The 72,089-nt window shown below is 32.3% G+C and overlaps 2 protein-coding genes across 8 annotated transcripts; one reads left to right on the top strand and one right to left on the bottom strand.

Annotated features, from left to right (window-relative positions):
* Positions 1-30,635: 30,635 nt before the first annotated feature.
* LOC110659298 (pentatricopeptide repeat-containing protein At1g71490) lies at positions 30,636-38,360 on the top strand. 6 transcript variants are annotated; one of them, XR_009142100.1, is made up of 7 exons: positions 30,636-30,766; positions 31,214-33,758; positions 35,374-35,521; positions 36,151-36,423; positions 36,836-36,990; positions 37,074-37,148; positions 38,049-38,360. XR_009142100.1 is itself a non-coding variant. In XM_058131483.1 (2 exons), the coding sequence occupies exon 2, from the start codon at positions 31,400-31,402 to the stop codon at positions 33,584-33,586; it is 2,187 nt and encodes a 728-aa protein (XP_057987466.1). In that variant the 5' UTR covers positions 30,636-30,766; positions 31,214-31,399; the 3' UTR covers positions 33,587-33,761. The 6 variants fall into 6 exon arrangements, 1 of the variants encoding a protein (XP_057987466.1); XR_009142101.1 differs by lacking the exon at positions 36,151-36,423; XR_009142098.1 differs by lacking the exon at positions 37,074-37,148.
* On the bottom strand, positions 37,721-41,266 carry LOC110659297 (uncharacterized). Of its 2 annotated transcripts, none has more exons than XM_021817181.2 (5): positions 40,785-41,266; positions 39,765-39,879; positions 39,536-39,617; positions 38,535-38,586; positions 37,721-38,172 (listed from the first exon to the last, which is right to left on the bottom strand). In XM_021817181.2, the coding sequence occupies exons 1-5, from the start codon at positions 41,163-41,165 to the stop codon at positions 37,894-37,896; spliced, it is 909 nt and encodes a 302-aa protein (XP_021672873.2). In that variant the 5' UTR covers positions 41,166-41,266; the 3' UTR covers positions 37,721-37,893. The 2 variants fall into 2 exon arrangements, with proteins under 2 accessions (XP_021672873.2, XP_057987467.1); XM_058131484.1 differs by having other exon boundaries at positions 37,906-38,162; positions 40,785-41,256.
* Between the last annotated feature and the right edge of the window lie 30,823 nt (positions 41,267-72,089).

Genomic DNA, 72,089 nt, shown 5'->3' with positions numbered 1-72,089 from the left:
TCACAGGTTTACTAAAAGAAAATGCACCAAGACATACATCAGCAATTAATAAGATTGTTATACAGCACGAAACAATGCCAGAAATCAAAATGATCTATGCAACGTAGGGGTGAGTATTCAGTTAAAACCAAACTAAACCATCAAAACTAAATTAATTGAATTTTCTAATTTTGCAAACCGAACCAAACCTAATAATTGAGAAAACTAACCTGAATCGAATCGAACTAATTTGGTTCAATTCAATCAGTTTAGCTTAAAAAAGACTATGAAAGGAACAAGGAATAAGTCTCAATTGATTCAACTAGTTTGGATGTCACACCATCAACAATCCACACACAGATGTTAATATATGATGAAAGTCTAGAATAGAATATCTCCAATAGAGTAACAATGAGAGTGAAGGCAAGAGGCATCTACTGAAATAACATTTTTATAATGTTGGGGATTTTCAGATTTGGGAAAGGTTTTCTACTATTTTGTTATGCATGCATTCAATTCATACTTTTGCAAAGAAAAATTGACAAATTAATGTCTCACCAATTACCCACACATATTTGTCTATCTATTTTTGAAAGTCTCCTCTTTCATCATTTTTCTAACATGAGTAAAAGATCAGTATATCATCACCATCAACATTTGGATGATTCTTGGCCATATCATTAGTCAATCCATCATCAAGGTAATTGAGAGAAGTCCTTTGTCCTTTTGTGAATTTGGAACTTTTGTTGGACAAGAATGGGAAAGAACTGGGTGTGAAGAAGAACCAAGATGGTGAAAACACAGCGTTAAAGAAGGAAGGTTTAGACAGGTAACGATAAAGATAAAGGGTGGGCAGCACTATTTTTAAAGAAAGCAGTAACCCATTAACCCTAATCATATCGTTAAAACACACAGCTTCAATAAATTTTAGTTTGGTTAGGTTCAACCAAAATTTTTTACTCAAAACTAAACCAAACCAGATAAACTAAAAATTATAAAAATCAAAACCAAACAAAATTTTCAAATTGATTAGGTTTGATCAGTTATTTCAGTCTTACCGAATAATGGTCACCCCTAGAGCAACCCCACTTAATTGTATCTAATCCTCAGCTAGACAAGTAGAAACTTATGTAAGGACAAAAAGTTAAACAAAGTATCTTCAAAAGTTTAAAACTTATAACACCATCACCATATTGCTACATTTATTTTCCATTTTCCCCCACGTCTTGATGGATGAGTCAGTGCCATTTTGGTATTGGAATGTTGGACTAATGTTGTTTGGCATCAAAAGAGCAAACCCATTCATATACTCTTATTTCTATTGAAAACTTGATGGATAAAAAATTATAGAGTTCCATACGCTCAACCAAGCTTTTGCATGCTTTGTTGTAGCACATGTAAGAGTCCAAAAACATATCAGAGAAAGTGTTAAGTTTACTAAACAGTACCTACCACGTTGGAAATTCTTGAGCCAATCTTTAAGCAAATGTCCCTACAATAATTCAAATCTATTTAATCATATTGTAAACCAATTGTTTTTACCACGCATACACAAAATCATACAATAACCATTAATGTAATATATTAATGCATAAAATGCATGCAGCGGAGGGTAAATGAACCATTAGTTTAGTCATCTCCTAAGCATGTTACTTGTTAGTGATAAAGAGGGACTCAAATTATACGAAGCTTAGATTTCTTGAGGATAAGTTAAATAAGTGAGATGAAGAGGTCCTTGAGGATATGAAAGGGCATAGGAATGCCATTTTACTGAAGAGTGATAAGTTGGATAGATTAGAGGTAGAAGGCCAATTGTTTAACACATATATATAGATAAGCTCCAGTAAAGTGAACTTTGAGGGACTTATTTTGAATAGGTATCAGTTAAAGGTAAAGTAGAGAATACAGAAGGAGAGAGCATTCACAGATAAATGACATCATGCAAAAATAAATCTAGGTGTTATCATTATCAAGTTGATACTAAGACAAAACATTAATAATGAATATTTTATTTTAAACAAACAAACATGGACATAGAAAATATAAATAGCTTGAAATACTTTATAATACCTACCCCAGTTTTTCGACTATAAAAAATGCCATGCAGAAACATAGCAGTTGGTGGATCTGGCATTGACTTGTCCCCTGCATAATCATTTTCCATCAAGTTTTCTAGTGTATCTAAAAAAAAAATTAGGTTGTATCATCAATCAGATAATACATCCATAGCTAAAATTCATCATCCACAATCTTACACATGATTAGAATGAAAAATAAACACTTTTTCTTATTACAGGTGATTTACAGTACATGAATCTAATTTCTCAGCATTTTAGCTTCCTTAAAATTTCCTTTTTATCTTTCATGGGTATATAAAATGCAACTGTAGTAGGATATCTCACATCTCTAATCTCTTTCCTTCAATATGATTCGATTCATCATTAATTAGCTAGCATTCTACAAATTTTAATCAAGTAGCATGACAAATGCCTTTTTTTATTATAAAATATGATATTCATAGCTTGTAGACAAGCAGGACTTAGCATTGTAAGACACTTAGAATTTACAAAATCAAAATTTTCATAAATTTTGCCAATCATAGGGTGGCCTAGTTGGTCTTCCTCCACCTTTGAAGTGTAGAAAGAGGGAGAGATCTTATGTTAGAGTCCCTTCATCTACCTATTTTAAGGTTTATCAATTTATAGTAAGAAAGGGAGAGTGCTACCTTCAGCTAGGTAGCCCATAGTTGTTTTCCCAACCCAGAGGACTTCCATTGAATCCAAAAAAAAAAAAAATTCAAAACTCATTACCAAAGAAAAATAGAAAACCAATTATACTAATATATTAGAATGTGGAAAAGAGAGCATGCAAAACTAAGGTGTTACATAATGAAAAAATTGAGAAGTACATGAAACTTGCAAGTTCTCCTTAAACAAGATCATAGGCTTGCAAATAAAAATCACAAAAGGTGGAAAAAGAGTTAGACCCAATTCTATGCTCTATTTTCATTTTATTATGAATTATGAATTTTTTTTCTTCTATAAGCACAACTTTTTTTACAAGCATAAATTGTTCAATTCATTTCGCTTTGATCTATGAAATGGTCTAGTTTTTTTTTTTTGTTTTTCTTCTTTATTACTCATTTTGTCATTGAATTTAGTGAATTCCAAATAAAAAATTTCCATTCCATAATTATACTGTATATACAATATACTCATTAGTATTATGAAGAAACTTCAGTCTAGCAATCCTAAAAGGAAGAAAAAAAAAAAGAAAGGAGTTATCATTGGATGCATTCCCTATCAATATACAAGAAGAGTGAAAACACCATCAAAACAAAATTTCAGACAGAGAATGAATCTTAGAACACTAAAGAGTAAATAAAAACATTTTAACAGTCACATTTCTCATAAACTACAAGCACTAATCATGGTTCTTATTTGAAATACTAAACTGATCTCTGCAAACAAAAGTCAATAAGAAGCTATTTCATTACCAAAACACTAGAGTGCTCAGCAACAGCTTTGCTAGGGGCTAACCTCTCATCTACCAACGCCATTCGCGTACTTCCAACTTTAGTAGTTGTCTAGCTTGAGTGACAATAGCTAACGAAAATGCACTACTCTAAAATTAGCAAAAAAGAAAAGAAAATCAATTGTATATCATAAATGCCAATTTAATTAAAATTAGTACAAGCACTTTATCTACATTATTAGCAATATCATCCATTAGATACCTAAATTAATTATAAAAAAACCTAATTCAATAATTAAAAATAACCCAAGAACCAAAAAAGTAATTAAACAAATAAAATAAGTACTTTGTAAGGCATGGAAATCCTATTGGTGGCTCTCCAATTTAAGCCAAGAATAAACCCAAATTTGAGCTTGCCATTGGCATAAATAACCATGCAATCACCACGACTATAGGCCATGAAATTTGAAATCACTAACATTTCTATTTACAGAGGAATTGAAAGCAATGGAGATTCCCAAAGAGGAATCAAAAGAAATGGAAGGTGAGGAGCTAAAATCCAAGTGAGAAACAAAAAGAAGAAATTGAATCTTTAGAGGAAAGAATTTATGGGGAAGATATGGGAGGCAGAGACACCAAAGCTATAAGTAATTCAGTGTTTATAGCTTCTTCACCTATGGTCTATGGGTGCGGACTCTAAGGACAGCTGAAGACAAAGGCGCCTTTTCTTGGTGTCAACCTCTCGTTGATTATGTGGGTGAGACTCTCCATGGCCATCTGAAATGAACAAACTGTCCTCCTTGTGAAACAAACTGTTAATGGGTAAACCACTGGTTAGAGTGTTTAACTTGGCAAAATTTTATACAATGATTTTGAGAGTGTTTGGTTTGACTATTTACTTTTAATTTTTGACTTAAAATTATTTTTTTAATTTATAAGTGGGTTTAAAAATAAGTAATTAATTATTTAGTAAAATTATTTAAAAGTTAATTTTAAGTAATTTAAGTTTTTAGTTAAAATATACTTAAAGTAATTTAATTTATCAAAATGACTAAAAAGAATATATAATTGAATGTTATAATTGTTAAAATGAGGATAACATTGATATTTTTAAAAGTTATTAGGATAATATAGTATTTACTTGATCAAAAAATAGTTTTAAATTAAGTAAATAAGTCATAAGTATGAATATTTAATTATAACTTTTGACTTATTTTAAATAGTTTTTTTAATTTATAAGTTAAACCAAGTGCAAATCTAATTATGACTTTCTACTTATAAGTAAATTTAACTAACTTATAATCGAAATCAAATACCTACTTTATCATGATGTGCAAACATATATATATATATATATATATATATATATATATATATATATATATATATATATATACTCCTTCCCTCCCATAAAAATATATTTATTTTATATTTATTTTCCTTTTTAGAAGAGAATAATTTAATTAGTTTCCTATTGTACCCCTATATAATGACATCTCCATCAATAAATATGTTATATTTAAATAAACTACTTCTATCACCATTCATCAAATATATTCTATTTAGATAAACTACTCCTACCGCCATTCATCAAATACATTGAAATAAACACTTTTTTTTTTACTCATGTAGAACACTTCATTATTGTTGTAAAATGTAAGCCAACACCATTACTAATTTATTACCTTGATTCTTACATTAAAAAATTAAATTTTGATTAGTTTCAAGGATTCTTAGTATAAGGGTATAATAGGAAAAAATTATAGTTAAACCATATTAATTGTTTTTCTTAATCCACGTGAAAATCAAACTAAGCCTATAATTATGGGATGGAGGGGGCATATATCTTTAAATAGTCTAATAGATGTGAGATATATTAAGTAAGCATGTTCAATGGTGTTCCTTGTGGCAATGATGAGAGTATGATTATAAAGAGATAAGGTTCAATTTCGATGGTAGTTAGAAAATGAGGATAAGAGTACAAATGTCATGTGCTAATTTTTAGTATCATAACATATGAGGATGACGTAGATGTTATTGTTTACCACACTAATCAGTTAGGTGAAAGATGTGGCTATACTTTTGGCTCCACTTAAGTGTGGAATGTGATGTAGGCATAGTAATTAATTTTGATCAATAATAGTAAATGCACTTTGGTCTGCCTTAACTGTTTGTAGGTAAAAATAACTCTTAAAATAGTGAAATGCCTCAAATCAACCTTAGGTGGCTACAAGCAAAACTTATCTTTAATGGAGGAATGCCCCATGTTGGCTTACAATAGCTAGACATAATGCATCTTGCAAAACCTTATTACAACCTCTATGAAGGTTTTCATTAATCTGTGGAAGCCAATGAATCCTAAAGAATTTCGAGGAGAACCTTTATGAGGGTCTTTTCCTTACCTTAGAAAGTTAGATAATGCTTATATGACTTCTCTAGGAATCCCTACAAATGTTCTTTATTGACCTAGAAAGACAAAGAATGCTTGCAGTACCTATGGACAAGGGTTTTCATCAATATTTATAAGTTAACGAATCTTACAACATTCCAGTAAAGGCACTATGAGGGTCTCCGCCAACCTATGAAAGCTAGAGGATGCTTGCAAGTTGCTACACAAGTGTGCAATAAAGTTCTTTACCTAACCTTTGAAAGCTAGGTAATGGGTGATCACTGAGATTTAAAATAAATAAATTGAAAGTGCAACACATAAAATGATAAATTTGCAAGTAAAACAAGAGAATAAGATGAAATTAAGCTATAAATGCAGTATTGAAAAAGCAAAAAGTAAAATAATAATAATAATGGAGAAATTAAAGCTTAAAATAGGTATGAAAGTAGTGTGTTAATGCATGATCTTTCTTCCTCTTTTTATTCTCATATTTATAGATGAAGTATATTACTCCTCAAGTTAAGAGATAGACATGTGTCACTTTTTTATTAATTTTCTAGGAAGAATACTTTAAGAGAAGTTATTTCTCCAATAAATAAGATTTGAATGTGTTTGGTTGGTATGTTAAATTTTCGAGAAATAAAAAGTGTATTAATGGAAAGAAATAGTGGAAATGACATAAATATCCTTATATAATTATATTTCATTGATAAAAATTTGATAAACTTATAAGCAATTCAATAGTACATATTTTATATTACCCAAAGTACTCAACCCACACAATAATCAACATATAATAAATCCTTAACCTGGGATGGAATTTTTTTTTTCTTTGTAAAATAATTATTCCACAAAATTACATATTAGACTAACATAAAAAATAACACTTCTAAAAAATAAAGTATATATAATTATAATACCTTTTTATAAATTAATATAATAAAACATTATTATAAGTTAAGAGTAATAAGTAGAATTATTTACATTCAACAATAAAAATATAGATAATATTATTCATTATCAAGGTTTACAAATAATGTTAAACTAATAAATCCCTAAACTTAAGATGGACGCAGAATGTGATGGAGCTAAGAGTGCCAAAATGCAAACAAGATATAGTTAAAGGGATTTTGCTTGAAAGTTTACAAGGGTAAAGTGAGAAGCAGGAGAATTTTAGCTTAAAAACTTGAAGTTAGCTAGACAAAGCTAAGAAATTTACTTCATGTATGGAAATGAAGTGAGTTCCTTAACTTCCTGTAAGGATAAAAAAAATTATGGCAACCAAGCAAAGTACCTTTTCATACTTTCTAAGAACTTAAAGTTTCTTAGCCAAATTACTTTAATCAAACGAGGCCTAAAATTTTTTCCTATTTCAATAAGTATGAGAAATGCATCATTATTTTTTAGTAGTTTTATTTCTATCTATCAATCAATACTTCGTTATTAGTAATATATTCTTATTAAAATTTTGGGATAAATTTTAGCAATTGTTACTGAACTTATCTAGTTGTAACATTACAGTTCCTCAACTTAAAAATGTAACATAAAATCCCATCAACTTTTAAATTTTGCATAGTAAAATTCCTCTAACCTCAAATTACTAGTTTTTCAGTTAGACACTGACCTGGACAGTACTAGCATGGAGCTTAATCAGTATTTCTCTTTTCTCTCTCAAGCCATATGTAAATTGAATCCTTTTCTCTCTATAGATAGAATAATTTTAGATAAATTTTGATAACTATCTTTGAACTTATCTAGTTGTAATATTACAGTCCCTCAATTTAAAAATGTAACATAAAATCCCATCAACTTTCAAATTTTACACAGTAAAATCCCTCTAACCTCTAATTATCGATTTTTCAGTTAGACGCTGACCTGGACAATTCTAGCATGGAGTTTAGTTAGTATTTCTCTTTTTTCTCCCAAGCCATGTGTAAATTGAATCATTTTTCTCTCTATAGACAGAATAATTTTTCATTTATAAAGAGAATAATTTTACACTTTGCATAAGAGCGGAGAGAGAAATTTTAACTAAGTGTCATGTGAGAGCTATTCACGTTAGTTTCTAACTGAAAAATCAGTAATTAAAAGTTAGAGGGATTTAACTGTACAATATTTGAAAGTTTATGGGGTTTTATGTTAAATTTTAAAGTTGAAGGACAGTAGTGTTATAACTATATAAGTTCAGGGACAGTTGTTGAAATTTATCTGAATAATTTTTTATGCATAAAAAGAATAATTTTACACTTTGCACAAAGAGACAAGGGAGAAATGTTAACTAAGTGCTATGCGGGAACAATTCACATCAATTTCCAACTGAAAAATTAGTAATTGAAAGTCAGAGAGATTTTACTGTGCAAAATTTGAAAGTTTAAGGGGTTTTATAGCACATTTTAAAGTTAAAGGACTGTAGTATTATAACTATATAAGTTCAGGGATAGTTGTTGAAATTTATCCTAAAATTTTGTATTCGATAGAATCAAACAATCTATCTCATTTTTGTGAAATTTAATTTAATGTAGTAATTTATAGAGTAATTTATAAGTTAGTCATTGAAGTAAATCACAATTTAGTCCTTATATTTTTTTTAAGAGAAATAAATTAATCCTTGAAATATTTTTATGTCAATAAAATAGTCATTTTGTTAAAATTTACTTATAGTAAGTCGAAAACTATAACTATTTAATTTATCACATTTCACTTTTTTTTATAACAAGTTAGTTTAATCTGTGTAGTTTTAATGTTCATAATAATTTAGTCTCTTAAATTTGAATTGACTGCTTCAATTATAATTGACTAACAATAAATTTTAGTAAAATGACTATTTTATTAATAGAAATATTTTTTCAAAAACTAAAATTTATTTTGTATGAAAAAATGAAAAACTAAATTATAATTTTTATCAAACCTAAAAGTTTAAATTACAAAATACCCTAATTTCTAAATAACAGAAATTTTGGCTATTCTTAGATGAGTTTGGCTTTTGTGGGGAAAAAAATCCAAAACATCAATCAAACGAAAAAATGTGTTAAGTATAGTGTAACATTGTTTTAAATTTGAATACTTTAAACCCCGCAAAAATCTCACCTCCATGACTCTATTTGCCAAGCAATCTTTTAAGATACATGCGACTAGGGATAGCATGCAGGTAGGTTTTCACAAGTACTCGACCTATGCAAATCCTATTGGAACAAGTTTGGTTAATTTTTATATGGGTTTGGGTAGGTTAGGATTCAAAAAATACTACTTGTCATCGGTAGGGTAAGATTTTATGCCTTAATACCTATTACAGCTAATATGGTAGCAGATTTAAGGTACCTACAAATACCTGATTTTACTACTGGTGAAAAAAGGAAAATAATGAGTGCCTTTAGTGGGACATGAACCTACCTCTAAAAGGGTAAGGCTCACAATTTACCACTAGACTATATATCATATTTGTTATTTTTATGTAACATATATATACATATATACACCATTTATTATAAATTGTATATTTTTTAAACATGAGAATTTTTCTAGTATTTTTATATATTAGTATCATTTTGGATAAAATTTAAACTTTAATAAAATAAATAAATAAAACTTTCAAAAATTTTCTACAGATTTTAAAATAATATTTTTATGAAATCTCTCACTATCTCTTTCTCATATTACTATCTATATCTTTATGATCATGTACTTTTTTTTTTCTTTCTCCCTCTATCTTTCCCCATTTCCTTTTACAATATATGATATAAATCTTCAATTTTATGTATCATTATGAAAAATGCAGGGATCATAACAAATATTGAAATATAATTTATTAGAAAATAATTTTGCTAAATAAAGCAGTTGAAATCATAAATTTTATATAAAAAATATTTCTCTCTCCTCTTGCTATAGCTATCTCTTTTATTCTGGATAAATTATAATAATCATTCTTGAACTTATATAGTTATAATACTATAGTCCCTTAACTTAAAAATATAACATAAAACTCTCACAATTTTTAAATTTTGCATAGTAAAATTTCTTTAACCTCTAATCACTAGATTTTTAGTTAGATGTTGACCTAGACAGTTCCAACATAGCATTTAGTCAGCATCTCTTTTTCCATTCTCAAACCATGTGTAAATTGAATATATTGTGAAAATTACACACACAAAAAATAAAAAATACATAATTTAATGTGGTTCAGCGTAAGCCTACTCTACCAACAAATCCACTATCAAGAAAAAATAATTACAACCACTAATTATTTTTCTTACCCTCAAAATCGCTCAAACAAAACTCACAAAATTTAATACACCTCTCCACTTTGTGAGCTCTTTACAATATATTCCATAAAATGGCCAACCAACTATTTATATATATAGGCCACTAAAATCTAGTCTTTTTAGGACTCTAATTATTAAATTTAATAATTTAAATTCTACTAAACATCCTAAAGTAATTATACTTCCTAATTTCAATTGGACTTGGACTTTAATAATCTCTACCTCTAAGTCAAATGGAATTAGTCTTCATAATTTCTGTAAAAGTCAATTTTCTCTTAGGTTCTTCTTTGCACTCTTGATTGTTGATGTTGCCTCTTACTTTCACTTTCACCTTCCAATTAATGTGCTTCCTTTAAATTTTCAGAGGTTCTTTGTACTAATCTTCTCACCCTTCATGATCACAAGAGCATTTCGGCTAACTCTCATAACTCCACCACGAATCGAACACCCATAGCCTAAAGAATCTAACTTACCTAAGGAAATTAAGTTCCTTTCAAATTTAGGAATGTATCTCACTTCATCAAACACTTTTACATGATCACCATGCAATTTGATCTTCACTCTTCTAGCACCTTTAACTTCCATCTTGTTCTCATTAGTTAGCTTCACTTTTTCTCCTTCATTCTCTTCAATCACATCAAACCACTCCTTTTTGGAGCAAATATGGAATGGGCAAGTAAAATCTATTAACCACTCATCTTGTAATGGATCTTTTACTTTTTCCTTATCATCATCCACATTCAAATATTCACCATCAATACTATCATCCATTGCAATTACAGCAGTTCATTCTGTTTCTTTTCCATGACTCTTCTTAAATTATTTAAATACTACAAGATCTTCCTTCATCTTCACACAATAGTATTGAAGGTAACCCTTCTTATGATAATAGTAGCATTCTCTATCTTCATGGATAGTAGTAGCATCCTCTATCTTCATGGTTTACTTATGGTCTCGAGCTCGATCTACTATTCCTCCTCCAATTGTTTCTATGTGGATTGCTTCTACCATGATTAGAACCAGCAATAAAAGCTCCCCCTTCATTGCAACTACCTATCTTCTTAAACTTCTCATCATCCAATATAATTGCGGTAACCTCCTCTACCTTCAAAGTCTCCTTCCCAGCTGTTAGGGTTGTCACCAAACTTTTACAAAATTGTGGGAGAGAGGTTAAAAGTAAGAGGGCTTTATCTTCATCATCTACCTTCACACCAACACTAGCCAATTGGATAATTAATTTATTAAAAATATTAAAGTGATCCTTCACATTAGTACCTTCATCTATTCTAAGTTGGTACAACTCCTTCTTCAAGTACAAGCAATTTGTGAGTGACTTTGACATGTATAAGCTCTCCAATTTCTTCTACAAAATAACTGGCAAAGTCTCCTCCAATATATTATACTTCACATCTAAGGCTAATGTCATTCTAATCGTACTCATAGCCATTTGTTGAAACTCTTTCCAATCATCATTTTTCATGATCACCGGTTGCTTCTCATTTAATGCTTTGATTAATCCTTGTTGCACAAGGACATACGTCATAGTGCTTTGCCACAGACTAAAATTAATTTTTCCATTGAACGGATATACCTCAAATTTTGTGTTCACCATTTTAAACTAGGCTCTTATACCACTTATTGTGAAAATTACACCCAAAGAACATAAAATTTAACATGGTTCAGTGTAAGTCTACACCACTAACAAATCTACTATCAAGAAAAAAATAATTACAGCCACTAATTATTTTTCTCACCTTCAAAATTACTAAACAAAACTCACAGAATTCAATATACCTCTCCACTTTGTGAGCTCTCGACAATACATTTCATATAATAGCCAATTAACTATTCATATATATAGGCCACTAAAATCTAGTCCTTTTAGGGCTCTAATTATTAAACTTCATAATTTAAATTCTACTAAATTTCTTAAACTATTTATACTTCCTAATTTCAATTGAACTTGGACTCTAATAGAATACTTCTCTTTGTGGAAAGAATAATTTTTTACATATAAAGAGAATAATTTTACACTTTGCATAAGAGATGAGAAAGAAATACTGACTTAGTGCCACACTAAAGCTATTAGCATCTAATTAGAAAATCAGTACTCAGAAGTTAGAGGGATTTTACTGTATAAAATTTAAAAGTTGAGGGGGTTTTATGTTATATTTTAAAATTGAAGAACCATAATATTGTAACTATATAAGTTTAGGGACAATTGTTGAAACTTATCCTTTTATTGTATGTGTTATTACTCTTTTTATATGCCATCCTCATGCTCTCTCTCTCTCTCTCTCTCTCTCTCTCTCTCTCTCTCTCTCTCTCTCTCTCTCTCTCTCTCTCTCTCCTATTACTATCCATCTCTTTTACTCAATGTATCGTACTTTCTATATGTATCATCTCTTTCTCTTCCCCTCTTATCATTATTTATTTATTTCATTCTATGTATTATCATTCTCTTTATGTGTGTCCTTTAAAATTCTCTCTCAAGACTATCTTAACCTTTTCTCTCTTATGACTAGCTTACAAATAGATGAACGATATGTAAGTGAATAGAATGAGATTATTAAAAAAAAAAAAATGAATAGAATGAATGAATGACAAATAAGAATATTTCAAAATTATATTATAAATTATATATACAATTATTTATAATACTAATCTTAACATTTATAATATTTATTTACTTTAAATTATAATTATTAAATTTATTTGTTATTAATTATATATTATAAAATTCACCTTTATTAATATATCTATTCTATATTTATATAGAAATAAATATTTTTCTATGATATATATATATATATATATATATATATATATATATATATATATATATATATATTAATAAAATAAACCACATTAATTTAAAAAAAAATGATTTATAAACTTTTTATATTATAAACCTAAACCCTCATATATCTCATCCCTTTGTTGTTACCACCTCTTCCTCGATTTTCTCACTATGAGATTTCAATCATTTCCTCTCCCTTAGCCTCTATCATAGTTTGCTTCTGCTTTTCGATCTATCTCTCAATCTAAAGGTGGAACCTTTCAAGGGCATGGCCCCAAAATTTTCATAATTTTTTTAATATATAATATATTATAATATTATATAATTTTTTTAATGTATTCTTATTGATTGGTCCTCCAAAATTGTGACATTTACCATTTTTCGATGCTGGAATTTCTGCCGATGATGAGAATTTCTAGTGAAACTTAGAGTTTTGCATATGGTGGAAGTAGAGGTAAGAGTTTAAGTGTTTTACAAGTGTTTTACAAGTGTTTGTTAGAAAGCTTAGTGGGTTGAGACTTGAGGTTTTAGAGTTAAAAAATGTAAAAGAAGAAAGAAAGACTTTCGGCTACCAAAAGTGGTTCAGTTGCCAAGAGTATTTATAGTCCTAGACAGATAAAAATTGGGCAATGTTCTCCATTTTTCTCTGTCTGGGTTGTTAGTAGTATGCCCTAGAGCATATCATTTAGTATGTATCTTGTACATGTTTTTATTAATAAAAGGCATTTTCACTTTTCCTTTTACATAATATATTTATGTGTAATAGAAAAGGTCCATTGATATTTTGTTAGAAATTCTATTCTTAAGTTGTTAAGAATATGAGTGATAGTATTTCTAGTACAAAGTATCATAAATAGGTTCACAATCGAGGACACTTCACAATAAGGACATGACTTATCCAGAAAGATTATAATCATGTTTGTTTCCAAGTTATTTATATGAGATGTAAATAAGATGGAATGGTGAGTCTCATGCCATATAACAAACATGATAGGCACTTATACATAATAAGTAGGCCGAACCAGTGACATTTATGACAAGCACATAGAGTTTACTCTTGTCAATATATTGTCATAAATTATATCAGTGCATATAATCTTTAAACCTAAGATAGCACAGTTATCTTATATATAGGTGGTTTGAGTTTGATACTGTGTATGGGTATATGGGTATGTGTTGGCTCTTTCTAGTTATATATGGAGGTAGGTATTGATCAAGATGGAATCTGTTACCCTAAGTAAATAGGGATAAAATCCTATGTTCACTTAATTGTTCTTGATGTTTCAAGTTCCTGGTCATGACAGATAGATTTAATCAGAAAAGAGTTTCTAATGAGAAAATCTTTTTAATCAAGAATTGGTATTAAAAGATAACATAATATTCATAGCAAATGGGGTTTGACATAAACCATGACTCCAGTTCGAATTGGGATTTTATAACAAAGAGATTCTAGTGCATGGTAACATATGATTATAGGTTTATTTAAGGTAAACCTTATTACTGATTGGGTGGCTATGGCATACTATGCTAGGTGTTAACCATAGTCTATGAGCAGCATAAAATAATTTAGAGAAATTATTTATGGTAAGAAAGAGTTCTGATGATATTAAGAGTTGATATCATGTCTCATTACCAATCAGTGATGAGCCTAGTAAGTCACACATATACACAAGTAATCACCAAATTAAGTATGATTTAATTAATTAATTAAAGAGTTTAATTGATTAATTAAATAGGTTTGATTTGCAATTAGATTGTAAAGTCTCTAGCATAGCTTGAAACTAAATCTAGGTTATTGGATGTATAGTATAAGTTAAATTTATATTTAAAGTGTTTAAATATGAATTTAATTAATGAAAAATTAATTAATAGAGATTAATTAATTAATTTATATTTTATATAAATTGATTAGAAGAAGAGAAATAATTATTTTGAATTGAGAACTCAAAATTAAGACACAGGGGTATTTTGGTCATTTCACAGGGTGACATGTAGCACTGTGAGATGGTGAAACATGGCACTACACATAAGCTTGCCAATTGTCTTTTAATCATGTAAGATGATCAAAGTCAAGATTAAATCTAAGTTTGACACTTGGCACAATGTGATTGGGTCAATTAAACCTAGAGCTAATAAGAAGGTAACATGTGGCAAGGGTTTTAAGTGGTGACCTAGCTATATAAGTGTAAGGATGAAAGAACAAAAATACAAGCTGTTGTATTCTCTTGGTGCCGCCACCATTGAAGTGTTCTTCTTCTCTTCTTCTTCATTTCTCATCAATTAAAAGAGATTTGCCAACAATCTCTTAAATTAAAAATACTAAAAATTATTTCTAGTGTCCTGTCTACATCTGTAATCTCTTAAAAGGAAAAACCTGATTTTCTAATTGATTGGAAAAGCTTTAGAAGCTGTTTAAGGGGCTGCCAATGGTGATCTTAGTGTGGACAAGCTAGAGGGACAACATCTATTGTCCTAGGCGCATCCCAAAGGTGCCAAACACACTGCAGTACATCAAAAAGGTTAGTGCACTTGTTCTTGATCTAATCTAGGATTCTAATGAATTAATCTGTTAATTCTAAAATCTTAAATGGAAAATGTAGATCCAAAAATATATTGAAAGAGTTTTAATATGTTGTTTATCATTGAAATCAAATAGATAAAAATGAATCTTGCATGATGCATGTGACCCTAGATGAAAAATTTTTAAATTCAATGATCTAAACTTATGTTTTTCATGCTTCCGCTCCTTGAATTAGTATCAGAGCCACTATATTTTTCATTTAGATTGTTGATTATGTGATTTAATTGTGTGATTTGATCATGAGATGATTGTTTCATTGCTGGTTGGACCAACAAAGGTGGCAACTTGAGGAAGAACACCATGGTGCGCATGGTTTGATCTTTTCAACCATCCGCATGGTTGTTTGGGCTTGTTTGTGGGCTTGGTTTTAAGGCCCATAATTAGGCCCATGACTAATTAAAGTGTTTAATTAGGAGTTTTAATCACATAATTAAATTTTAATTCATTTGTTTGAATGAGATTTAAATCTGAATTTTTAAAATTGTTTGAATGAGATTCAAATCTGAATTTTTAAATTTGCTTGAATAAGATTCAAATCTGAATTTTTAAATTTGCTTGAATGAGATTCAAATCTGAATTTTTTAAATTTGGTTGAATGAGATTCAAATCTGAATTTTTAAATTTGATTGAATGAGATTCAAATCTGAAATTTTAAGTTTGTTTGAATGTGATTCAAATCTGAATTTTTAAATTTATTTGAATTTGATTCAAATCTAAATTTTTAAATATGTTTGAATCATATTCAAATCTGGATTTTTAAGTTGAATATGAGATATTCAATTTAATTTAAGTATGTATGTTTTATTTAATTATTAAATAGTGATATGCATGATTGATGATCATGGACAATAAAAGACCAATGTGATTGGATTTATTTTTTTTATGTTTCTTTGGGTTGTAAATTAATTAATTTATTTTAATTTATTTTGGGCATGTATTATAAAAGTTGTAATATTTTTGGGTTGTAATTTCATTTATTTAGACCTTGTAAATTTGCCTTGGTATGCAAGGATTACTATGTAATTGGAATGCAAGAAGATCAAGGAGGTCAAGAGCATTGGTGGGACCAGTGGGAGGAATTCAAGATCAAATGTTGATTATGTACTCCTTCAACAACTCTTGTAACATGAATGAATGAAATGCACCTAGCCCTGATTCAATTCTTGGTGGCTCAGAATTGAATCCCTTGGAAAGTCCATGATCATACCATTTTTATTGATTATCCATGAATGCATGAGATGTATGAGAATGTATGCAAGTATATGATATATGTATGCTAATTGGATACTGTACAAAGTGAGACCTTAATAGTAATTAGGACAACTACAAAATCTTCCAAACAAATGATTAAGTTGGAAATTGTATAATTAAAGTAATTATAGCATGGGCCCTCCATTGGAGCAATTATTTTAAGAAATTTTAAATAATTGCATATGATGTAATTAATTTAAGAGATTTTCTTAAGAATAATTGTTAAGCATGAGATGTTGTAAATATATAAATGGTTTGGTGACCAATAATGGATGTGCCTGAGGACATTGAAATTATTTGCATGTTTACTGGCTCAATGGAATCAATTTAACTAATGCAAGATAAGTCAATAATGGATGTGCCTAGCTAGGTAAAGGATTGAACCTCACATGAGATGTGATGAGCAAGAAGTTGCTCACTTATAGTTTATTGTAATTCTAATAATGGATGTGCCTGAGGATGATTAATAGGATTATAAGATGATCAATAGGATTATAAGAATTTAATCACCCACTAGAAATCCATCCAACTAGGATTTTCGTTTTCTACTTTGAAAGTGTAGGATTCGCTAAGTTAGTGGGAGGACCAATTTGATTAAAAGACCATAATCATTTTGGTTAATTACAATATACATTTACTAATTAATCTGGTTATTTTCTATAGTTAATTTTTTGATAATAATGATCACAGAACTACCACCACTATCCAATATTCTTGTAAGTATACTTGATTGCAATAAGTTAACAGGACCTAATCTATCTGATTGGCTAAGAAATTTGAAACTTATCCTAAACCTTGAACATATAAGATATGTTCTAGACTCACAGGTTCCTGGTTCCTTACCTCCAGAGGCCACACAAGAGGAACATGAAACTTTGGACAAGTGGAAGGAGCATGATATGAGAGCCAAGTGTTACATGCTTGCTTCAATGAGTAATGAGTTATAGAAGCATCATGAGAACATGCAGAGTGCGAGTGAGATCCTCCTTCACCTACAAGAGTTGTATGGTGAGCACAGCAAAAATGCTAGGTATGAGATATCTGGACAACTGTTCCTCATGAGGATGTCTCAGGGACAGAATGTTGGGGATCATGTCCACAAGATGATTCGGCTAATTGAGCAGTTGGAACATCTTGACTTCAACATGGATTTCCAACTACAGACGGATTTGATCCTTCAGTCCCTTCCTGAGTCTTTTGGGAATTTTGTGATAAATTTCCATATGACTAAGCAGGAATGCACCTTGGCTGGTTTACTCAACATGTTGGTTATTGCCTAAAAGAATATGCCGGGCAATAAAGGAAAAGAGGTAGCTTTGATTGCATCTTCTTCTGCTGGAAATTCCAACAAGAAGAAGGGCAATAAGAAAAAGAAACCTCAGATTTCTGGTCCTTCTAAGAAAATAGCTAAACAGAAAGGGAAGACTAAAGCTAATGGAGGCAAAGGAAAGTGTTTCCACTGTCAGCAGGATGGGCACTGGAAAAGGAACTACCCAGTGTATCTTGCTTCTCTGAAGGACAAGAAGGATACACCTTCGGAAGGTATGTCTATATCTTGTTATTTAGATTCTGATGATACTCATAGTTCATCTACAGCTTGGGTTTTAGATACTGGTGCCAGTTCTCACATTTCTTATGATATGCAGGAACTAGCAAATAGCAGCAGCTTGCATTCTCGAGATGTTAGACTCCGGATTAGCGATGGCTCAACTGTTGAAGCTTTAGCCATAGGATTTAAATCTTTTTACATGTCTAGACATGTTTTGTGTTTGGATAATATTTTATATGTACCTGATGCTTTTAAGAACATCATTTCTATATCTAGTTTGACTAGAAATGGCTATGAATTTCAGTTCACAGATGATGTTTGCAGTATTTATTTTGGAAATAAATATGTTGGTTCGGGTTATATGAATGATGGTCTTTATTATTTGGATAATAATGACAAACACAAAATGAATGCAAGTGATCTAAATGAATGAAATGCCATGGTGAAAATTAACTCAAGTTCAAAATATATTTGGCACTTAAGGTTAGGTCATGTTGCAAAAGATAGGACTGCAAAACTAGAGAAAATGGGGATTCTATCCTTATTGGGTTATGTACCTACTCTAACCTATGAATCCTGCCTTCAAGGCAAAATAACTAGATCACCCTTTGTTAGATAAGGGCTAAGAGCTGAAAATATTTTGGAGCTAATACACAGTGATATATGTGGTCCATTTAAAGAAATGGCTAGAGGTGGTTTTCATTACTTTATTACTGTTACTGATGATAAATCAAGGTTTGGGTATTTGTATTTAATGAAATTCAAACATGAATCCTTTGAAAATTTTAAAGAATTTAAATCTGAAGTAGAAAATCAAATGAAAAAAAGTATTAAAGCTCTTCAATCAGATCGTGGAGGTGAACACTCGAGTACTGAATTTGATGAATACTTGAGAAAGCATGGCATTGTTTCCCAGCTGACTCCTCCAGGAACAACACAGCTGAATGGTGTATCTGAAAGGAAAAATCGTACCCTATTGGATATGGTATGTATTATGATGAGCTATACTGATATGCCAATCTCCTTTTGGGGATTTGCATTAGAATCAACTTTGCATATTCTGAATAGGATTCCATCAAAATCAGTATCTTCCACACCTTATGAGATATGGCATAGAAGAAAACCAAGTCTTAAGCATGTTAAGATTTGGGGTTGTCCAGTTTATATCAAAAAGCTGAACACTGATAAATTGGAAACCAGATCAGTAAAGGGTCAATTTGTTGGATATCCAAAAGATAGTTTTGGATATTATTTTTATTTGCCTACATCACAAAAGGTTGTGGTAAGTAGAGATGCCACATTTCTTGAAGAACAGTTTGTTCAATAAGGAGGCAAAGGAAGGCAAATAGAGTTAGAATTGGAGAATTCTGACCAACTAACAAATCAGATAGATGTAGATCCATCTATTCAACCTACACCTATTGATGAAATATCTACAGCTGTTCCTTGTAGAACAACTAGGGTATCTCACCCACCAATGAGATATGGTTTTCTTCATGAAGAATAATAAGAGTTTTCTACTCATGAAGAAGTAGATCATGGAGATGATCCACTTACTTATGAAGAAGCTATATCAGATATAGAATGTTCAAAATGAATTGATGCTATAAAATTTGATATTGATTCCATGTATAAGAATTAATTTTGGGATCTTGTTGACCCACAAGAAGGTATTATACCTATAGGGAACAAATGGGTTTTCAAGAAGAAAATTGGTTTTGATAGAAAGGTAGAGACCTATAAAGCAAGGCTAGTAGCAAAACGATTTCGCCAAAGGCAAGGAATCGACTATGAGAAGATTTTCTCGCCTGTCGCCATGCTTAAATCAATTAGGATTCTATTAGTAATAGCTGCATACAATGATTATGAGATTTGACAAATGGATGTTAAAACAGCTTTTCTCAATGGATACATTGAAGAAAATATTTTTATGGAACAACCTAGGTGTTTTTGAATCCCAAGATGGTTCCAAAGTGCACAAGCTAAAGCAATCCATTTTGGGTTAAAACAAGCTTCGAGGAGTTAGAACATCCATTTTGATGAAGCCATTAAGTCATTTGGTTTTATCAAAAATAAGGATGAGCCATGTGTATATAAGAAGGTTAGTGATAATGTTATCACTTTCCTTATCTTATATGTGGATGATATTTTATTGATGGGTAATGACACAGGTATGTTGACAAATGTAAAGGTATGGTTGTCAAATAGATTCTCCATGAAAGACTTAGGGGAGGCAACTTATATTCTTGGAATTCGCATCTATAGAGATAGAGCGAAAAGAATAATTGGTTTATCCCAAAGTTTATACTTAGAAAGGTGTTAAAGAGGTTTAATATGCTTGATTCCAAGAGAGGATTGTTACCAGTGAGACATGGTATCCACCTTTCTAAAGATATGTCTCCAAAGACACCTGAACAAAGAGATAAAATGGCCAGGATTCCATATGCTTCGGCTATTGGAAGTTTGATGTATGCAATATTGTGTACTAGGCCGGATATCGCATATGCTATTAGTTTGACTAGCAGGTATCAATCCAATCCAGGTTTGGAACACTGGATAGCTATCAAGAATATCCTTAAGTACTTGAGAAGAACTAAGGATTTATTCTTGATATATGGAGGTGGTGACGTGCAATTGGATGGTTATATTGATTCTGATTTTCAATCAGATATCGATGATAGAAAGTCTACCACTGGGTTTATGTTCATTTGTAATGGAAGTGCAGTCAGTTGGAAGAGTTCCAAATAGAGTATGACTGCAGATTCCACTACAGAGGCTGAGTATATTGCTGCATCAGATACTGCAAAAAGAGGCTGTTTGGATATAAGGAACCCCGGTCTCACTAGAAATCCAAACACATAAAAAGGCGCTACCACATTATCAGAGAAATAGTTGGGCAAGGAGATATAACCATGCAGAAAATAGCATCAGCTGAAAATCCAACTGATCTATTCACTAAACCTATGTAACAGACTCAGTTAAACCGACATCTTGAGAAGATGAATCTAAGATATTGTAATGAATGGCTCTGGTGCTAGTGGGAGATTGTTAGTAGTATGCCCTAGAGTATATCATTTAGTATGTATCTTGTACATATTTTTATTAATAAAAGGCATTTTCACTTTTCTGCTTACATAATATATTTATGTGTAATAGAAAATGTCCATTGATATTTTGTTAGAAATTCTATTCTTAAGTTGATAAGAATATGAGTGACAGTATTTCTATCACAAAAAATCATAAATAGTTCACAATCGAAGATACTTCACAATAAGGACATGACTTATTCAGAAAGATTATAATCATGTTTGTTCTCAAGTTATTTATATGAGATGTAAATAAGATAGAATGGTGAGTCTCATGCCATATAACAAACATGATAGGCACTTATACATGATAAGTAGGCCGAACCAGTAACATTTATGACAAGCACATGGAGTTTACTCTTGTTAATGTTTTGTCATAAATCATATCAGTGCATATAATCTTTAGACCTCAGATAGCACAGTTATCTTGTATATAGGTGGTTTGAGTTTGATACTACTTTCATACTTGTACTGTGTATGGGTATATGGGCATGTGTTGGCTTCTACTAGTTATATATGAAGGTAGGTGTTGATCAAGATGGAATCTGTTACCCTAAGTAAATAGGGATAAAATCCTATATTCATTTAATTGTTCTTGATGTTTCAAGTTCCTGGCCATGACAGATAGATTTAATCAGAAAAGATTTTCTGATGAGAAAATCTTGTTAATCAAGAACTAGTATTAAAAGAAAACATAATATTCATAGCAAATGACGTTTGACATAAACCATGACTTCAACTCGAATTGGGATTTTGTAACGGAGAGATTCTAGTGCATGGTAACATATGATTATAAGTTCATTTAAGGTAAACCTTATTACTGATTGGGTGGCTATGGCATGCAATGCTAGGTGTTAACCATAGTCTATGAGCTGCAAAAAATGATTTAGAGAAATTATTTTTAGTAAGAAAGAGTTCTGATGATATTAAGAGTTGATATCATGTCTCATTGACAATTAGTGATGAGCCTAGTAAGTCACACACATGCACAAGTAATCACCAAATTAAATATGATTTAATTAATTAATTAAAGAGTTTAATTGATTAATTAAATAGGTTTGGTTTGCAATTAGATTGCAAAGTCCCTAGCATGGCTTGAAACCAATTCTAGGCTATTGGATGTATAGTATAAGTTAAATTTATATTTAAAGTGTTTAAATATGAATTTAATTAATGAGAAATTAATTAATAGAGATTAATTAATTAATTTATATTTGATATAAATTGATTAGAAGAAGAAAAATAATTATTTTAGTTTGAGAACTCAAAATTAAGACACAGGGATATTTTGGTCATTTCACAGGGTAACATGTGGTACCATGAGATGGTGACACATGACACTACACATAAGCTTGTCAATTGTCTTTTAATCATGTAAGATGATCAAAGTTAAGATTAAATCTAAGTTTGACACTTGGCACAATGTGATTGGGTCAATTAAATCTAGAGCCAATCAGAAGGTGACATGTGGCAAGAGTTTTAAGTGGTGACCTAGCTATATAAGTGTAAGGATGAAAGAACAAAAATACAAGCTGCTGTATTCTCTTGGTGCTGCCACCCTTGGAGTGTTTGTCTTCTCATCTTCTTAATTTCTCATCAATTCAAATAGATTTGCCAACAATCTCTTGAATTAAAAATACTAGAAATTGTTTCTAGTGTCCTGTTTACATCTGTAATCTCTCAAGAGGCAAAACCTGATTTTCTAATTGATTGGAAAAGCTTTAGAAGCTGTTCAAGGGGCTGCCAATGGTAATCTTGATGTGGACATCTAGTGTCCTAGGCGCATCCCAAAGGTGCCAAACACACCACAGTGCATCAAAAAGGTTAGTGCACTTGTTCTTAATGTAATCTAGGGTTCTAACGAATTAATCTGTTAATTCTAAAATCTTAAATAGCAAATGTAGATTCAAAAACATATTGAAAGAGTTTTAATATGCTGTTTATCATTGAAATCAAATAGATAAAAATGAATCTTGCATGATGCATGTGACCCTAGATGAAAAATTTTTGAATTCAAAGATCTAAAGTTATGTTTTTCATGCTTCCGCTCCTTCATGGGTATGGTGACTCTCCAAACTTCAACTCTCTTATATGATTTTCTCTTCTTGAGTAAATTTTAACAAGTTAAAATGATTTATTCTATGCTAGAGTTAAGTGAGAGTTAAAGTTTTTCCAAAGAAAATTGCATAAATCAAGGTATAGGCATTAAAACTCAAAGTGGTAAACAATTTATGTTTCATGTGTAGTTGAAATAAATCTTCCCTTGATAGCTTGATTTGTTATGCGTGGGCAAAGAAAAGTACAAGGTTTTAACTTTTCATAGAGAATGGGTGTTTGTTAAGTGGTTTTTGCTTGTAACAAATTCAAGTTGTTCTTGGTTAATGCATGTTATGTTTCAAGTTTCTTAAAGTTAGTTATAGTGCCAGAGTTAGAAAATATGCATTGAATAGAAGTTTTATGAACTTGAAATTCCATTTCAATTGTTTAAAACTTTGATGATGGATTCAGAAATCGCTATGGATTTTAGGAATTCTGTGAATGCATGTTGAAATATTTAGTTTAAAAGAGTTAGTTGAGTAGTATATGGCATGAATATATGTTTTGAGTTGAGCTTTGAGAGCTTTAGAGATGAGTCGATGGTGTTTTGGCAATATGGAATTTCTGCAGAATCGAATTTGGGAATTCTAAAAATTTTCAGTTTCAGCTGCCAAAAGCCATTATTTTGATAGGCAAAGTGGCTATTGCCTACTAAGGGCACTTGAAGTTCAAAACTTTGATAGCTCAAGCTCCCCCTTTCGGTAGCCAAAGTTGCGTTTGCCTGCCCATTTTCTCTTTTCTCTTCAAGGCTCCAAAACCCAATTTTACGCATAGAAATGACATAAAATTGTGCTATGATAGGTTTATAGAGTACTAAAAGTTCGGATAACTCATTAGGGTTTATCTTTATAGGATCGGATGTGAGAAACTCGAGAAGTTACAATTAAGAAAAAAAAAGTTATAGTAAGTGTTGGTGTTTGATAAGTTTTAAGAGTTGAGTAACGGTAATCTTAATAAATGATAATCAATTTATTTAATACATTACTTGAGGACTTTGTAGTGTACTTGTACTTGTAAACTGCTAGTTACTATACTTAATTTCATTTTATCATAAGAATGTGATATGCAAGAACAAAATAGCTTGTATATTTGCCTTAAATCCTAAGCATCCTGTAACATCCCTATTTGCATAGTCTGGTATATTTCACTATTCCGGTGACCCGAGTCGGTCTGGACAATTAAGAGAATTAGAACCACACTTAAGACAACTAGATAAACTATAAACACAAATAATTAGTGATTGTCAATTAGTTAAGTATAAATAAGAAAAACAGAACATAAGAAGTTAAACGAGCTAAGAGTCACAGCGATAGGTGACCTTCTCGGGAACGACTGCGAAGTCGATTTAAACTCAAATTTCTAATCGTAAATGTGACGCCGCGGTCCTCAGAACTATTGCGAACACAGTGGAAAAGAGAAAATCATAGAAAAAGGTTGCTAAACCAGTCAAATAATTAGGTCAGGGAGCCAGAAGAAATATTAAATTATTTGCAAACCGGGTTAAACCGGCGAGGGGCAATTTGATCAATTGACCCCGAGAGTTGACTCCTGACCTAACTGTCAAATAAAATCGAAGAAAAGAAAATTTCGGAGTCGGGATTTAATTAGAGGACTAATAGAAAAATAAATGAAAAAAAAAAGAAAATAAAAAAGTGAAGGGAGATGACATCATGCATGATGCCATAAATATTAAAATTAATAAAATTAATTAATTTGATTTTTGGGTCTTCCATAAGGATAAAAGTCATAAAAGAAAAGAAAAAAAAAATAGCAAAAGTCTTCTTCTTCTTCCCATTGTGCCGCCTCACTCTCCCTCACCCTCTCCCTCACTTCATCCTCCATTAAAGCTCATTTTGAGCTTGATCAAACTCACAATTTCACCATAGAAAGTTAAACCTCCAACATTAAACCTTGATTTCAAGCCTTGATAGAGGACTTGACAAAAAAAGAAAGAAGGAAAGAAGAAGGAAATTGGAGAATTCAAATCCAAGTGGAGGTGAGAACTCTAATTTGAAAATTTTATATTATTAATTGTGTTTGTAGCTTAAAGTAACTTAGAAGTTAAAGAAATGAAATGAAATCAATTGTTGAAGGACCAAACTGAAAATTCAGCCAACTAGGGTTACTATGCATATGCTTGTGTTTTGATTGAATTTAATATGTTCGGCAAGCTTGTATGAATGTGGTAGTGAGATTGAGATGCTTAAATTTGGTTAAATGCAACAATTTAGTGAGTTAGGGTTTTGGACACCTAGGGTTTGGGAGACAAAATGTGAAGAAATGGTGAAATGATGTGGTTGACCTAGTTTGAGGTGAGAAATGGTTATTTTTGACCAAATGAAGTGTGTTGGAAGTGTTGGAGTTGAGGTTAAATTCAGATTCCATGTGGTCATGTTGCAGGCAGCATGACCAAGGTCCCTTTGAGGGACCAAAACTGAAAATTTACAAGTCCAATTGGTATGAGACCAATTGGGAATGAAAATAGACACTAAATGACACAATTTTCATTTAGGAAGCATGCCCAAAAAGTGACCAAAACTTAGTGAACAAATTGACCAAATCCGGAAAATCTCAGTTTAACCTGTACAAAATGACCAAATGTTCATTTGGCCATAACTTGAGCTAGGCAGGTCTAAATGACCTAAAATTTTACCAGTGGGCAGATGAGATATAGACCTAAAACTTTCATGAAGAACACAAATCCAAATTATGCCATTAACCAAGTCATTTGGCCACCCAAATTTGGTGACCTAAAACTGTAAGAACCAAAATTTGCCCAGAAATCTGGGTTAAGTCCAATCCGGCAGCTATGGTTCAAATGGCTATAACTTGAGCTACAAAACTCCAATTGGAGTGATTAAAAAAGGAGAATACACTTAAGACAATAGGGAACATTTTCTATGAAGAAAGTTTTACCAAATTCTAACAGTAAAATGACCAATGGAACAGTGCAACTTAAGACACCAAAACTGAAAATTTGTAAATTTGCCTAAAAGACTTAGAATTTGAGTAAATAATTAAAACCAACAAATTTAGTGACCAAAATGTGGTATGTGGGTGAAGTTGAAGTTCCTATACCTATTAAGCCTTAGAAAGTCAATAAATTAACTTGAATAGTATCATGAATAGTAACTCCAAAATGAAAATTTTCAAGAATGTTAGTTTAAGCATATTTGGGCTAGAATTAAGTATTTATGAATTAATTATTGGATTTATTGTGAAATAAGATACTGAAACACTATAAATTTTGTGTTTCAGCTGAAAAAGACCCGGAAGGTATAGGGGACTAAGTCAAGGCCTAGAGGCGACTCATGTCAGGTTTGTGCACAATAAACCTTAATTTATCGTTTTCTCAAAGAAAATTTGTTTAGTTATGCATTGTGAAATTATTGTGTTAATTAAGGGTTTTGAGAACTACTGTGTTGCCACTTTGGGAATGAAAATTTGACTTCAGAAATTGATTGTGTTTTGCATAAAATATTTGGATATCTTGATTTAAATTATTTTTAATTCACACTTGGCATGACAATATTAATATGTTCCTCCTCCACTTGTGGGGTGAGTTTGGTATTTGACTATATTCCTCCCTCCTTGGCTTCCCAGGCTGAGGGGTGAGTTTGGATGAGTACTCATTAGCTAGCTAGCCACCTCCCTCATTGATTTCGATTAGTGGGGTGAGTTTGCCTTGTCGTGATGTACACACGGCATGTTCAGAAATTTTGTGTCATGGCCTAAGTTGTGTTATTGTTTGGCAACACTATATTTATTAGATTGTTTGATCAAGTTGTGCTATATTAAGCTTTGAAAATTATGATTTGTTATAAATGTGATTTGAGAAAAAAATTGTGAAATGCGAAAATGAGATTTTTGAATGATGATTTGTTCATAAATGTTTTATATTATGCATTTTATGCTTTATTGTGCACCACTGAGTATTTATATACTCAGCGATAGCTTTAACTTGCTGTCGCAGATAGAGAAAAGGACATAGCAGCAGAGTGAGCTGTTACAGTTAGAGAGGAGCACAATTGAAGAATTTTTGTACGGGTATTTGTCTATACCCTGGTAGTTTAGTTTGATGTAAATATGATAGAATGCATATGTATCTCTGTAATTTGGCGGTTATGCAGATAAAATTGTAATAATATTATTTTTGAGATTTTGCATCTGTAAATTAACTTATGATTGTAAATTAATGATTTAAAATGCAATGTACATGAGTTATGAAATGTTTTGAGATATTAATTCTTGATTTGAAATTTAGATTTTGAATTGAAGTGTTGCTATTGCTGTTGATTTGAAGTTTGGTGGTTGCAAATGGAGTTGTGATTGAGAAATATATTGAGAATGTTTCTATTTTCAGGTTTTGAAGAACTATTTTCTCAAAATACAGACGGCACTCTGTTGAAATTTTTGTAAAAATTATGGAGATTTTAAATATCTAATAATTTAATTTATGTTAGACTTTAAATAAAGGTTTTTAAAATTTGAAAAAAATTTTACCCACCAATTCCAAAATGAACGAAAATTATTTTAAAATCCCTTATCATATATTTAATGGATTACCGGTAGATGAAGTACAGTAATTCATTAGGTGTACTACGGAAATATATTACATCTTATGAGGAGTAGAGTATGACACACCCTTTTATGTTTATGTATCAATGAATGAACTATATTTTAGCATTTTTAAATTTTTTTTTTGGGCTCAAAATTCGAAAACCTTTCTTAAAAGAAATGATTTATGTTATGATGAAAATCTTTGCTTATAAGTTGTTTTGGGTTTTGGTTTAAATGAAATAAAGAAATTTTTTTTTTTTCAAATTTTAGGTTTGTTATATGTTTCAACAATCTTAAATTGAGCTGTTTTATAACAGCTCCTATATATATATATATATATATATATATATCGTTACAAGAATAAATATGAAAAAAATATTATTATTGTAAATTAATAATATTTATTTTTATTTAATTTTTACTCTAAATTAGGAAAATATAAGTATTTTTACTATAATATGTGCACATAATGTAGAAAATTCAATTTTAATTACTTACCAAGTTCTGGGCCATTCTTTTGCTCTTTCATCATCATCTTCTTCTTATTCTTTTATTGCTCGACCCTTCCTTGCAGTAACACAATGATCTGTGATATAGCCAATCATGATGCTAGGAACTTTCCTATAGCTCAGACTTATGAAGCAAAAACGTTGCGTTTGCTTTTACAATTTTGGATTTTATTTTTTTATTTTATCTTTTTTTAATAAAAAATATAGCAGATTTTTAGCCTTTAAAAATATTATAAAAGTTTTTCATTAAAGAGAAAAACATAAAATTTCTTATAAGATGAACATTTATATTTTTATAAAATTTAACAACGAAAACGTGTATTAGATAATTCAAAAGATAAAAAAATTATAAATAAATTTGACTTTATAATAATGAAATAAAATTCCAAAAATTATATATTTAAATTATATTTACAATATAATTAATAATAAATAAATTTTAATTTATAAAATCATTTAAAATTTTTTATATATAAAATAATTTTTTATTTAAAATTAAAATATTAAATAATCATTAATAAGTTATATAATAAAAATAATTTTTGATGGATAATTTTTTATTTTTTTAAATATTTAAAATTATATGATGACTAACGAAGTTATATTTTCAAATTTTAATATATTAATATTTTTAAGCAAATTTTCTTAATAAATAAAATATTAGAAAAAGGATGACACCAATATTGTTAAACTCATTAAACATCACAGTGTCATATATATATATATATATATATATATATATATATATATATATATTCATTTTAATTACTTTTAAATTATTTAATTATTATTTTCATAAGAATAATTTTATTTATAATAAAATATAATTCATTGTTTTGACAACACTAATATTCCTTATTTTCGTTATTTATATTTTTAAAAAAATTATATTTTATTATTAAAAATAGAGACTTTCATTTTAATTTTTACATGAGATTTTTACATGAGATATCTTGAAATCTATCAACATTTGACATGTTACCATTTTTTTTTCAATTAATTAAATCTTTTTAACCAGAGAAATGTTTGAGTCTCCTTCAAAATTTTATTTAGGTATTTTTTTGTTAAATTTTCAAAATTTTATTTATTTATTTTAATTTTTAAACATATGTGACTTCAAATTATTTGTTAAATATTTTATTTTTCTGTTATTGTCAATTTTAATTATTAAATTAAATTTAATTATTATTATCCTCATTAAATAAATTTTAAGCTGATTTTATTTTATAATAAAATAAAATTTATTTATAAATTAATATTATATTAATAAAACATTAAACTTTCATATCAATTAAAAAATAAAAATAAATTGTTGATCTGCTAGCAATATTTCTAGCTCATTTTTAAATTTTTCTATAAACACTACTTTAAAATAAAAAGATTTTGAATAATTATCATTTGAAAATAATAAAAAATAATATCTATAATTTTTTTTATAATACCTATTTAGATTTTTTTTTAATGAATATAGTATCTCTTTGTAAATTTGGTTTATGAGTGACAAATAGTTAAATTTTCTTTACTCTTAAATTATCATATAATTATAATTATTTATTTTTATTTCTAATATTTAAATATTTTAAAACAATATGCATACTAAACCTAATGTTAATTTTTTATCAGTTAATTAATTTGTTTATTTATTTATTATTATTATTATTATTTTAATATATTTTTTATTATCAAATTATATTTTATTCAATTTATTTATAAAAATAAATTAATAGTAATCCTTCTAAAATTAAACTACACATTTAACTAATATGTAATATAATAAATGATTAAAATTTTATTTTAATTAAATTATTTAATCATTAATGAGATATAATAATTTTATTTATTAGATGTAAATTTAATATTTTATATTATTATAAAATAAAATTAGATATTTTCATAATATAAATATATTTTATTTATTGATTATATTAATATAATAAATATAAGGAAAATAATACCAGCAGTCTGGGATTTTATATAAACATTTAATTGTGAATTTTAATTTTTTTAAGAGATTAATAATATTTTAATTTGTTTTTACTGATTATTCATTAATTAATTTAATTTTATTCATAATTTTCCATATGATTTGTTACGGCTTCCATTCCCCTCTTCTTCCTCTGCCCCCCGCCTCGCTTACGGAACCCACAAGCTCTCGCAGTCGCAGCTTCTCCTCCTCATCGGTGCCTGCCCCTCAACCTCGCCGCTGCTCCTTCATGCGTCCCATTCCCACAAGTGAGTTATTTTTCCAGGCTTTCCCTTCTCTTAATCGTGTTTCCTTCTGCTCCCCACAGAAAGCCAAACTGATGCGAGTATAAGTTTTAATGATCTGTTTTTCCAGATTGTGTTTCTGGAAAAAGGTTGTTGCTATAAGCGAGTATAAGTTACTTTTGCTATGTAATGTATTGTTGTTTCCTTGATTGCTTCACATGATACCAGATGGAAATAAAACAGGGCTTTTAACTGTGTCTTCTATCATTGATTTTCCCTTTTGAATTTAATTCTTCTCCATACTTGTGACATGCAGATGGGCATTTGAATTGGTTTTTTAAGTCAAATTTCGTTTTCCCTTCACAGAATTTACACTAATGCTTGCTTGTTTAAGAAAAGTAGTTCTTTTGGGATTTCCACTCTCAATTCATCACTTAACTTGTATTTTACTTTTTTGTTTTTTGTTAGCAGAGGCAGTATGAAATATTGGGGAAGGCAGGTGACTTGACTATGTTGTTTAATCGGATAGAATTGTCTTGTTATCCTTGATCTTGAGAAGCAAAATTTGAGTAATCTATTAGCCATTTTCTTTCTCTGCAAGCTGCATGATGCAAATGTGGGAATGCAGTCAGCTTTCAACAAATGTGTTTATAGTGCATGCCATCTTCATCCCATTTTGTACTGAAAGACCTTTCTCTAAGTCAATTCCAAAAGTTCATTCCTAAAAAATGGAAACAAACTTCCAAAGAAGTAATTCTTCAAAACAATCACCTGGTTCTGGGTAAGTGTACAACTGGCAATGAATCTATGATAGATAACCTTTTTAATTCTCTCAGAGAGTTTGCCTGTCAGGGCCATTTATTAAAAGCATTCAAAACCTTTTCTCTGATCCAGTACCATGTCTCTTGTACTACTTCAAATGATATTGTTCAGCATTCCATATCTTCTCTTCTTTTATCTTGTGTCAACCTTAAATCGCTTCCACAGGGTAAACAGCTCCATGCCCTCATTATCTCTTTGGGATTTGAGCAACACCCCATTTTGGTTCCCAAGCTTGTCAATTTTTACTCAAACGCTGATCTTTTAGTTGATGCTCACACCATTACTGAAAATTCCAATATTTTGCACCCTTTACCTTGGAATCTGCTTATCTCTTCTTATGTTCGAAATGGACTATATGGAGAGGCACTTTCTGCCTATAAGAAGATGATAAGTAAAGGCATTAGACCTGATCATTTCACTTACCCATCTGTTCTCAAGGCTTGTGGTGAAAAATTGGATCTAGCCTTTGGGAGAGAGGTTCATGAATCCATTAATGCTAGCTGTCATGTATGGAGCTTATTTGTGCATAATTCCTTGGTTTCAATGTATGCAAAAATTGGTGAATTGGAGATTGCCCGTTGCTTGTTTGACAAAATGCCAGAAAGAGATGCTGTTTCTTGGAATGCTATGATTTCTGGTTATGCCTCCAAGGGAATGTGGAAGGAAGCATTTGAGCTGTTTGAAAAAATGCAGTTAGCCGGTGTTGAATTGAATATTATAATTTGGAACACAATAGCTGGAGGGTGCTTGCAGTTGGGCAATTTTAAGGGGGCACTTGAATTGCTTTCTCATATGAGAAGTTGTGGCATTTGTTTGGATTCAGTTGCAATGATTATTGGTTTGGGTGCATGTTCCCATATTGGTGCCATCAGATTAGGTACAGAGATTCATGGTTCTGCAATTCGCAGCTTTTGTGATGGAGCTGATAATGTTAGAAATGCCCTGATCACTATGTATTCTAGGTGCAAAGATCTTAGACATGCCTACATTTTGTTTCAATTAGTAAAAACTAAGAGCATAATTACCTGGAACTCCATGCTTTCTGGTTATGCCCACATGGATAGATCTGAAGAAGCATCATTCCTATTCAGAGAAATGTTGCGCTGTGGCATTGAGCCAAATTATGTGACTATAGCGAGCATTCTTCCCCTTTGTGCTCGAGTGGCAAATCTACAACATGGCAAGGAGTTCCATTGTTACATTTTGAGGCGTGCAGGATTTAAGAATTATTTGTTGCTGTGGAACACTCTTGTTGACATGTATGCAAGATGTGGAAAAGTTTTAGAAGCTAAAAGGCTGTTTGATTCAATGAACAGGAGGGATGAAGTGACATATACTTCCTTGATTGCTGGGTTTGGAATACAGGGAGAGGGACGAGCGGCATTAAAACTTTTTTATGAAATGAACAGGAATAATATTAAACCAGACCATGTAACAATGGTGGCAGTTCTATCAGCTTGTAGCCATTCAGGCCTAGTAACTGAAGGAAAAATGTTGTTTCAAAAGATGTGTAGTGCTTATGGCATAGTTCCACGTTTGCAGCACTTTGCCTGCATGGTTGACCTCTATGGGAGGGCTGGATTATTACATAAAGCTAAGGAGATGATCACAAAGATGCCTTACAGGCCAACCTCTGCCATGTGGGCCACTCTTTTAGGAGCTTGCCGTATCCATGGAAATACTGAGATAGGTGAATGGGCTGCCGAGAAATTGTTGGAAATGAGGCCTGAAAATTCAGGTTACTATGTGTTGATTGCTAATATGTATGCTGCTGCCGGTCGTTGGAACAAGCTAGCAAAGGTGAGGACTTACATGAGGGACTTGGGTGTGAGGAAGGCTCCTGGCTGTACCTGGGTTGATGTGGGCTCTGAATTTTTACCATTTCTGGTCGGAGATACATCAAAAGCTAATGCAGATGAGTTTTACCCATTATTGGAGGGGTTGACTAATCTAACTAAAGATGCTGATTATGATGCCAGAGAAAGTTTGGGTTCTGTTAAAGTGCTGGAGGAAGTAGGATGATTCCCAATAATGCATTCTGGATGTATTTCACGTGAATTAAATTTGTCATTCTTGTCCCATGGCAGCAATTTATTATGTGATCTATAACAGAAGTCAAGAAACAAAAGAAATATACCTTAAGGCCCTTCTGAATTGGGTCAGACTTGTAGTATTCATGGGATCTTTCTGGTCGGTATGTAAATTTTCTTTTATTTTATCATCTATTAACTTGACTAGTGTGTGTGTGTGTGTGTGTGTGTGTGTGTGTGTGTGTGTGTGAATTTAGATGACTTGAACTGGACTATGCAGTGGTATTCATGGGATCTTTCTGGTCGGTATGTAAATTTTCGCAGTTGAACTGGACTATGCAGTGGTATTCATGGGATCTTTCTGGTCGGTATGTAAATTTTCTTTTATTTTATCATCTATTAACTTGACTAGTCTCTGTGTGTGTGTGTGTGTGTGTTTATCATCTATTAACTTGACTAGTCTGTGTGTGTGTGTGTGTGTGTGTGTGAATTTAGATGACTTGAACTGGACTATGCAGTTGAACTGGACTATGCAGTGCAGCTTTGTGTGTGTGTGTGTGTGACTATGCAGTTGAACTGGACTATGCAGTGCAGCTTTGTTGTTGCAGATTGTGTGTGTGTGTGTGTGTGTGTGTGTGTGTGTGTGAATTTAGATGACTTGAACTGGACTATGCAGTTGAACTGGACTATGCAGTGCAGCTTTGTTGTTGCAGATTGTGTGTGTGTGTGTGTGTGTGTGTGTGTGTGTGTGTGTGTGTGAATTTAGATGACTTGAACTGGACTATGCAGTGCAGCTTTGTTGTTGCAGATTTTTATATTATTTGTATTAGTGAATTCTTGATATTTCTGGCTAATTTTGAATGGGTCTATTATGCATTAGCCTTAGAATTTGTAGATTTTTAGTGATTATTTTATTTGAAATTGCTATTTATTTCTGATTTTAATCTTGAAATTATCTTGAAACTTTAATTTCAAACCTTTGAAAGGAAAGACTTATGTTTGAAATTTTCACCATTGTTTTGCATGTTGGAGATAATTTAGTCAGATGAGAAATCTGCATTTTATATATCATTCTTATAAGCAAGGATAAGGAATTGACCCTTATTGATTTTGGAGCATTGATAAATCTGTCACCAAAAAACCCTGATTTGAAATGGCAATCTTTCTGTCGGCTGCTGAATTAGTCTGGCCTTGGCACAAACTTAAACTGTTAATTTTTCACTATTTTCTTCCACATACTCCACTTTTTTGGGGTTGGACTGGAACCCTTTCGTAGCTTGATTAAAAGGGCCTCATCAACTAAAATACCTTAAATTAGGGGTCTGTCAATTTCACTTTATTGTGCTGATATCTCACTTTTGGTCCTTGATGTCAATGGTAGAGAACAAATTTTAACTTGTTTATGCCCAAGAGTGTTTATGCCAAATTAGATGCTACTTGTCTTTTGTTCTGGCCAGTGTTTTAACTTTGAAGCATTAAACCAAGTGTTTGTAATATACTTCTGTTTTCAATTGTTGATGCCTATTTCTATTTGAAAATAGACTGTTTGTTTTAAGATGGTTTGTGGTACATCATTATTATTGCCTTTTAAATTCTTTATTTTATTCATGTTTTAGGTTTATAGATCTCACTTTTTGTGAACTCTGTTTTCTGCATGCACTTCTCTTTGTTACCATAGTTGATCCTTTGTTGATAATAATTCTTTATTTTATTTCATTTGTGTTTCTCTTTGCTAACTCATAAAAGAAAATTCAGAATAAAAATAATTTTGACTTGCAGGTAAAAAAAAGTATGATTCATAAACAGCCTTTTGTTGATGATGATTCTTATGAGGTTGCTTTCAAGCATCCTAGACACCTGGAACACATTGATCAACTTGCTCCAATTGCCTCTCTTAATGAATCTCATCCGAAAACTACAACTTCAGGTAACAAAGAGTTGACGGTTTTATTTATATGTTGCTGAATTTCTTTGGATAAAGAAACAAGTCATATTGTTGTTATCCTTCAAATTTGACCAATGTTTAGCCTATGCTCCTTTTTTTTCTTCAAATGATTTAGCATAGCCTACTTGATCACTTGATATAGAAATAGGCCTTTGGACATGCATTCCCTTAACCATAAATATCATGTTGCCTTTCTAAGAGATTATTCAATTAAATGAGAACAAAAGACTTAAGGAAGCTTTTTGCAATCTATTGTCTCTTAGAAGAAAGATTTTGGGTTTTGGGCTTCAAATTGCATTCATCTATGACTACACTGAATTAATTTAATCTTTTTTTCTTGATAATCACAGTTAATATGGCTGTGTGGTTCTTATATTAAGGGCAGTTAATTTGTACTGAACCCATGTATATTTTGTCATGCCATAGCAATTTTGTGAATTTATCAATGACATTCTGCTCTTACAGATCTTGCATGTGTTAACTACTGAAATTATGTTTCCTCTTCACTTGCATATGTTCTGCTAATTGCATTGGATATAATCCATATGACGTTTTAATTGAATAATATTCAATATTTTTGTTCATATAGTTGACTTATTTTTATTGTGAAGATGGTGATAAATGTCTTTGTAATTGTCAACATATTGGGAGGTCTCCAAATGGTTCAGTCGTAGTGGTTTCAAATGACACCAACAACTTTGAAAGTGGTGCTTCTGGCTGTTTTCCCCAATTTTTATGCATCAACAACAGAATTCTTGAAGCAGATAATCTCTCATTTTTCCTTGAATATTTTGATCATGGACACCAGCTCGGGGCTTTACTTCAGCGTGATGATGTGTTCTCATCTTTTGACTATCCCTTTTGGAATCCAGTTTAAATTGGAGGTTTCATAGCTCAGTTTAAGGGCCATTATATTACTGATTATGACCTTGATTAATGTCTTGCTTTTTTAGTTCCTATGCATAGTCTAGGTTCTTGATATTATAGATTATGGTATTTTTGTATTGTACCTGTTCTTAACTATTTGATTTGGTGAATCCCATTATTTGAATTTATTGATTGATTTTTTCATTTTTTAAGTAATTATTGTGGGCATATTAAAAGGCCTATAGTGGTATAATATTGCAGCCTAATTAACAGTTGTTTTATTCCATCCCAATAGTTGGGAAGTATTTAACTATCACATGGTGTCTAAAATTAAAATGTTTTATTGTGTTGTGTTATTTACAAGGTTCTGGTGCAACAGTATTTATTGGAATGTAGTTACGAAGTATTTGTTGTAATGTATATTTACAGGATATTGCAAATGCTGAACTAGCTCCAATCAATCCCATCCGGCTAGGACTAGCACTGAACTTCTGTGTTTTATTATGAGATCTTGAACTCCTCATTGTGCTTGCAGTCTTTGCAATCTGGGTAACACCACCCTCCTTCACATGTTGAGAAATCAGGTTTGCAAATCATATTTTCTTGCGTTTTTAATGTGTTTTTCCCTCCTTTTTCCATATGGATTATTGAATCTTCTCTCTTGCAGAGACTGATGTTAAATATAAATAAAAGAGATTCAAAATCTCAAGACTGAAAATGGAAAACCATATTCCCAGGGAAAGTAAGTTCATGATAAGGCTATAATTTATATATAATTGGGAATTAAATTTCATGCAGTCAATAGAAGACAAATTATATGTAGAAATTTATGATTTCCACAGCTATTTGGTAGAGCAATCAGCTGTAATTTTATTTAATTTTTTATTTATTTTATTTTATTTTTGGGTTATATGTGATACTTGGAAGTCTTCGCAACTTGGGCGACTGTGCATTGTTTTTCTTCTTGTTTTGATTTAGATGAGGTTAAATAAATTGAAAGACTCTGGAATATGTTACTGTTTGTTTATGAAATAGCATCGTAGAATATATGTAATTTTTGGTTGTCATTTGGATGTCTCCTATGAAAAAGATGCATTTACAATGTGATTCTTGAAATAATTGCTGAAGTTGGGAATTTCAGCAGAACTGTCACTTTAGTGGGGCAAAGATATACCCTGGCAAGGGTATCATATTTTTTGCGTACGTTCCTTTTCTGCAATTGATGAAACTTGATAATCTTTGAGGATTGACATATATATGAGTTTTTTTTTTTTTTTTTTTTTTTTTTTTTTTTTAAATTCAACGGGGATAAAATGCAGATTCCAATATTTTCTAGCTATGCCCTTTTATTATCATTCTCAAGGAAATAATTGGAGCATTAGTTGAGGATGTTACAATCTTAATCCCAAACTAGTAGGGGTTGGCTATGTATCTTTATCCATACTTTGAATATACAACATGCTAAATGAAAATACAATTGCTATAATTCACAAATCATGTTTGGAAAAGTAGCCTTGGCTGAAGAACAAATTATTAAAATACGCAAATGTACAAGTTTTGTTTTTATGTATACCATATACATAGTAGAGGAAATATTGCATGTGATGATTGAAGAGGTGTTTGCTGATGTTGTACTGTGCAGATGAGTCCATGAACACTACCATTATGAATGTAAATGGCATATAGCTTTTCATCATAGCTGATCTGCCAGCTGAGGAAAGCGTTGCAGCAGCCAAACTACACCCTGGATGGCAACCTGCATGGTCCTAGAGGAGTTAAGAGATCACAATAGTTATGCCTTTATGCTACTAGAATTGAAAAATCAGCATATGGCTTTGGTTGGGAAATGGGTCTGCCTAAATCTAATAAAGCAATTGTAGCTGCTAAATATTCAATCCAGTCCTTAAATTAAAACAAAGGCTGACTGAGTTATAAAATTTAACTTTTTATGCGATCAATTCTGTTGCTACAGTCATCATAAATTAGATCTGGAATTGATCAAATTTCTGTTATATTGAAAACAAGATAATTAAAAATTAAGAGTGAAAAATTGAGGATATGCTAGAACAGTAAAAGGGTGTTGTCTTATTGATGCAACAGACAACAAAGAGGAAGTATATATACATACCAGAGCTGCCTCTCCAGGCTTGATTGCGGGCTCAACACTATCCCGACCGTAACTGTTCTCAAAAGATAAATAAGCCCACAACAATATGAATGCTTTTATGTTGAAATAAAAATACCGTAAATGAAATATTAAGAAAGAATTTCCAATTAATTAATACTCAAGTTTACTAGCAGCAAGATAACTTCAAAATGTAGGGTGGCTGCTCAGTGTTTCAGCCCGTTAATATCTCAGATAAATTAAAGATCTATTATTAGCAGCATTGAACTTCTGTTATTATCTTCTTGAATTTGCATAGCAATCATGAAGAGCTCAAAACCAAAAAAAGTGAACTATCAGAGGATATTGACCGCTGAAAGAGTATGGAGGACACAACACCATGACCATATGCTTCAATGCTTTGTTCATGGGCATCAAGAAAGCTATAATGAATAATGAGGAACGATCTTGTACGTGGAAAGTATTGAAGCATATGCTTGCGGAGCCATTTTAATAAGCAACAACTTTGTATATCAAACAAGAATGATAACAATAGAATTGCTGATCACAAGTCCTGTTCCATGAAAAGCTTAATTTTCTAACGCAGAGATCATCACATCTGTTTAGGAACCCCTTTTATCTTCCATTTCATGAACATATGTATATAAGTTTCCATCTTGTTCATTCTTTTCCTCTTTAATGGAAATTAGGTCACTTTGTGAAGAGCAAATATCCTATCTAGAGATTTATTTTTGATAGAGGCATCCATGTTAGACGGATGAAATCAAAATCTCAGTAATGTAAGATAAATAGAGACAAACTCTGAACTCGATTTATATGTTTAGTTGAATAGTAGAAAATTCATTTTAACTTGGAGATCCTAGGTCTGGTACCCTCTGGGGTAAAGGAGTTGCGAGGACTCCCTCATTGTATAGCTAGTTCAATGAATGGTTAATGCACTGCATAAATTGAAAGTTTCACTTCCTCCATAAGTCCACAAAACATTACTTAAAAGCTTCACTTACATTATTTGTCTTCTGCTGTTCTTGACCTCTAGCCGATAAAAGCTGCATCCTTTGCTAAATGGGAATGGCTTGCCCTTCCAATCTGTTATATCCAGTTATGACTTCAAGCTTAAAAAAAATCCAAACAAGACATCACACATAGCTAAAATTCCAAGGAAAAAAAAAAGTTAATAATTACTTATAGACTATAGAGAGGAGGCAATATGTGAAAAGGACAGTATGTTCTTACCTAAATGCCATGTAACTCCAACTGCTAAGGAATCCTCAGCAGAAATATCATCAATAACAAATCGGAGGTCCTTGCTGATAGAATCATTGAACTTCTTAAAGAACTCTAAAATATCCTGCATGATGGTCTCTCCTTTTAATAACTCGTAATAAATCTCGTAATTAGTAGATTGAAGTATTCGAACTCGAAACGTTTTTATTGTAACTTTATTTAAAGATTAACTATACTACTGTATCTTATTTATTATTTACATACAACGGTTGTATTAAATAAATTTTTGGGCACATTTTCCACTCCTTCATTGATGTCGATTGATTAAGGGAAATAATCTTGTCAAATTGCTTACCAAACTTAAAAACTTAGATTTAGAATTATGAAATTACAAATTGGAACCTAGTTATAATCCCACGTATAAAAAGAAACTAGCTATATATTTTTCATTTAATTTCAATACTTGATTAAAGATGGGTAATTTACAATTTAGTCCCTAAATTTTATCTTATATTATACTTTAATCCCTGAATTTTACGAAATTAATTATTTAGTCAATGAGTTTTGCACTGTATTATACTTTAGTCCCTGAATTTTAAAAATTAATTATTTAATCCCCTTAATTTAAATAGATAGAACAATTTAGTCTTGTAATTTTAATGTTTGGAACAATTTAATCCATTATCAGAAGAACTAAATAATTCTATATATTAAAATTATAGGAACTAAAGTGTAATATAGTATAAAAATTAAAGATTAAATAATTAATTTTTTAAAATTTAAAGATTAAAATATAATATAAGATAAAATATAAAATTAAATAATAAATTTTAAAAAAAAATTAAAATATAATATAACGTAAAATTTAGAAATCAAAATGTAAATTTTTATTTAAAAAAAGAAGATTAATTTCAATTGGTTGGTCTTGGGCTCGGTCCACATGTGGCCCAGCCCAGCCTAATTGAAACAAAGAGCAATTGAATTCGAAGGAACGAGTAGAAGCGAAAGAATTACTCGGTACAAGATTACCTTCCGACCAATGAAGGGCCGTGGAAAGATAAGGTCGTCGTACACACAATTCTTCGCAATGAGCTTCTCCACGGCGGCAAGATCGCGGTCGTTGATTCCTTTATAGAAGCTCCTCACTATCTCCGACGCAGACTGTGGTAAATCGGTATCATCATCATCTTTCCTTGTTGGTGATGGTGCAAAGGTAACGGTCTGATTATCTGATGATGATGATGATGATGATGACGACGAGACTTTGATTTCGGTTTGTGAGATCCATGTTCTTCTTCTACTGGAAAAGCTTCGCGAGTTGTTCAGCAGGGAAGTTGGAGTTTTCCGGCGGAAGTTAAGGGGAGGAGGCAGTGGCGTTGGAGAAAGGAGATGTGATATGGTGGACCTCATCAGGATGGTTGATGATGGAAGCGCTTAGCCAAGTGAAAGATTCCAATGAAAATAAATTGATTTATATTTGATGATGGAAAAGCAAATAAGGATATTTTTAATCCTGAAATTAATTATATTCCATATTCAAATATTGTGTTTCAACATTTGTTTTTTTAAATAATTGAGTTTCTAGAAAAATATTACTTTAATACTTTTTAATCTATAAAATAAAAATAAAAAAAATAAAATAAATTCATTCATTTTTTGTAGAAAAATATAACTTAAGTACTTTTTAATTTATAAAATAAAAAAAAAATTAAATAAGTACATGCTTTTTCAGTGGAAGATCAAATAAATGGTTATACTTTGAATTAAAAGTTAAATAAGTCTTTATTTAACAAAATACTATTTTTTTAATTTTAAATATTAAAAATTATTTATTATTTTTATTTAAAATAAAATTTAAAAAAAGAAATTAAACAATATAAATAAAAATTATTTAATATGAAAATTATTATTTTTAATATTTATTATTAAAAAATAATTTTTATTAAGTAAAAATTTATTTTTTTTAATTAAAAAATATTATAGTTTATTTCACTTTCAACTTAAAATATAGAAACTTATTTAATTTTTTTTTAAATAAAAAAATTTTTTTACCAATAATTTTAGAAAAATTATCAATAAAGAATTTAAACTTTTATTTTCTTTTTTTCAAAATTCATAAGCATTAATATATTCTTTAAACATGTAATTCAATAATTTTTAAAGTTTTGTAAAGAAGTTATTTATGTAGTTTAAATTCATGATCTTGTCATTAATAGAATAATTTTATTATTATATTAAGGTTATTTTTTTAAAATTTATTTAAAAAATTAAAAATAAAATAAAAAATATATTTAATATAAACTCAAATTTATATGAAAATAAAGTGATTAATCATTAAATTAGATATTGATATCAAAATATATGTATAATTAATCAAAAAATATATAAAAAGTTAACGCTTGTATAAAGTTTACAATAACCGCACCATAAAATAAATATTGATAGCAATTTCTTATAAACAAATTAAAAGACTGATTATTATTGCATGTTGTTTCCAATTTCCACCATTTTCTACGTTAGTTCGTGGAACAGATGTAACCTATTTCATTTATGATAAATAAATACTTTATAACAACGTTATATGATCATCACTGCACTATTTTCACAGATTTTTAATTTTAATAAAATTTTGAATTTTATAAATTTAATATTTAATCTTTGAAATTCTTTTTATTTTTAACAATTAAATTATTTTATTAATGAAAATACATAAAATCATTAATATAACATTTTTTTATGAAAAAAAAATTTCATTAATTGAATATATATATATATATATATATTGCATAAATAAAATAATTTTTTATATAAAATTATTATAAAGAATTTAAAAAATTGGAGGGTAAATTTCACTCGTGATACATGAACTTTAAGGTTAGTAACACTATGGTATATAAATTTTAAAATTTAACTTAAAACCTCATAAATTATCATAAATATCACTTTAAATCCCATACAACCTGCAACAACCCGTTTAAAGGTTAAAAAGATGACGTGGCAGTTCAAACAAGATTGAAATCATCTTTTCCTCTTTTCTCTCTCCTTCGTGTAATATATAATTCTTACTTTGTCAACTTTATTTATCCTAAATACCTTGCCCTTCTCATCTCTCTCTTTCTGATGAAATCGAATTTCATTTTACTCTATTTTTTTTCTTCAAGTTTATAGTTGAAGGATATTTTTGTGCTTTTTTTTTTTCTTTCTTTCATTGATGATGTCTCAGTTTAATAGGAGAAGGTTATCACCCAATGACATTCCTCTTTGCCGATGTGAAAAAGAAGCGAAATTAACAACATCATGGATCAATGCACACCCTGGAAGAAGGTTGTATGGCTGCACAAACTATTGGGTAAGTAGAAATGAAATTTTCATCTAGATCTTGGTTAAAATTTTTTCTATGACAACATGATATGGGCAGTCATGATTTGGCTAAATTTTTTTGATATGGATTTTAGGGTAAGAGAAGATATTTATAATGATATGGGTTATGGGTTTTTTATATGAATAATACTATAATATGTCTTTTTTTTTCAATTTTTTGCAGAGAAGCAATTGTTTTTATTATTCAAGCAAACAGTGACAAAAGAAGCTGCGTTCTACTCGTCAGATAAAATCATTAGTCGACAATGAAGAATGAGTCATAAAAATAAATAATCGATGGATTTCAAGTGATGATTTGCGATGAAGAATGAGCCTGATGATGAAGAAATTGAAGGAACACAACATGCTGTATCAAAGAGAGAGAAAATGTAGATGAAAGAGTGAGAGAGTGAAGTAATACAAGTTAGAGGAGAGATGAAAAGGGATAAGAGATTCTTAATCTTAACTGGACATGCCAAATTATTTTTTTTACCTTCAAACCGGTTATTGTAGGTTGTATGAGGTTTAAAGTGACATTTACAGTAGTTTATGAGATTTTAAATGAAATTTTAAAATTCATGTACGGTAGTGTTACCAACCCTAAAATTCATATACCATTGATGAAATTTACCCAAAAATTGGGTAGTGTTGACAAAATATATAGATTGTCCAATAAGTGGGTTTCACAATCCATTTTTTTACTCTTGGTCTCTTAAAAATTCCATATATAACGCTCCAAACTTAAATCCGAGCATAAGAAATGATCTATACCCTATGGAGCACTTTTTTAATAAATAAAAAAAAATAACAAATACACATACATGAAAAAATCCTCAACCATGAGGAATATCTCCAGAAGAAAAAAAAAAGCTTCACCAAAGAGGTGGCACATGTACTCAATGTTTATAAATAGTGATAGATTTGAGGATTTATCCATTCAAGATTTGTCAATAATAATAAATTTAAGGAAATATGTCCAGAATTTATTCTAAATTAACATAAAACTAAGAATTATTAGGAAAAAAAAATTAAAGGAGAGAATTTATCACCGATGACTACCTAAAGAAAGAAAGAAGGAAGAAGATGAGAAATAATGAAAAAGATGGAGAAGAAATTTCTAATTAACATAAAATATTGATCAATAAAAAATTTTGTATTTCATTAATCAACTCATATTATTTAACGAAAGCTTTTGTCAAATTGATTTGCATTAGTACTGTGTGCACCATTAGTTGAAATTTTGAAGTTTATTTGTAATTACAAGATTTATGTATATATATGATTGTGGGTGATAGTAGCTTGGCACTCTTAGGTTGCTCCTCAATGGAAGGTAGCCATGGCACTTCCCAATTTGGAATAAATGAGACCATTGATCGCTCAGTCACTCCTGGACCACAAATTAGGTGGAAGCAGTTATATGTGTCTTCAAGTCATTTGAATTAGGGGTAAGCAGAATTCAATTTAAATCGAAATAATTAACCAAATTAAATCAAAAATAAATTTTGGTTTGATTTTATTTTATTTTTAAAAATTTTAATTTATTTGGTTCGATTTAATTTTTATGCAACAAAACTGTATAAATGAATCATATATATTAACGGAGAAATAGACCTTACAGCGTCCTAGCCCACTAAAACTTAAGCGTAAACCTAACCATTTAATAGCACCACAGGTCTCCAATCTCCCATCTTTCCTCTGAATTCCTTTCTCATTTTCTTTTGTATCACCATTTTCATTTTCCGTTTTGCATTTTCGCTATTTCACTTGCCCAAATCAATTTTTATTTTATTCTTTAGTTTCATTTGTGCCCATTCGTTTGCCTTTTTGTTGATTGAATCTATATACCCTTTCTATCTTCTTGTTGGGCGATTTGTGTTGACAATATATAACTTTGGATTTTTCGATTTTTTTATCGAACTGACTGAATGTTGGCCCTACCACAATATTGTCTATTAGGTGCTCTTGAGTCACAAACTTGATCAAAGGTCGCAGGGTGCGCTTTCAGATTGTTTGGATATGAAAATTATGATTCTTACGATAGCTTGAGGTTATCAAAGGCGAAGGTATGTCATATGTATGGGGGCAACTGCCCCTTTACTTTTGGCTAGAAAAAAATGGTACTATTTTTACTTTAAAAAATCTCTATTAAAAAACAGTTTATCCCCTTTAGTATGCTTACTTTCAATATCATTAACTCACTTATTTACCTTTTTTCTGCATTAACATATATTTTTTTAATTTTTTGCTCCAATAAAATTTTTATAATAAATTTATTTGAGGAAGAATATTAATGATTGTGGCTCCATTATATGATGAAATTAAATTTTCATGAGTTCATAAGTAAAATCATGGATAAATATGCGCTGCCAATAAACTTTAACTTAGTAGTACTAAAGTCATCTTTAGATTTACGAGGTCTCAAATAGAATTTTAATTGAAGCTAAATAAAAAAAAAAAAGAAAAAACATATAGTTTGCCATAATTGGTAAACTCGGATTGAATCGACTGATTGAACTAATGTAACTAGGAATCGGAACCTGAATCAGTTCGATTTAACCACCAGACCCTTTTTCTAGAAAATCAACATAAAACATTGTGAACTGATCAAGTAATCGGCGAACCTGATTGGGCTTTAATTGAATAATCCGACTCAATTCACTCTAAAAAAAAAAGTTACAAATGATTAAAGAGTCGGACATGGAACCTTGAGAAGCTTTTCCACTGCTGCATACTCCTTTTGTGCTTATTTTACAATATATATATATATATATATACACACAAACACATGAATTAAATTAATATATAAAATTATTTATTTTATTAATTTAAATTATATTATACTAATATAAAATAATTAATAATTATTAACCTATAACTATTAAAAAAATAAAAAAAAAATTTTAATTTCATCCACTTACAACTTAATAATCAGTAATATTAATAATTTATTATATTAGTATATTAACTTAAATGTATAAATTATATAGACAGTACCTCAACTTATGTGAATGTAATAGTAATGTATTCTTAAATTTTAGTTTGCAGTACAAAACCCTCTAATCTTTAATTTAAGTAGCATAAAACCCCTCTCAATATTCATTAGTCAAATTCTAAGTTATTTTTGCTGATATGAAATATGTCAGATCAAAAATTATATATATATTTTTTTTGTTAATTTGACACTTATTAAAAAAAATTTATTTTTATTCTCTACCTATCCACAATCTCAACGATTCAAATTGCATAGATCGGCATATCAATAATCTAGAATATATTTACTCGAACTATTAATTCATAAAAATTATATAGACGGTACCTCAACTTAGGTGAATGTAATAGTAAGGTATTCTTAAACTTTAGTTTGTAGTACAAAACCCTATAATCTTTAATTTAAGTAACATAAAACCCATCTCGACATTCATTAGGCAAATTCTAAGTTATTTTTGCTGATATGAAATATGTCAGATCAAAAATTATATTTTTTTCTTTGTTAATTTGGCAATTATTGAAAATATATATATATATATTTTTATTCTCTATCTATCCACAATCCCAATGATTCAAATTGCACAGATTGGCATATCAATAATCTAGAACATATTTACTCAAACTATTAATTCATAAAAATTATATAGACGGTACCTCAACTTAGATGAATGCAATAGTAAAGTATTCTTAAACTTTAATTTACAGTACAAAACCCTCTAATCTTTAATTTAAGTGGCAAAAAGCTCCTCTCGATATTCATTAGTCAAATTCTAAGTTATTTTTGTTGATATGAAACATGTCAGATCAAAAATTATATTTTTTTTTCTTTGTTAATTTGACACTTATTGAAAAAAAAAAAAAGATTTTTATCCTCTATCTATCCACAATCCCAACGATTTAAATTACACAAATCAGCATATCAATAATCTAGAACATATTTACTCGAACTATTAATTTATAAAAATTATATAGACAGTACCTCAACTTAGGTGAATGTAATAGTAAGGTATACTTAAACTTTAGTTTGCAGTATAAAATCCTCTAATCTTTAATTTAAGTAGCATAAAACCCTTCTCGGTATTCACTAGTCAAATTCTAAGTTATTTTTGCTTATATGAAACATGCCAGATCAAAAATTATATTTTTTTCATTGTTAATTTGACACTTATAGAAAAAAAAATTATTTTTATTCTCTATCTATCCACAATCCCAACGATTCAAATTGCACAGATCGGTATATCAATAATCTAGAACATATTTACTCGAACTATTAATTCATAAAAATTATATAAATGGTACATCAACTTAGGTGAATGTAATTATAAGGTATTCTCAAACTTTAGTTTGCAATACAAAACCTTATAATCTTTAATTTAAGTAGCATAAAACCCCTCTCGATATTCATTAGTCGAATTCTAAGTTATTTTTGCTAATATGAAACATGTTAGATAAAAAATTATATTTTTTTCTTTGTTATTTTGACACTTATTGAAAAAAAATTATTTTTATTCCCTATCTATCCACAATCCCAACGATTCAAATTGCACAGATCGGTATATCAATAATCTAGAACATATTTACTCGAACTATTAATTCATAAAAATTATATAGATGGTACCTCAACTTAGATGAAGATAATAGTAAGGTATTCTTAAACTTTAGTTTGTAGTACAAAACCCTCTAATCTTTAATTTAAGTAATATAAAACTCCTCTTAATATTCATTAGTCAAATTCTAAGTTATTTTTGTTGATATGAAACATGTTAGATCAAAAATTATATATTTTTTTTTATTAATTTGACACTTATTAAAAAAAATATTTTTATTCTCTATCTATCCACAATCCTAACGATTCAAATTGCACAGATCGGCATATCAATAATCTAGAACATATTTACTCAAAACTATTAATTCATAAAAATATAATTTTTTCAATTTGATAAATGTTACATTAGAATAAATAATCTAGAAACTAGTTACTAAAAGCAACAAGAGAGTTTTATATGAAATTAAAGGTCAGGAATTTTGTGTTACAAATTAAAATTTATGTATTTTATTACTATATACCCTTAAGTTGAAGTACTGTTAGTATAATTTACCCTAACTTAAGTTATTGATTTATTTTTCTGTTTTATCATCTTCATACAACAAAAAGTACATGTTTTTTTTATTTATTATGTTATATAATTTTAATATATTAACATTTCTTTTTAATTGATATGAATAAATTTATTATTATAAAATTTTAATCTTAAATATTTCTTTATTATATTAACTAAATCTTAATATTTAAAATTTTTGTTATTTTTAAATAATATTTGCATATTAAAATTTAATTATGTTTATTTTGAAAAATATTTATAAAATATATATAAATTTAATTATAATAAAATATTATTAATTTTATAATATTTCAATTAAACCTTGATTGAATTTTAAACCCTTAACCTCTGTCTTTCCTAATTTACTAACAAGACCAAGTTTGAAAGCATTGTAATTTACTTATAAGAGCATTATTATGTATTTCTCGTTTTTGCAGTTGCCTTATATTATTCTATTGATCCTTGATAATAATTTATAATCATTAGTTATAAAAAAATTCGTAAAGTATGAATTAAATGAAATTTAAATACTATTGTTTCAAGTACATTATTGAAATCATAAATAATTATAAACCTTAAATTCAACTTTCGAATAATTTTATTCTCTTAATATGGTTTTGATTGTGAAGTTTTCTTAGATTTAATTGTCAACACAATAAACTTTAATTTAATATACAATTTGATAATTTTTAAACTAACATACAAAAATATTTTTCCAAAAAAAAGTTAAATTAAGATCAAATCATGTAAAGAAGAATTTACATATTAAGGATTTTTAACAATTGATTACTTAAATATGTTCAATTTCATCATAAGATTTTTCTAATTATTTTTATGAATGACAATATTTTATAGAAAATTTAACAAAAATTGGAGAAAAAATTTATCCAATGTTTATTATTTGTGCTATATTAAAAATGATAAATATTACATTTAGTCCTTTTATTATACAAAGAGTTATGTATATGCAAATGCATGTATATTCATTTGAAAATTATTTTTGTCCCACTTATTTAATAATTATAGCTTTGCCACAAGTGGATTCTACTATGATCTTCACATTTTATTATGGTTGCGATTTGCTTGAATGATATGGCTGCATAACATAACATGGAAATCATGCATATTGATGATGGGTGTGTGAATTTAGAAAAATTATCCAATGAAATACAAGGGTTTCATTAGAACCATTGATTGCGATGGGTCTTACTATGATTAATGATTATTATTAAACCATTGTATGTATAACGGTTATACCTAATAAAAATTTATGAATTTGACTCGTATACTATATTCTATATATATGTGTGTGTGAACAAATCAAATGATTTATTAGGCTTATGATGAGCTTAAGGGATCTTGTACTGACTTAAGTCCTAATTTGATCACGGCTCACTAATATAGATGGTAATAGCACAAACCTAGAAACCTATCCTATACATATCCCTACTTCTTTTCTTCCTCAACAAAACTTCATCATTCTCTGTTAACATTACATGCATTTCAAAAAAAAAAAAAAAAAGAAAGAAGAGTTCATATCATCAATTTAACATTGTGCTAGCTTTGGAAACCAATGTTATTCTCAATGGTGCTCATTAACAGATTTGTCCAACAATAAAGATTCATATTCAGCTTCCTCAACTCGTTCAACATCATTATTGCCCTCTCACTCAACCAAATGTCATGCATGCCACTTGAAAATTCACAATGAGAACTTTATACTAGAAATATTCAAAAAGAACTAATTCTAAGTGTCTGTTTAGTATTGAGTTTAGAAGTCTAATACTACTTTTTAGGGGGGAAAAAGGTATCATTTTAGATGTTATTGAAAAAATTAGTTTGAAAAAAGTTATTTTGTTATTTTAGTATTCTTATTACTAAAACTTATTAAATTTAATTTTAAATTATTTTTTAATTCTCTAACTAATATATATATTTAAAAGTATTTTTCTCAATAGTAGCTCTAACAACAATATCAAACATACCTTAAGGAAGGAAGAGGGAGAATTTCGAAATCCAAAGCATTTGAAAACACATAGCATTCTTTGTTTGTAACTACTATAGGAATGAAAATTTTAAAATTCCAATTACAAATTGCCACATGGCTTTTGAGCCCACAAATTTTATTTAGTAATTTTTTAAAAAATTAAATTAATTTCACTAAATATGCCTATTTAAATATTGTCATATATGTGATAAATGGCTAATAAAAGTATGCCATGTCATTTATTAAAAAGGGAAAAAGTTGATCAATAAAATGGTGACACTTGTCAAATGGCAATTGGGGCATCTCCTCCCAAATTTACTATAAATAGATATGCTCTGCCCTTCAAAAAGATCATAAAAATGAAGATCAAAAGATCAAGTCTCAAGCTACCAAAGCTCTATCCAAGCTACAAGTTACAAGCTCTATAGATCTTCCATTCAAGCAACAAGACAACCCAAATTCTACAACTTTGTCTTCGCCAAATCGAAGAGGTCTTCCCTGCAGATTTAAGAACAAGCTCTCAAGCACTTGAATCACACTTTCCAAAGGAAAGAATCAAAGGATTTTGAGATGATCAAAGAAGATCAGAAGATCAAGTCTCAAGCTATCGAAGCTCTGCTAAGCTACAAGTTACAAGCTCTATAGATCTTCCATTCAAGTAACAAGATTACCCAAATTCTACAAGTCTGTCTTCCCCAAATCAAAGAGGTCTTCCTCGCAGATTCAAGAACAAGCTCTTAAGCTCTTGAATCACACTCTCTAAAGAAAAGAATCAAAGGATTGAATTTCTTTATCTGATAAATTCGAGAATAGAAGTTGCACCCTGCTTTTTATTAAATTCATACAAAATTGATATTTGTTCACCATTCTCTTGTGTTTAGGTTCCAGACAAAAAATTTGTGCTTATAAATTTCTGGCATGCCTGTGGGACATATCTACATTTCATCTTTTTCTTTGTTAAGAATCAAGAATCAACTTCAATGGCTTCAAAGGTGAATGCACCTACCAATTTCACTACTCAGACAATTACTAACACTAGTCCTGGTCTTCAAATCAATTAAAAATGCATATGCATGGAGTGCTTCTGTGCTCCAAACACTAACCACTCTACAAAGAGCAAATAGGAAGCCATTCTCAACTAATGAGGTTGCCCACAAATCTCAGGGAAAATTGCACTCCCCAGTAAGAAAGGAATCTCTTCCAAATGGTGACACTTCATTGGAGACTCCTCACAAAATTATTGACACCATGATTGTCATGATGACTAACACTGTTTCTCTAGAAGAACAAATCGACAAAATGGGCAAGCTTTTAGAGACACTTATGGACTTTGTTAAAGAGAAAGACAATCAAATTGTTTATTTAATGAACAAGGTGGAGGGGCTGACTGAAAAGGAATAATGATCGCTAAGGAGCTTCAGCTACAAGGTCATCAAGGGGCTCCAGAGAGTTCTACTACTGTCATAATAAAAAGCTCGCAAATTACTGCTGATGGTTCTATTCCTTTTAACCAATTGGAAGATTTTATCAAGGAGGCCATCAAAGACCAATTTGATGGTATCACTCAGCCATCCTACTCATATGTTAAGCCTTACAGTCCAAAGATTGACCTCATGAAGATGCCTGTTAACTATCAACCTATAAAGTTTCAACAGTTTGATGGTAAAGGCAACCCAAGGCAACATGTGGCCCACTTTATGGAAACTTGCAACAATGCTGGTACTGAGGGAGATCTTATGGCCAAGCAATTTGTCTGATCGCTAAAAGGAAATGCCTTTGATTGGTATATTGACTTGGAACCAGGCACCATTAACAGTTGGGAGCAGCTCGAACATGAGTTCCTCAATCGTTTCTACAGCACTTGTCAAATTATTAACATGATTGAAATCACAAGCACTCATCAATGGGTAGAAGAACCTGTGATTGACTACATTCATAAGAGGAGAAACCTAAGCCTCAATTACAAGGATCACTTCTCATAAATATTTGCTCTGGATATGTGTATTCAAGGCATGAATTAGGGACTACAATGCATTCTTCAAGGTGTTAAGCCTAAAGCCTTCGAAGAATTAGCTACTCGTGCTTATGACATGGAATTTAGTATCGCTGCTGTAGGAAGTCAAGCTCTAACAATCTAAGAGAAATATGAGTCTCGTAAAGGGGGCAAGGCTTCTATAAAAATTGAAGGGAAACAATCTATGGCTGTAAGTATGGCACCATTTAAGTTCTTCATTAATGCTAAAGTGGAAGAAAAGAGAGAAGAGAAGACCTTTTCTAACAAGGGTTGTGGTAAAAGGAAAAGTACTCTAAAAGAGGAACAAGAGAAAGAGTATCCCTTCTCTGATTCTGACATACCAAGAATGCTAGAGGATTTGCTTTAAGTTAACCTCATTGAATTACATGAAATGAAATGCCCATAAGAAGCTAATCGGGTGACTGATTCGAACTACAACAAGTATCATTGATTAGCTAGCCATCCCGTTCAAAAGTGTTTCATCTTAAAAGATAAAATTATAGAGTTGCATAAGAAAGGAGAGGTAGTTTTTTATCAGGAAACTACAACGTCCAATGTGGCTACCATTGGAGGAATCAGTTCACATGTTGGATCATATTTCATGATGTTGAAATTTGGGTCTTTAGAACCAATTTGAGTCATGAAAAGTAAATCCTTAATTCTAACCTCATCCCAACTGTCGACACCATATTTTGGCCGATCCCCAGAATTAATAAACTCTGAAACCGATCCCCAGTACTAAATCTCTTTGTGCTAGATAACCACATTTCCGATCTCTCCTCACAAGGAATTGAATCAATGCTAAGTCCTCACATCAGTCAAGGCCTTACCAGTCTATTAAATCACTCACTGATCTCTCAAACCCATTGTCGAATCTCCTGACCAGTCAAGTATATTCCTGATCTCTGTTGACAAACAAAATGAACTGACACTAGATCTTTTCTTACCAGTTTTATTGCCGATCTCCCTTTCAAAAGTTTAAGAATAATCAAAGGTTCCGTTCCGGTTTAAGGATGATTCCGATCTTAAATGTTCAAGCCAAATTTCTAATTTTAATCAAGTTCCGTTTAGCGTTGGTTCTCTACCGATCTTATGCTCATTGTGTCTTCCGATCTCTCACACTTGGGTTGATAATCACTTTCAGTTCTTTCAAGATACTCGAACAATCAAGTGTTTAATAATTTAGAAATTTTTCGATCACAACCATTCATCGAACAAAAGAGGCATTCCATTTCATTTCATTTCAAAATTTGTACAAGTTATTCAGCTGGAGGATCACCCCCAGCCTGATCTACATTTTGTCCATCTTCTCCCTCACCCTCAGCCTCCTCCTCACTATCCTCACCCTCGCCTCCGGGAGCCAGGTCGGCCATCCAAGAGAAGTCCTCCTCTGGGTAACGCTTCTGGAGCTCGGCTAAGAGATCCTTGTGAGCATTCACATAAGCACCGGCTATTCCTGTCACCATCTCTTCATCTTTTGCCTTAAGCTCCTCAGTAAGGAGAGCGACCCGAGTAGCTTCATTGGCCCGGAGCGCCTGGACTTCTCCAAGAGCATGATCCCTTTCAGCCAGAACATAAGTCTATTCGGCCAGCTTATCCTCATAGTACTTCATACGCCCCTCAATTTGAGATATGTAATCCTGAGCGGATGAGAGTTGGGATCGGAGGGATGCCACTTCTTGACTCTTCTTCTCGACCTCCTTACCCAGGCGGTGAGCCTTTTCCCGAACTATGTGCTGGTTCACCAGGCACTCTACATTCAGACTCATGGATCGGGTCAGAATGTCATCGAGATTGTCCGGAGACAGTCGGTCCCGATCCTCCCGAAGGCAGATGGAAGACCCCAAGACTTTGGCAAAACCTGGGTTCTCCCGAACAGTCCGGTTCTTCTCCAAGGAAGCGATCAGCACTTGAGCGCCACGAGGAGGGGGCCTCGCAGAAGGTTGAGAAGGACCCCCTTCTGTGCTTGGAGCAACTAGAGGAAGTGGAGGCGGCTCTTCTCGTCGAGGAGGAGATCGGATAGCTTTTGAGATCTGCGGTCCCGAAGGTCGAGGCGGGCCTCTTTGTATCTCCCCAGGTTCATGGCCGGGTGTTTGAAGCAGTTCCGAACGCTTCATCTCTTTTATCTTCCGGGAAATCTCTCTTTCTTTCTTCCGCTTCTTGGAACCCTCACCACCCGCCATACCTGCACAAAGAAGAGGTCAGTGAGATCGCTAAGGTCCTGAGATCTGAGATGTAGAAAGTACCAATGCCGAGGTCAGAGAGCGGAAGCTTGCGATCTTGACCAGTGATCAGCTGTATAGTCCAATGATGCAGCTCGGCAGTCACCGCATCTAAATAGGAGAACTTCTCCCTAGCCGCTTGATCTTTCAGTTCCATCACCACGGCTCCCTCTTCCCTATTCAGAGCGAGATGCTTCGGAATCAAGGGCCCCTGGTGCCACCAGCTACGGGGGAAGCCCTCAAAGCAGTTCAGATTTTTGCTCCTCAGAATGAAGAAGTGGTTCTTCCAATTCTTAAGGGAGGAGGGCAGATCAGTAAAGAGCCCACAATGAGGCTTTGCCTGAAAGAACCAGTGCTCGTCGTCCTTTCGGCGAGTTAGCCTGTGCAGTTCGGCGAACACCTTAGCCGTAGGACTGATTCCCTTAGCTCGGCACAGGCCTCGGAAGGCTACTAAGATCCGCCACGAGTTAGGGTGAATTTGGGCAATGCACACTCGGTGAAATTTTAAGACCTCTTTGAAGAAGTCTTCCAGAGGGAACCGAAGACCGGCCTTTAATTGTTCTTCGTAGACCATGATCATATCGTTTTCTTCGAAGAAGTGATCGGCACGAAGATCGCCGTGGCATTTAATTAGCTCGTACGAGTCAGGCCGAATGTTGTATTCTTGGCTGAACGACTGCAGATCGATTTCTTGAAGGACCGATGGTAGCTCATCCAGGGGAAGGTTCTCTCTCCCTGAAGAAGGCGCATGCCTTGATAATGTCGCTTGTCCAGAGCTGGAACGGAGACCCTAGGAGGTTCAGGTCGCGCGCTTGGCCCGACTACCTCTACCTCATCAGACGACCACGAAAACTGAATAGAAGGAGGGCTCGTAGCTCTCTGACCTTCGGCACCGCTCATTTTCAAAGGAAATAAAGATTTTAAACTAAAAGAAAGATCAAAGCCCTTACCGGAGTCTGATCGGTGTCGGAGGAACTTGAGAAAATGAGAGGATTTCGGGGTTGTTCGCGAGAGACTGAAAATGACATAAGAGAGCGAATGGCTGGCCCCTCCTCTATTTATACTCATCCGAGCATTTAATGCTCACTGGCCCCTAGGCAGACGGTAACTGGATTCGCCACAAGCTTCGACATTTCCCAAGAATATTCTAGATACCTCACAAAGAGATCGGCTAGGTAAGGATCGACGGATTAAAAGGGATATTTTGAATTGCAGATCGGATAAGTGTCATTCAGGTAAAGAACCAGATCGGATAATCACATTAGAGATCGAAAAATAATCAATGCAATAATAATAAGATGATAATCGATAAAATAAAGTCTTTATTTTCAAAAGATCGGATTACATCATTTGGGCGATCTCTAGGGATCGGATTACATTAAAATTGGATTACATCATTTCTGTGATCTCTAGAGATCGGATTACATTGAAAACAAAATACATCATTTGGGTGATCTCTAGGGACCGGAATGTCACATTGTGACTGATCCAAAGGGGTGTCACCGACCAGAACCGAGGCGCTGTTGGAACACCCAATGTGGAGGAAAGCCGCTGTCGGAACACCCAATATGGTGAGAAGCCGAATAAACTTGGAAGAGCAAATGTCAAGGGTCGGCAGAACATCAGCAATTTGCTCGGCCAAAATCGATTCGCCGATTATGCCAGTTGAACGACTCGAGATCGGCACAACTTAGGTCCGCAATCCAGATCGGTTAATTGATTCAGTTCTCTCACCATCATCAGATAAGGTCATCACGATTATTCGATCACCAGGGTCATGAGTTTTCAGTCGGGGAATAAAAAGGTCCATCGAAAAAAGATCAAAAACCACAATCCTGCCGGAACAACGGTCGGAACGACTGCCGGAATAACTAGAATAGGAAAGTAAAGAAGAAAAGAGGAAAATCGGATGGAGAAAGTTTTTGGGTCAGGGGGTATATATAGGGCGAAATCAAGCATTTATTGCTTAGCAGAAAACAAAGCGGACGCTTCGGGAATCGAGGGGAATTAATGCTTTGACCGGACCGGGCCTGGTTAAGGGAAGTATTGGAATAATAGAGATTGGAAGAGGGGAGATCAGTATGAAAGATCGGAGAAGGACCATGTTAAGAAAGTCAGAAAGAAAGAGAGAGCAGAAAACAAAAGGCGCCATACCGCCACCATAATCGAGCGAGGTAGTTAAAGCATTGCTGGTAAAATCTCAACCGCATGCCCTGAATCGCCACATTTACGACATATGCGCACGTCAGATCACAGTACATCCTAATCTCCACCGTTGATCCAACTTGTAAGGACGAGCTCAGAGCCCATGGATCAAAGAAGAAGACGACAAAACCAACGCCTTTCACTCCTAGCCCTCGGATCACCCCGGACAAGAGAATTTGGGACCGTCAGATTAGAAGAAGAAAATGACAAATATTCTAAAGAGGATCTCAGCCGTCCGTTCTGATCCTCTTTAATTCCTGAGCCTCAGATCATGTCCTTCGAAATCCTGACCCTCCATCTCCCTCAAAATAGATCCTGACCCTTCATGGGGAGCACCCGGTCCCTATAAATACCTGCATGAAAAACTGTTCAGGGGACGACGACGGAAAAAATAGAAAAAAGGCAGTGACCATAGTAGAAGAACTCTGAAACTTAATTCAGTTCGTTACTCTGCTATTTTAGCTTTCATAAGAAAATTTTGGAAACCAGTTTTCTGAAGTGTGTTCTTGCAAAGGGATTCTTGAATACTGAAATTCTTCATTTTCAGTCCGTTCATTATCCTGTGACACTCTCACTTTCTGTCTTTGTTATCTTCTATTTCCATTCATATTGTCCAAACTCAAATCCATTCAAGCTTGGTTATTTTGACCTATTTACTTTTTAACAAAGAATCCTTCATTTCGAGGCGAACCTTAGTCCTCCAGCTATCAACCTGCAGTCCTGTTACATTCTGTGATTCCATAGTTAGTTTAGTAGATTCGACTCCCTGTGTGAGTGCTATATCGTTATTTTATCAAATGTTCTTCTTTATTCACGTATTTCATTTATTCTTTTCTGTTTGTAATTTTCACCAAGTTTATACTATATTTTAAACACGGAGATGGTCATTCTCAAGTTTACTTCTTTGTTAATCAGTCTATTCTTTGATTAATCTTCATTACCTTTTAGCACAGGAGTTCTGGTCCCGAATAGCGTAGAAGTAACTAAACAAAATATAGGTAACGGCAACTTAAAAGCCCTTTTATAATGATAAAAGGTCTAAATAATAAGACAGGGAAATGGTGAAGCCGAATCACTAAGAAAATTCAATAGGTCATTAGGCAAGATGTCATAAGACAAAATGAAACCAAACCTTGGATAACTAAATAGAATAGATCGGGCATTAATAGGTATTGGTAAGGTGACCACATGGGAGGTCGGTAAATTCAGTCTAGTATCCCCCGTCTAGTCACAAGGTATCAATTAGTTAAAAGAAGCCTTATCCCCAGCACCTTTGAATGCCAGAATCCTTAGCTTTAGGCTCTTATGACATGTAGCTGAAATTAAAATTCGGGAGATCGGAAAAGTCCCTTTCAGGCTCCTGTTAATTTAAAAGAAATCGGAGGAGAGTTCTTATCCGATTCTCAACTTAAAATTCCAATAGATATTTAAAAGAGATAGGAGGAGAGTTCTTATCCGATTCTCAACTTAAAATTCCAATAGATATTTAAAAGAGATCAGAGAAGAGTTCTTATCCGATTCTCAGCTCCAAATTTTAATTACTTAAAAGAGATCGGAGGAGAGTTCTTATCCGTTTCTCGATCTAAAATTTCCATAAACATCTAAAAAGAGATCGGAGGAGAGTTCTTATCCGATCTTCGAGCTAAAATTTTAATAGATACTTAAAAGAGATCGGAGGAGAGTTCTTATCCGATTCTCAATCCTAAATTTTAAATACTTCAAAAGAGATCGGAGGAGGGTTCTTATCCGATCTCCACTCAGAATTTTAATAAATATTTAAAAGAGATCGGAGGAGAGTTCTTATCCGATTCTCACACCAAATTTTAACCTGTACGCAAAATAATCCCAAAACCAAAAATGATATGCGACGTCAATTCACTGAGGTTGTCTCATTTACTTGTGTATCTGGGTAATCCAAATTTAGTGAAAGATCAAATATTCCTTTGATCAAAAGGATTAACATTTCCATTCAAGCCCTCTAATTAATGCAAAGTTAAATCTACTTACCCTTATTAAGGGACGAGGTGGGGTGCCTAACACCTTCCCCACCCGTTTACGGACCCCGAACCTAGAATCTCTGCCTTGAAGTGGTTTCATTTCAATTTATCTTCATAAATGGTTTTCTTTAATTTCCCTCAAAATTAAAGTGGCGACTCCTCACTCTTTCCCACTTCGGTGAGGGTTCGTTCAGGCGACCGCAAAACACCTTGCGACACCAACCTTTGAAGGCTCTATTTCAAGCTGACAACCAAAAATGTGTCGTGCAGATTTAAAACGGTGAGGAGGCCCACGAGAAAACTAAAGCCTCAAAAAAGGAAGAGGAAGCTAACTCATGCCATGTTTGACAATTGCTCCACACCAAAACCAAGAATCCTGTAACTTTGCAGGAATTCATGCCAAAGGTACTAGTGGAATCAAAACCCATGATCTTCTCATGCTACCACATTAGCAAAGTAGATGACTCTGATGATGAAGAAGGTATTGTTGAAGCCAATTCTAGTGGCAAGAAAAATACATTTAGCTCTTATGCAATAAAGATTTACTTCTCTAATGAAGATTTTTTGCTTGGGACTAAACTACACAATCACCCATTATTTGTCAACGGTTATATCCTTGAAAATCATGGTGGATGATGGCTTTATAGTCAATATCATGCCTTTCAAAACCATAAAGGATTTAGGCATAGCCTCAGATGAACTAATGCAAAGTCGGTTGATGATTCAAGGCTTAAACCAAGGTGGATAAAGGACTATTGGTAAGATCACACTCTGATTACGCATTGATGATATGGAATCTAGTGCATTGTTCATGTCATTGATGCTAGGACAACTTACAACTTATTGTTGGGGCGACCTTAGATTCATGAAAATGAGGATGTTCCTTCTACACTTCATCATTGCTTCAAATACTGCAGAAATGGGCAGGTAAAGAAGGTTGAGGCTAACTATCATCCTTTCACTATAGCAGAATCCCATTTTGCTGATGCAAAATTTAATGTAGAGGTGACTAATATTGGGAGAGCAAACAATAATTCTTTAAAAAAAATAAAATTTAGAGGTACATTTTTTATTTTAAAAATTTTGGAGCAAATAGTGATTTTTTAAAAATATATATTAAAATTTAAAAGTTAATTTTTGATTTTAAAAACTTCTGGGGGCCATGGTCCTTCTTAAGCATAAGATACTACCGCCTCAAAGCATTAGGTGTAATATGAAAGCTTGAGGCACCTCTCTCTCTGTTTCTCTCTCTGTGTGTGTGTGTGTGTGTGTGTGTGTGTGTGTGTGTGTGATAAGTTTCATGAACTTTAATCTTCAAAGGGCTCTTGAAATTTATATATCCATAGCTTTTTTTTTAGTTACAATTTTTTTATTTTAGGATATTGAGATTAAATTATCCATGGTGAAAAAAATAGTTTTCGGTTATTTTATTTAATTTGATTAACCCTTTTTTTTATATATAATAAAGCTTTTATTAAGGAAAAGCCAGCCAAATACAAAAGCTAATGTTGTAATTGTAACATTTTGAGGAATTAATGAACTAAGGCCATGTTTGGTATGACATAACTAAAGTTGTAATATGATTATGATTATGTTGCATATTTGATTACGTTATTTGGTAACAAAAAAAAAAAATTGATGTAATGGAATGATAATTACATAATGTAATTAATTATGCTTAAAGTAATGTAATGATATTGCATACAAAAATGGATGTAATTATGATTACTTATTTTGATTTTTTATATTTATTGTTAATACTACCACCACTATTTGTTGGCCACCACTATTACTACCATCGCCATCGCTACCCCACTCTGTAAGCACTACTACCACTACTACCACCACTACCATCACCACCACCACCATTTCCACCACTTGACTACTATTACTACTACTTAGTTACTACCACCTGGACACAGGCACCACTATTACCTCACCTTGCCACCACCACCTAACCATTGTTGTCACCATAATCGACACCACAACCACTCGATTACTATTCACTGTAAGCATTACCACTTATTATTAACATTATAAATAAATCAAATATTAAAATCGAAAATTTCATTATATTATAATAATTAAATTTTTTTTTTGTAACTATACATAAGAATGTAATGACAATTACATTACATTATCATTACATTACAACTTTGATTGCATTACACAATTAATTACGTTGCATTGCATTACATTTTACCCAACATAATCTAAAATCATGGACATCCATTATGATATCAGCATGTGATGACATAAGCAAATGGATAACTTAGTTGCAATCTTTTCTGATGACATGAGCAAAGGGTTCATCTCATCAATTTCACATTATGCTAGCTTGGAAACCAATGTTATTCTCAATAATGCTCATTAACATATTTGTCCAATGATAAATTTCATATTTAGCCTCGACTTGTTTAGCATCATTATTGCCCTCTTACTCACCCAAATGTCATGCATGCCACTTCGAAATTCACAATGAGAACTTTATACCATAAATATTAAAAAAGAACCAAATCTAAATGCCTTTAGCATTGAGTTTGAAGGCCCAAGACTACTTTTCAGGGAAAAAAAAATATTTTAGATGCTTTTGAAAAAGCAGTTTGGAAAAAACTATTTTGTTATTTTAGTGTTCTTATAACTAAAATTTATCAAATTTAATTTTAAATCATTTTTTTCATACTGTCTATAGTGGTCGCCTGGACGAAGCTCTTCACCGAAGTTGGTAAAGTGAGGAGTCGCCACTTTAATTTTGAGGGAAATTAAAGAAAACCATTTGTGAAAATAGATTAAAAGGAAACCACTTCGAAAACAGAGATTCTAGGTTCGGGGTCCGTATACGGGCGGGGAAGGTGTTAGGCTTCACGCCTCGTCCCTCAACGATGATAAACAGATTTAATGTTATGCTCTTCATAAATTAAAAAGATAATTAGAGGGTTGAGATAGTGATGATGTTAATCCTTTGTGCGAAATAAAAAGGAATATTTGATATTTCACTTATTTTGGATTGCCCAAGAACACGAGTTCATGAGATGGCCCTTTAGTGAATAGGTGTCGAGTAAAGTTATCTTATGAATTGGAGTTGTGTTATTTTAATTTGGATTTTGTTAAGAGAGCTCAGATAAGAAGTTTCTACCGATCTCTAGATATGTTTTTTTTAGAGTTTTAAGCGGGAGATTTCGGATAAGAACTCTCCTTCGAAATCTGTGTACATTATTAAGATTTTAGTGAAAATCGAGTAAGAACTCTCTCCCGATCTCTTAATATATTTGGTTTTAAAATTTTAAGGGTCTCGGATAAGAACTCTCCTCCGATCTCCATGTTTTATTTAAATTTTGAATGAGAATCGAGTTTAAAGTTTTGAGTGAAGGATCTCGGATAAGAACTCTCCTCTGATCTCTGTGTTTATTTAAATTTGAATGAGAATTGGGTTTAAAGTTTTGAGTGAGTTTTGAGTGAAGGATCTCGAATAAGAACTCTCCTCCGATTTCCGTGTTTATTTAAATTTGAATGAGAATCAGGTTTAAAGTTTTGAGTGAAGGATCTCGGATTAGAACTCTCCTCCAATCTCCGTGTTTATTTAAATTTGAATGAGAATCAGGTAAGAACTCTCCCCCGATCTCTTAAAATATTCGTTAAGATCATATATCGTAAGGATCGTATATCGTAAGGACTTTGAACTAAGGATTCTGGCGCCAAAGAGCATCAGAAACCCGCGCAAAGCTTTTCTTAACCCACTGAACCTTATAACTTATAACTAGAGGGTGGGTACAAGACCGAACTTCTCGCCGATCACCTATGTGATCACCTTATCAGAGCTCTTTGGCTGGCGATATCCGATCTCTTTTAATTACTGGTCCGGGACACAATCTTATATCGATTCCCGCTCTATTTTGGGCTCGTTTCGTAGCCTGACCTCATAACTTATTCATTTGACCTACTATTCGACCTTTTTTTACAACTATCCTTTTGTTATTTTTATTTGTTCGAAAACTTTCACGTTAAGATACTTCTACCAATATCTTTTAAATTACCTACAAGTTGTCCATAACCAAAACATTTATTTTTGAAAGAAATGAAAACAAAGAAGAGATAGATAGAGTTTACGAATGAATAGAAGAAGACTCGGGAAATAACTATGGGCCTGAATAATCTACGTTGGGATTTTAGTGCGATTGAACATAATAGAAATTTCAAGAATAAAAACAGATAAAATAAAGCACGAGTATTCAGCAAGATGACAGTCTGGACACTTACCTGTGGGAGGTTGAGGCAACGGATGGAATGACTCCAGAACCACAAATATTGAAGAGTTGAAAGCTGTTGGCCAAAGGATTAGTGCTTACTTCGAAGTAACAAGAACCAGGTCGGAATGCAGTTAAGCTTAGAGAATAATATACTGATGTTAGGGCGGTGAAGACGAAACTGAAAAAAAAATGGTCTCGTAGAGTAATGAACAAACACTGAAAAAGAAGAATTTCAGGGTCCAAAAACTCCTTCAATGGAGATATTTAAGAAAATTGGTTTCTAAAGTTTCTCCATTCTACGAAAGCTCAGAATGGCAAAGTAGCAAGACTGAATCAGATTTCAGAGTCTTTCCACAATAATCACTATCACCTTTTTTATCCGTCCCTTCTACAGTATTGCATACAGGTATTTATAGGGAATAAGTGCTCCTTATGAAGGGTTAGGATCTCATCAGGGGAGACGGAGGGTTTAGATTCAAAAGGACACAATCCGCTATCTGAGAATTAAAGAGAATCAAAATGGAGGGTTGAGATTTCATTCAGAACATCCATCCTTTCTTCTCTTAATCCAATGGCTCAGGGTCTTGCCTTACAAGATGGATCCGAGGGCTGGGAATAAAAAGTGTCGATCCTGTCATCTATTTTTTGATCCAAGGGCTCTGGGTTCGTCCTTACAAGTATGATCAATGGTGGAGATCGAGGTGTACAAAACTGCCATAAATGTTTTGGCATCTGTCAATTAGGTAGGCATTTCTGCAACTGAGGCGTACGGTGAAGATTTGATCCGCCTGCAATGCTTTAACTAACTCGGCTCTGATTATGAAGAGAGTTTATTGAAAGTTATTTTAATCCCTTAGTGCTTTTCGATCTCTATTTCTTCCGATCTCCCTATTATGACCCTCTCCTTTTTCGATCTCTGTAGTATCAGGTCCCTTCTCATTCCCCGATCTCTCCCATTCTAGATCTTTCTTCCTTATCTAACTTGCCTTGGTCAATGCCATTAATTCTTCTATTACCGATGCATCCGCTTCGGTTTCTACATGCAATAAATGCCCAGCCCCTATATATATGCACCAACAGGGAAATCCCCTCGACACTTCACTTTTCCTCCTTCAGTTTTTCCATTTCTCCAATTCTAGTTTTTTCGGTAAAATTTCTGATTATGGTGACTGCTTTTAATCTTTTTTCGTCTGTTTTCTTAGCACTTCGCCTGAAAATTTATGATCCCGGTGATCAGAAAATCATGAGGACAACATCTAATGACAGTGAGGGAATCAGACTAATTTACCGTTCAAGATCGAAAGTGATGATTGTGCTGATCTCGAATCTGTCTACTGGTATAATCAGTGGACCGATCTCGGGCAAGAGGACTGCTAATTTCAATCTTAATGTCAGTGACTGCCTCTTGAAGTTCTTTTGGCTCCTCACCACATCAGGCTTTCCGACTGCAGCTCGGTTCTGGTTGATGACATCGATGATGACTCCGCTCACCATCATGAGAGTCATAGTCACCCTATCTGAGCTGCACATCTATCTTATACTTGTGGCTGGTTTTCTAATCAAACACATCTTTTGATTCAGCCACAAGACTAGGCTTTGATATAGGCCCTTACTGGGTAAGATGTAGTACTGATCTTTAGAGATCGCCCAAATGATATAATCTGATCTTTAAAGATTCCCTTAATGATGTAATCCGATCTCTTGAAATCGCCCAAATGATGTAATCTGACCTTTTGGAAATGAAATGAAATTTTATTTGAAGGTTATTATTTTATTATTGCATTAGTTATTTTTCTGATCTCCGATGTGCATATCCAATATGATCTCTAACTGAATCGTCATTAACCGATCTGTGGCTTTGAAAGTTTGCTCAATCCGATAACCCTAGCTAATCGATCTCTTTAATTTGGTCTTATTCTTGTGTTTCTGGAATCTTCCCCCAACGTGTTAGGAAAGCGAGCCGATTCCACTAACCGATGCGCCGCTTGGGACTTTGTGAGCATTAAATGTAACACCCCTATTTGTATAGCCTGGTATATTTCACTGTTCCGATGACCGGTGTCGGTCCAGACAATTAAGGGGATTAGAACCACACTTAAGACAACTAGATAAGCCATAAACACAAATAATTAGTAATTGTCAATTAGTTAAGTATAAATAAGAAAAACAGAACATAAGAAGTTAAACGAGCCGAGAGTTACAGCGATGGATGACCTTCTCGGGAAGGATTGCAAAGTCGATTTAAACTCGAATTTCAAACCATAAAATGTGACGCTGCGGTCCTTAGGACTATTACGAACATAGTGGAAAAGAGAAAATCATGAAAAAATATTGTTAAGCCAGTCAAATAATTAGGTCAGGGAGCTGAAAGAAATATTGAATTATTAGCAAACTGGGTTTAACCGACGAGGGGCAATTTGGTCAATTGACCCCGAGTGCTGACTCCTGACCTAATTGTCAAATAAAATCGGAGAAAAGAAAATTTCGGAATCGAGAATTAAATTAAAGAACTAAAAAAAAAAGAGAAAATGAAAAAGGTGTAGGGAGATGACATCATGCATGATGCCATAAAGATTATAATTAATAAATTTAATTAAATTGATTTTTGGGTCTTCCATAAGACAAATTACATAAAAGAAAAGAAAAGAAAAAAAAAAAAAGATCCATCTTCTTCTTTCCCGTAGCTTTCTTTCTCTCTTTCTCCCAAAGCTCTCTCATCCTTAAAACCTCCATGAAAGCTCATCTTTGAGCTTGAAAAACAAAAAATCTCACCATAGAAAATTACTCTACCATGGTTAAAGCTTGTTTTGGCAACTAGAAGAGGTAATTGAAGAATAAAGAAAGAAGAAAGGAAGATATTTGAAGGGAGAGAAAATTCTGCACTAAGGTTAGTAAACTAAATTTGATTTTCTAGTTGAATTAGTTGTGTTTATAGCTTCATTAATTTAGAAATAAACTTAAAATGAAATGAAATTAATTATTGGAGGACTAAACATGGATTTTGATCATATAGGGTTTGCTATGATAGTGCATGAATTTGATTGGATTATAAGTGTAGGCAAGCTTATATGAATGTAGAGGTGATATTGTGATACTTGGATGTGGTTAAATGTAATTAATAGTGTAGTTAGGGTTTTGGACCTAGGGTTTGGAGGCAAAAATGTGAGAAATGGTGAAATGATGTAGTTGACCTAGTTTGAGGTGAAAAATGGTCATTTTTGACCAAATGAAGTGTGTTGGAAGTGTTGGAGTTAAGGTTAAATTCGGACTCAATGTGGTCATGCTACTGGCAGCATGACCAAGGTCTCTTTGAGGGACCAAAAATGAAAATTTACAAGTCTAATTGGTATGAGACTAATTGGGAATAAAAATAGACACTAAATGACACAATTTTCATTTAGGAACCATGCCCAAAAAGTGACCAAAACCTAATGAATAAATTGACTCAATTCGGAAAATCTCAGTCTACCTTGTACAAACTGACCAAATGAACAGTGTTTGAACATTTGGCCATAACTTGAGCTAGGCAGGTCTAAATGACCTGAAATTTTACCAGTGGACAGTTGAGGTATCGACCTAAAACTTTTATGAAGGATACAAACCCAAATTATGCCATTAACCAAGTCATTTGGCCACCCAAATTTGGTGACCTAAAACTGCTAGAACCAAAATTTGCCCAGAAAATCTGGGTTAAGTCCAATCTGGCAGCTATGGTTCAAATGGCTATAACTTGAGCTACAAAACTCCAATTGGAGTGATTCAAAAAGGAGAATAAAATTAAGACAATAAGAAACATTTTCTATGAAGAAACTTTTATCAAATTCTAACAGTAAAGTGACCAATGGAACAGTGCAACTTAAGACACCAAAATTGAAAATTTGCAAATTTGCCTAAAAGACTTAGAATTTGAGTAAACAACCAAAACCAACAAATTTAGTGACCAAAATGTGGTATGTGGGTGAAGTTAGAGTTCCCATACCTATTAAGCCTTAGAAAGTCAACAAATTGACTTGAATAGTGTAGTGAATAGTAATTCAAAACACAAAAATTAAAGAACGTCAAGATTAGCATATTAAGCTAGGTAAAAGTGAATTTGAATTTATTTTTGGATGTACAATGAGTTATGATACTGAAACGCTATGAAACTGTGTGTTTCAGTGGAAAAGAATACCGGAAAGGAACCCGAGGAATCGAGTCAAGGCCAAGAGGTGACTCGTTTAAGGTTTGTGCACAACTAACTCTTTTGTTATTTTTCAATTCCAAATTGATTTGAAATAAAGTTATGGTATGATTTATGATTTTTGTTGTGTTGAGAATTTTAACTTATTGAATGAAATTGTATAATTTGAATATAAATTTTCTTATGCATTTAAGGATTTATTGTATTATTTTGAGGATTGTAAATTTTAAGTTTGATGTGTTGCCAACCTTGAGCATGAATTTATGATGATTAAATATGTTGATGATTTGTAAACACTTTGTAAATAGAAATTGTTTTGAATATGATTTGAAACCACAGTTGACATGGCAAATTTTGTTATGAATTCTCATTAGCTTGTCTAGTGAGATATCTCCTCCACTAGATGGGGTGAGTTACTTCCTCTCTGGCTTGCCAGTTGGGGAAGAATTTGAATGAGTGCTCATATATACTAGCTAGTATTTGTTTCTCCCTTTTAGCCTCGGTTATTGGGAGAATGTGAAATGTCGTGGTGTACAACACGGCATCTATTTGAATTTTGGACCATGAGATAAACTGTGTGAATTGTTGGCAACACCCTTTAAATTATGCATAATTTGATAAATTGTGATTGAAATGAATAAATTGTCAGTGAATCAAAATATTTTTGTATTATTTCGGAATTTAAAAGAAATGTAAATAAATAGTTACTATTTGATCAAAATGATATTCAAATGAATAATTTGCATAAAAGAAAATATTGATTTTTGAACGTCATGGATTTTGAAGAAATTAGAAATTTTAAATTTTTATTCATTATGAATTGTTAAGAATAATTTGTATTAAGTTTTAAATTATTAGTTTGTGCACCACTGAGTTCACCATTCAGCGATAGCTTTGTATGCTATCGCAGATATAGAGATTAGAGGAGCAGTAGATTGAGTTGCTGAGGACAGGGGAGCTACTTGCTTGAAGTTATCAGGTATAATTTATACCCTGACTATAAATATTCATTTTAATGTATGTATTGCACGTAATTGTATGGACATGTAAAATCGGTCTTGAGCAGCTTGTACAAAGTTTGTATAAAGTTGTAATAAAATTTAGATTGGATCTTCTTAATGTAAATTTCTAGTATGATGTATATATAAATTATTGTCATTAATGAAATATGATTGGTAATATTTTATTTAAATTGAACGAAATTCATTAATGGTATTTTGATAATTGTTGGATATTGGAAATGGTGAATTTGAATTTTGGAAGTTGATAAATGTGTTGAAATTGATTGAGATGATTGTGACTTTTGAAGAAGTTGTTGAGAAAAAAATTATTGGAAGTGCTTTTTACAGGAATTTGAAGAATTGTTTTCTCAAAATACAAATGGCACCCTGCCGAAATTTTTATAAAATTTGCAAAAAAATAAAGTGGGCCAAAATTTTAACTAGTTTAACTTCGAATAAATGATTTTAATACCTATTAGAAAATGCTCACCACTTATCAATAGTAAGAAAATTGTTTCAAAATCCCTTGTAGTATATTTAATGGGTTACCGGTAGATGAAGTACGGTAATTCATTAGGTGTACTACGAGAGAATGTTACATCTTACGAGGAGTAGGGTGTGACATTAAATGCTCAGACGGGTATAAATAGGGGGAGGGTCAGTCAGTTGCTCCCTTCTATCATTTTCAGAACTTTGCTAGTAATCTCAGCATTCTCTCGTTTCTTCAAGTTTTTCCAGCACCGATCACATTCCGGTAAGGATTTTGATTCTTCTCTTGGTTAACCTTTTTTGTTTTCTTGAAAATGAGCAACACCGAGGGTCAAAGAGCTGCGAGCCGGCCTTTCGTCCATGTTTCGTGGACCTCAGAAGAGGGCAATGTAATTAGATTAGGTGGTCGAACCAGCACGGCCATTATTCCGGCTACTGGTCCGGCCGTCAAGTTGAGGCGAGGAGCATTTTCCAGAAGAGAAAACCTGCCAGTGGATGAGTTGCCTTCGGTCCTGAGAGAAACTGATCTTCAATCTATAAGCCAAGAATACAACCTACGGATCGACTCCTTTGAACTGATCAAGTGCCACGACGACCATCGGGCCGATCACTTCTTTGATGAGGTCGGTCTCATCATAGTATACGAAGAGCAGCCGAAGGCCGAGCTCCGTTTTCCTTTGGATGAATTTTATAAGGCCGTCCTAAAGTTCCATCACGTGTCGGTAGCTCAAGTGCATCCAAACTCCTGGCAGACTCTAATAGCTTTCCGGGGCCTCTACTGAGCTAAGGGACTAGAACCCAAAGCTAAAGTCTTTACCGAGCTACATAGGCTTGCCCGAAGGAAGGATGATGAGTTCTGGTTCTTTCAGGCTAAGTCGAACTGCTCCCTCTTTACCGATCTCCCTTCTTCATTGAAGAATTGGAAGGACCACTTTTTTATATTGAGGAGCAAGATTTCGAACGGCTTTGAGGGTATCCCACGGAGTTGGCAACACTTGGTAGTTCCGATCCCGAAGAAGATCGCCTTAAATAAGGATGAAGACGCCATGGTGAAAGAGTTAAAATCTCAGGCGTCTATCCAGAAATTCTCATGCTTAAATGCGATTATGGCTGAAATAAAGTATTGGATGATGCAGCTGATCACTGACGAAGAATACGAGCTTAAGCTCTCTGACCTCGACCTGGTACTACCCATATCTCTGGTCTCTGAATCTTAGCGAACTCACTGACTTCTTCTTTGTGCAGGTATGGCTAGTGGCGATGCTTCCAAGGAGAGCCACAAGTGAAAGAGGGTGGTTTCCAGAAAAGTGCGAGCGATGAAGGGGGCCACCATTGCTGATACTCAGACCCCTCGTCGTGAATTAGTAGAGGTGTCGAGCTCTCCTCCCCGATCTCAGAAGCCACCGATCCCTGAGGTAGAGGTCGTCACTCCTACTCCTCAGCAAATTGAGCTTCCGCTTCCCCTTCCCCCGCCTCCTCTGATCTCTTCCAATGTGGAAGGGGAATCCTCAGGTCCTATGGTTAGGACAATTTCCCGAGGCACTCAACTCCTGATCCAATCACTGGAAAGGAACTGCTCTACAAGGGGGAATCCTGACCTGGCCAAAGTCATGGGAGCTTCCATCTGCTTCCAAGAAGATCAGAACTGATTGGCAGAGGAGAGCATGGATGATATCTTAGCTCAGACAATGAGCTTAGGCTTAGAGGCCATTGCAAACCAGCATGTACTCAGAGAGAAAGCCCACGCCTTAAGGAAGGAGATCCTTAAGGCGGTCCAAGACGCCTCAGCTGCATAAGCTCAGCTCTCTTTTACTAGAGACTACATCGCCAAAATGGAAGATCAAATGAAGCATTATGAGGAGAGGATAGCGGAGGTGGAGCGAGAACTTGAAGACTCCCGAGCTGGTCGGTCTGTCGATCTCACTCGTTATGCTGAAGACCTTCGGGATAAGGAGGATGAGCTCCGAGCCAAGGATGAGGAGCTCCGAGCTAAGGAAGAGGAGAGCACCACAAAGGAGGCTAGGGCTTATGTGAACACCCATAATGACCTTCTGGCCGAGCTGAGGAAGCGGTATCCTGAAGAGGACTTCTCCAAGATGAATGAGCTCACCCCAGAGGCTGAAGATAAGAGCGACGAGGAGCTAGAGAGAGAGAGAGAGAGAGAATGAGAGAATTAATAATGTATCAGGGGAGCAGGCTGGGGGAGACCCTCCAGCCGAATGACTTGTAAATTTTTATTTTGAAATGAATTGAAGTCCTCTCTTTTTGTTCAATTTCTTGATGAGATCGGAAAGGGTCCCAATTGTATGAGTATTTGATTGTTTGAACGTATTAGAACATTAAACTTAAAAGCAACTATTAACCTAAGTATAAGAGGTCAGAAAAACATTGTAAGCATGAGATCGGACTCAGCCATGACCAAACATCGGGTAAAACTTTAGAACATTAGAATTAGAAAGACTTTATTTGAATTCTTAAAATCGGGATCGTCATTAGACCGAACAGAAAACTTAACTTTATTTTAAGGAATATCTAGGACATTCGAGTGAGAAGCCCGATTCTAGCATTAGCTAAATGAATTTCCACAATATTTGTACAGAGAGATCGGGGGCAAGACTGGATGATATGGAGACCAAAAGATGGAGCTACCCATTGCATAGCTCCAACCACAGGCATAGCAAAGTTGCACTTTGAGCAGTTTCAAATTCATCAGCGACTCTCATTACTAATTGAAGAACCTCCATTGAAGAGAGAACATTATCCTTAAAAGCCAACTTATTCCTTCCTACCCACATACTTCAAAGCATTATGACAAAGAAACAAACATTTTGCTTATCCAAGTATGAATATATGGCCTCAAACCAGGAAAAACAATCTTTAAGATCAAAACTATCCACCATCAATCTTAATGGTGATAGTAACCACACACCCCATACCCATGGACAAGTTTTGAAAACATGGATATCTGTCTTTATTTCTTCACCATACCTCAAACAAGTCTCTAAGACCATAACCCCCTCTTAACAAGAGAAACACATGTTAGTAAGCTTTCAATATGAAATGCCAAATAAAAACTCTAACCTTAGGAGGGATATTAAGCTTCCAAATTTTCCTCCAAACATTAGAATGACTATTGCTAGAAGAAAGTGATAGAGAATGGATTTAGCCACATAATACCTAGATCGCACATTATACATACCACTACACACCTAGGAAATAAACAGGCTATCAATTGGTCTTCAAAAACTCAAAGGTATCCATAAGATTGCATCTTGTTAAAAAGGCAAAATTAATAACAAGGTCTTTCCATGCTTAAGTATTACCATCAATTAAATAAAAAACAATCACATCAACAGGTGAAATTCTCCTCACCAGAGGCCTACCCATAGGTAAATTTAGAGTCCACTTATCTAACTGACTCTCTATTGCTAATTCTCCATCTCACACCTTTCAATAACACTTCCTTATTCTTCAATAAATTGTACCAAATATAGCTAAGACCATTACTAACACAAGCTTCCCAAAAAAAAGAAACATGTGGA

This window comes from Hevea brasiliensis, chromosome 12 (assembly GCF_030052815.1).
Source record: "Hevea brasiliensis isolate MT/VB/25A 57/8 chromosome 12, ASM3005281v1, whole genome shotgun sequence".
In the NCBI taxonomy this organism is placed as follows: Eukaryota; Viridiplantae; Streptophyta; class Magnoliopsida; order Malpighiales; family Euphorbiaceae; genus Hevea; species Hevea brasiliensis.
This window is presented reverse-complemented; position numbering and strand designations above follow the sequence as displayed.

Coding starts and splice junctions, on each gene's coding strand:
- LOC110659298 (XM_058131483.1), top strand. CDS start 31,400: ATGCCATCTTCATCCCATTTTGTACTGAAAGACCTTTCTCTAAGTCAA.
- LOC110659297 (XM_021817181.2), bottom strand. CDS start 41,165: ATGAGGTCCACCATATCACATCTCCTTTCTCCAACGCCACTGCCTCCT. Junction 39,880..40,784: donor GGCCCTTCATTGGTCGGAAG/GTAATCTTGTAC, acceptor ACCATCATGCAG/GATATTTTAGAGTTCTTTAA. Junction 38,587..39,535: donor AACAGCAGAAGACAAATAAT/GTAAGTGAAGCT, acceptor TTTTGAGAACAG/TTACGGTCGGGATAGTGTTG.